This window comes from Pinus tabuliformis, chromosome 6, assembly GCF_031772625.1.
Source record: "Pinus tabuliformis cultivar Carrire ecotype Pingquan chromosome 6, CPIR1, whole genome shotgun sequence".
NCBI lineage: Eukaryota > Viridiplantae > Streptophyta > Pinopsida > Pinales > Pinaceae > Pinus > Pinus tabuliformis.
In genome coordinates, this window is record NC_142292.1 from 1,219,373,025 (window position 1) to 1,219,445,113 (window position 72,089).

General features: G+C 41.1%; 1 protein-coding gene and 1 pseudogene across 1 annotated transcript; one reads left to right on the top strand and one right to left on the bottom strand.

Annotated features, from left to right (window-relative positions):
- Positions 1–27,157: 27,157 nt before the first annotated feature.
- Positions 27,158–30,985, bottom strand: LOC149263085 (ferritin-3, chloroplastic-like). The gene is made up of 9 exons (XM_089425741.1): positions 30,760–30,985; positions 29,671–30,033; positions 28,419–28,502; positions 28,251–28,311; positions 28,051–28,141; positions 27,881–27,942; positions 27,698–27,763; positions 27,546–27,609; positions 27,158–27,378 (listed from the first exon to the last, which is right to left on the bottom strand). The coding sequence occupies exons 2-9, from the start codon at positions 30,012–30,014 to the stop codon at positions 27,305–27,307; spliced, it is 846 nt and encodes a 281-aa protein (XP_089281867.1). The 5' UTR covers positions 30,015–30,033; positions 30,760–30,985; the 3' UTR covers positions 27,158–27,304.
- Positions 30,986–40,346: 9,361 nt separating this feature from the next.
- On the top strand, positions 40,347–41,723 carry LOC149263086 (uncharacterized; annotated as a pseudogene).
- Positions 41,724–72,089: the final 30,366 nt, after the last annotated feature.

The following is a 72,089-nucleotide window of genomic DNA, read 5'->3' on the forward strand; positions in this document are numbered from 1 at the left end:
CAAGTAGCAGGAGGCAAAGGCAGATATTTTTGCATAGTTTTACAGAGCAAGGTTGGATCGGGATGTGGGGAGCTGCTGGTCAGAATTGCACATTTCTGAGAGACAGTGTCGGGAAGTCAATTCTGCATAGTTTCCAGGATGAGTGTAGAGCGGGGCATCAGAGAGGTTCCCAGTCAAAACTGCGCAATTTTTAGAGGGAGAGCAGAGCAAACGAGCAGGGGGCCTACCAGTCAAATCTATTCAATTCTCAAGAACAGTGTAGTGACATGAAGTAGAGGCCTGACTCACAAGCTCTGTTCAGTTTCTGCAGACAGTGCAGGGTGGATAGTTGGGCAACTTCTGCACATTTTTTTGGAGAATTGCAGCCTCAGTGACAGTACAGTTCAGGTTTTTTGGAAGACCAAAGGGAGGTTTGATGAGTGATGTTGTGGGAAGCACGGAGTAGATTAGACTTGGGGACAGCTTCTGCGTAGTTCTGGGAGACAGACGGCTGGCTCACTTCCAGGATTGCGCAATGCAGGCTACCACGTAGGATAGCCTCAAGCTCTGCACAGTTCTGGGCAGCAGAGCAGGGTCACTAAGATCCGGGTCCTGTTGAAGGAGGGTTATTTGGTAGAAAATTTTTTAGGAAAAATGACTAAACATGAAAGAAAGTGAACTTGTGCATACATAATATTTTGATCGCACACTTAGAATGACTCAATGACAAGACACCTCAAACCAACAAGACAAGCATGCGTTCAGTGAGACTGCCTCAAAGGCTAAGAACAACAAGTGCGACACTTGAGATAGATCTTCAAACCACTGTGACGACACTTGCACGACAATGTTTACAACTTTGTGTGTGAGTATGACCGATTTTCACAGGGCCAAAATAGTTCATACACACAAAGACAAACCTTCAAAATTACCAGAACAAACTCGCAAGCATGACATAGCAATCAACATGCCAAAAGACGATCGATGGTCAATCAAGAAAAAGGGTCTAAAGACTCGATAAGAGCTCATGGGATGAGCCCGAGTGTTTTCAACCATCAAGGGGAAAAACCAAGTAAGGCTCTGAAATTTGGATGCAGGCCAAAATTTTTGAGGGTGTTGCAGCTGCTACAACACTTGGCGACACACTGGTTGAATACCAGCTTCTCTGTTTCGATCCATCTTTAGCACAGGGCCTTGGACTTTCAGGGAGTATTGATTCATTATGAAAGTTACTTTGGCTCCCCCACTTACCCCGTGGACAGACATGGTTCACCTTGTACCAACTCAGTCAAACACAGCAAAATTTTCAACTAGATCACAATGTTTCAAAATCAGGAAGGGTAGTTTGGTTCGCGAGCTTAAGATTTTCAGAGGATAAGTTTTCATCTCTAGTGTTGTTTCGCTGCCAGCAAGCCTGGAGAGTACCCCGGTGGAGTCACGCAGGAACACAAGAATTGCTCCACTACCAGTGAGCCTATTCAGTACCTTGGTTGAGTTGTCTACTTTACCTCTCTACGTAGGAAGCCTTTCTATTATTTTGTCTTTCTATTTTTTTTTAAAAAGGATTGTGCATAGGCACTTATTTATTTTGGGTAGAAGAGGGATCCCGACTTATTGAGAGCAAAACAGGTTTTTTCTTCAGAGAAGCATGTAAGACCTTTGATTTAGGTTTTCTCTTTTAGATTTTCCCCTCCTTTGTTTCGACTAGTTGGATAAGCTTGAACTCACAGAGCAGAAGACTAAGTATAGGCATGGGGTTTCCCAGTTTGGACACAGGTTCATGGTTTGACCAGAGCTTCCCTTACATATGAATTGTATTTTCCTTCCAGGCTTCATCGACCAAAAGTTACAACCAAACATAGAGAACACAGACACAGCACTGGCCAAGTGTTCCAGTGTCACAAGATTGTTTAACTTGAGCCACATACTTATTTAAAAGCCAAAACACAGTATAGGACAATATTGATGACAAGACATAAAAGAAATGCAAAGAAAGACAAAGCAAAAACAATTGAGTAAGGCAGCAGAATAACAATAAGCATGATATGTACATAGGGCGGGGCACGGCCCCAGATCATTGAAACTAACATTTTAGATCTTGGCCATTAATAAGAAGGCTGACAATCTTCCCGTCAAGTGATTGTAAGCAATATGTGTGTTGGCCAAGTTTTTTGTGAACCGTACGGACCAATCCACAGGAACTGGAACTTCGTGTTTTTTCCTTTGTCTTCGTGGGGTTTATCCCATTTCAATACTAAGTCACCCATGACGAAGCTGGTGTTCCCTGCAAAATTTCGATCGAAACATCTCTTGATATGGTTTTGGTGGAGTGAAAATTTGTCTTTTGCTTTCATCCATTCTTCTTGTAACTTGTGTAATGTTTCCATCCTACGTTGAACCAATAGACACGACTTGCCTCGAGATTATTGGGATAACTGAAGAGAAGGGAAGTATATATTTGGCAAAAGGATGGCTTCTTTTCTGTATACAAGGAAGTATGGAGATGTGTTCAGAGAGGGCTTGGGTGTAACTTGGTCAACCCAAAGTGCACTCACCAGAGCAAAATGTCAATTTCACTGCTCAAAGTAAATGGTATTTTTTATGATGTGAATGAGATTCTTGTTTGTGTATTCGGCAAGACCATTTCCCTGTAGGTTGTAGTTAGCTAAATGTTTAAGAACAATACCATATTGAAATGCAAAATCATAGAGTTTCAACGAAGAGAATGATCCAGGTGGATATTGGTGGCCATTAATATCCACCTGGATCAGAGAAGTAAGTTTCATTGTCTAAAACAAGTGATACATGAACGTCAAACCTCGAAATGATGTTATGTTGAAGGAAGCTGATGATTTCCTGGTCATTCACTTGTTTAAGTATAATTTCTTCTGCCCACCGCGCGAAGTAATTGTAGCAATCCGGATGTAGCGGTGTTGCTTTGATGAATGTGGGAGGATTTCCCCAATGATGTCTAAGCCCCACTGTTGGAATGGTTCATCCATTGCAACAAGCTGATGCGGGACTGCTGACCTTCGAGTTATGTCGGCGCATCACTGACAGACCGAGCACTTGCGGGCATAAGTGTGTGCATCTTTAAACAATGTGGGCCAGTAGAAACCAACTCTCATGATTTTATGCGCAATTTTGTTACCCACAATGTGATCTCCGGTTGGTCCGTAATGCAAATCGTGTAACACTCTCTCTGAATCTTATGCCTCCAAGCACCTGAGAAAAATTTCATTGTTGTGCTTTTTGTAAAGCACCTCATGCACCAAATGGTAAGGTAGGGCTTTAAGTTGAAGTTCCCTCTTCTTTCGCATGGAAAAGTGAGAGGGTATGGTGCCGTGCTCAAGGTACTGGTGCACTTCTTCATACCAAGGGTTTTCGTGCAAAGTGGGTGGCGATCGCTCTACATTATACATATCAATTTCTTGCTCCCATCTGGCAAACTCTTCTTCTTCCTCTTGCGCATGTACCACTTCTACTGCAAGCCTGCAGAGACCATGACCCTTGACAATGTGAACTGGTTTGATATCAAGATCATACTCTTATAGTCTTGTCATCCAGTTTTGCACATCTTTCACCCAACTCTTGTTGAACAAACTGTTGGGTGTGGCACAAAGACTATGCAATGATGTTTTAGCAGGTAGGGTATAAAATGTTTCACCACCTTGTATAAAGCATATGCATGTTTATCCGCGGCATGATAGTTGATCTCGAGTCCCTGCATGCTCACGCTCATGAAGGATATGGGACGTTCGTTGTTCAGCTCATCCTTCTATGTGAGCAATGCAATGAGTGAATTTTCAGAAGCAAAAGTATAAAGCAAGAAATCTTTGCCGAAGTCTGGGCTGTACAATGCAAGTGTTTTTGCTATTGCCTACTTGATACGGGGAAACGTGCCATTTTCCTTATTCCCCCAATTGTATACTACGTCCTTCTTGATCATTTCCTAGATAGGTTTAACAATCTGCGCATAATCTAAGATGAACTTCCGGAGGAAGTTGATCTTCCCCAAGAAGGACTGCGTAGTCTTCTTGTTGAATGGGTGAGGAATTTGTGTGATAGTTCGAACTAAGTTCGGATCAACCTTGATCCCACTCATGGTGATGATATGCCCAAGGAGGTTCCCCTCAGACTGCAAATATGCTCTTCTTGGGATTCAAGGATATCTCGTACTTTCGACATTGTTCAAAGATCTTCTTAACATGACATAGGTGGTCTAACCATTTTCTGGAAAATATTGTCACATCATCAAGGTAAACCACCATGCTCTGTCCGATAAGCCCATAGAAGTCGACGCCCATAGTGTTTTGAAAATTTGCGCCTATGTTTACCAGCGCAAATGGCATTCTTCGATCAGCGAACGTACCCCACTTGGTACGGAATGCAATTTTAATTCTGTCAAGTTCTTTGACCAGAACCTGGTTATATCCAGAAAAACTGTCAAGGAAAGAAAACATTTATGCTCCAGATATTATCTGCAAGATGTGCTCCATCGACGACACAGGGTAGTTGTCTTTGTCCGAGGTCCGATTGATATTTCGGAAATCTAGGCACAAGCAGATTTCCCTGGACCCCTTCCTTACAGGAACTAAGTTTGAAACCCAAGTAGAATGACGAACCTTGTAAATGATCTGAGCATCCAACAACTTAGTAAATTCTTTATGTATGAGGGGTCCAAGTAACGGATAGACCATTCTAAGCTTCTACTGAAATGGCTTGACCCCTTCTTTAATCAGAATGATGTGTTGGATTATTTGATTGTCATATGTTTTCAAGTTGTCGTATGTCCATGCGAATACATCACGGTACTGTCTGAACAGGCGGACAAAGGCTTACTTCTCTTCTGGTGTACAAAACGTATGGAGATTCACGAACTTCGAATCTTTATATGTTCCCAAGTTAATTTGTTCGTGAATCATTGTGGAACTGTGGGTTTTGGTTTCCCTGGGCCCTTTGAAGCAATTCTACAAGTCATATAGCTTCTCGAGTGAAACCACACCCTTGGGGATGAGGCTGCCTTTGTTTTCATTAGTTGTGTCTTGCAGAAACTGCTTGTGCACGTCTTCATCTATCGTTGTGTCCTTGAAGATGTAGGCATTGGCCATGAAATGCAGTATCTATCATACCAAAATCTTTGAGTCACCTACAATTTGAGCGTAGCAACTTTTAGGCTGAAGTCTTTCTGTAAACCCAAAACTAGTGCTTCATATTCGATAGTATTGTTCATGCACTCAAACTCTAAGCAGCTTGAGACTAAGAGTTTTCTTTACCTTGGGTTGATCAAAACACACCCGGCTCTAGAGCCATCTTGTGTTTTGGGTCCATCAAAATACAAGGTCCACAAGTCATATGTACAAGGACCGTTTGTCGCGCTAGCACTGCTAACACTATTGCTACTATTGTTACAATGTATTTTACAAGTTTCATTTCCACCAGTTGGGCAAGGAAGGAGACCCAACTGTGTATCTGGTGGGGTGGGGCTCAGCTTTTCAGGATAACACCCCAATTGTGTTTCCAGAAAGCAATTGTCGAATAGATGTTTTGTGAAATCCAACGGTTCATTCTAACCATTCAAGGGAGTAACATTGTGTTTCGTGTATCTCTCTGATAACACCCAAATCTGGTTGTTTCTACCCTGGTACAAAAGCCATAAGTGTGACCAGTCTGTAGCAAAATATCCTTGCAACTCACTGGACCAATGTTTGCTGAGTAATAAGACATATGCTTCCAAGATGTCCACGATCACAATGTTAATGCACTAGTGAACTCGTTCGTCAGACAATAACCGAATGATCACATCTCGGAGTTCACCAATGGTTGGCACACATGTTCGGTCAAGTTGGATGATCTGTGCAATTGTAATTCTCCATTGCACATTGATCTATTTAGCAATGGAGAGTGGCATGGAATTCACTGATGTGCCAGAGTCAACCAAACAATGGTGGACATTGAAGTTGAATATTTCAAATGATAACAAAAATGGTGGGCAGAGAAAGTTCACTTCTTCCATGCAAAGTGCGTTGAGTATAGATGTGAGTGATCTGAGAGACTTGCTTGGTCCCTTGTTGAAAGAGGCAACATTATCTGTGGAGGTTTTCCACAGTGAGCGCAAAAGAATGTCTCACTGACCCGTGAGTTTGGTAAACTCGTACAAATAAATGTTTGCACGGGTCTTCTTCATATCTTCAACAATATTGTAATCCAAAGCGGGAAGACTCACCGAGTTTTCTGGGGGAAGACTTGTGTTTGTACTGTCCGGTGGAGTGTTTTGGAGTTTGCTGCTCATGGACATATCTTTCATTGTAGTTGTCTTCCCATAATTTCTTTGTGTTTTCTGTGTTGAGGATGTCGATGGATCAACTGTTCTGAGAAGTTGTTTAAATTTTTCTTTCGGTATCTCAATCACAGCAGGAGCCCCTTGACTTCTCAAGTTGTATTGATTGTTCTGCTTTGGGGGCTCCTTCTCGGTGGTTGTTTTCTTCTGGGTGGCATTAACACATTGGTACATGTTAACCACGTGCCCAGAACTTGGAGCTTCATCAGATGCAGCATCCTCTTCATCATCTTCATCTTTCAGCTAAACCTGCTCACTGGCTTTAAAATGATCATTCATCCTTGAAGCCATAGTGCCCATAATTCGGTTCTAGTCTGGACAGGACTTCTTTGAATGTCGTTTTTCATGGATCACGCAGAAGTTATCCTTCACAAACTGGTCTACTTGAAACACAACATTGGAGCTCTGCCCAGATTTAGCCGGGGGACCACTACTATTACTTAATGCCACATTCTTCCTCCACACAAAACTGGGAGGTCTACTGCTCATTGTTGTCTCGGTTGTCCATTGCTTGATTTCTACTACTTTGGTTGTCAAGGACTTGAGGAGACGAGTAAAGGTCTCAATTTCAATTTTTCCTTTTCCTTTACTTTACTCACAGCAGTCTAAGACCTCATGCCCATGTCTTTGGAATCCTTAGTTGGTTCATCATCTACAATGACTCCAATCTCACACTGATATTTCTCCACATCAATTTCTTCTTGGCAATTTTTTGAAAGCGTTGGTTTCGCAGCTCGCCTAATAAACTATGCAACGTTGGTCGGCAGTGCGGGCATGTAGTAGTCTGTTGTGATGGAGTCATGAGGTTTAGTGTCTGCAGTGAACTTGTTCAGGATACGGTTAAACCTTTGGTTAAAATATTTCACTTTTTCTTTCTACTCCATCTTGATACTACCCAACTCTTTTAACAACATGGCAGGGGTTTTGTCCTCAGCAAACTTCTCTAGGAAAATTCTCTTGAACATCCCCTAGTTCTGAATGGAGTTGATAGGAAGGCTATGGTACCATACAGTTGCTCTGCCATCTAAGGTACATGGAAATAGTCTACATGCAACATTGTCATAACGTACCTCAAATGTCTGCAAATGTAGGTAGAACATGTCTAGATGGTCTTCTGCCTTCACTACTCTATCAGGGCCATACTTCGTTAAAAACTTCTCTGTGTATCTTGGCATCCTGTGAAAGACACCTTGGAGTGCCAATGGGCCCTGTGTCATCCATTCCATATTTTGATCAGCGATATTTTCCTCTTCTTCATACTCCTCTTCTTCTGAATAAGATGGTTCAACCACAGAATTTGTTGGTTTGTCTCCGCCTTCGCCTCCTCCATTGTCTTCCCCTCCGCTGCCTCCACCAGAATCTGAGCCCAAAAGTACAACGTCAACTTCTTCTTCTAGGAAAACAAGGAGTTCCTCTTCATTCTCAACAACCTATTCCAGCTCTTCAAGAGTGGCGAGGATTGCTTCTTCAACAGACGAGACTACCACTCCTACGGGTGTAATCTTTTGCTTCCTCTGCGAAGAGGAAAGATTGTGTACTCCTGGAATCAGTCCAACAGCTTTGGAAAACTGACGAGTGATGGGATGGACAACGCGAAGGTGGTGATATGAAATTTCTTGTTCAGTCTAGGAGGTGAGGAGTAACCAAATTTAGAGTTGCGCATGGTAGAGAGGGAGTTCGTGTTACTGCCTCAACCAAATGCTGGATACGTGGGGTTGAGAGGAAATTCAGCCATAAACTACTTCAAAACCTCCTTCTAGCACTAGAAATGTTGATGGTGCTGGACCCGCCAACATTCAGGGGATCTCCTTGATACGAAATCCCAACTAGACCTCACATCGTTTGGTTTAGGAGTCCCATCTAGTACGATGTTCTCACTGCCATTATCTTAGAGATTTGTCTTAGCTCTTGTTGTTCAGCACATGAGAGTGTTAAGCTTGTAACTTCAAGAAAGCGAGGTGAGTATGCATAGTGAGTCTATAATGTAACTTTGTGTCTAGGTTCTCTTATTGTCAGAGGGGAAAGTGAAGTAAGCCTCTTGATGAGAGGGAATAGTCCCAACCCAAGAAGAAACACACACAGACAACAACAAGAGCTTGTCCAGCATCCAACGGAATAGTCAACAACGGATGCGGCAGTCATGAAAACCAAAGTTCAAGGGAAAACATGTACATTGTCCAGTAGAGTAGTCCACATGCGGGCGACGGTCGTTAAAACCAAGAAAATACAAAAATGATATGTCTAATGTCCGGTGGAGTAGTCCACACGAATGGGAAAGAAATGATAAACAATACAACATATTTTCAACAATGTAAGTACTAAAATAACCGAAGTAGTTCAACTATCTTAGTACAAGTTAAACAAACATGCATTACAAACGTTTAAAAAATAGTCTTACAAAAAAATACAAAACATGCGTGAAAATGTGTTGGCGTGTTGGCCTGAAACAAGCTTCTGAATTACAAAAAAAAAATGTTCTAAGACACATTTGTACACCATACATCACTAACTCTAGTAGTGGGGCATTGGATCCACTCCTTGTTACACAGTAATTTGTCACTGCCTTCATCCCAGTCTTCCTATTATGTCATGAGTCCGAAATCATTCATGCTCATGCTCTCTGATGTTGCCAAATGATCCACTTTACCAAAGTTTCTGCTTCATCGCGTCTGTTGTCCAAATAAACGCGCTGATGAGCGCTCTAAAACAGACCATATGCGCTGCCATCGCGGAAGTACAAGTGATTCCTGCGATAGTCGAATTTCATGTGCCAGCGCAACTGTTGCTTTTATTTTCCCACGATGACATGACCCTCTCCGTTATGCAGTGGCGATGTCAGCGCGTCATAACAGTTATGTACCCGCGATGATCCAGTTTGGGCGAGTTTGTTCTAACAGTCGGCCTTCTAGATAACTCCAGACCTGGTTGTTGGCCTTGTTTATGTCACCCTCCCTTCTCTGGCATGGTTGTTCCGTCATTTGTGCTACCTTCCTTGGAGATAAGCTCATCTTCCCACCATTTATGGAGACTCCTTCTCCTATTTAAGCTTTCACCATTGCTATGAGCTGCTAGTTTGGAATTCTTAGTCTTTGGAGTGTTGCTGATAGTATTGTGAGCTTGATAGGTAGCTGGTGTGACAAGTGTGGGATTGTTTGAGAGCTTGAGGAAGGTTGTGAAGTGCTTTTGATCTTGTGTGAAACTTGTGAGTGAGAGAGACTTGTATTGGGAGATCCATCTTCAAGGGTGAATGCTTGAGGAACATGTTGGCTGGACCCTCCTGAGAAGGCTTGTGACGTCAAGACCTGGGTTGTAAGCTTACTCTATTTTATATTTAATACAATTAATGATGTTTTCCTATGTCTCGTATGCAATGTACTAGATAGCTCATGATTTCTTGACTTTATGGGTAAATGGTTCTTTTTTGTATCCGGTTATGTGCTTTGTTGTATTTCCTTGCTTTGTTTCAAGTTGATTACTCACTAGGAGAAGGAAGCGGAAGCTGGAGCAGCGCAATGGAACTTCATCGACCACCGGTTAAGGTAGGCCTCTAACTTGAACTATTTAAGGAGAATTTTTGTTTGTTTGTCCTTGTTTGTGACTAGACCCACTCTAGGGCTAGAGGGGTTGCCTCTGTTCGCAGAGGGAACACTTTCCTACTTCACAAATTGGCGACTCCTCTGGGGAGCTGGCCTTTGTCCTTTTCTTGTTCATTCTTGCCTTGAGTTTTTGTTTCAGTCTCTTTTCAAAAATTTTGGGATTAGTTGTCTGTGTCTGGGTTTCCTGGCTTGGTCTAGGAGATCCTTTATTTGTTTAAAGATTGACTGTTTTGGTTTGGTAGTTTTTGGCTCGACTGTGGCTGTTTTTGAACATCATCACGCTTTTTAATTTAACAGTCGCGCTGTCATCGCGCAACCCTTTTTGTAATTTACTGTTGATCGCGTTATTACACCTAACAGTGGCGACGGTTCTGTAAATCAGACCATCGCGGAAAAGGCGTGTACTTCCGTGCTGACATCGCATTGTTGCTGAGTGTCGTTCTTTATCAGTGCTTTGTTGTTGTGTATTACCCGCGCTGATTGCTATAGAATTGAATTTCTTCAATTCTGCCTCCTGAATCTGTCAGTCTTGCTAACCCCTGCTGTTCTCACTTGGTTGATGACTTGTTTTTCACTGTCTAGAGGTTGAAGCACTCTCTTGTGAGTTTTGTTGAGTGAATCTTGCCTTTTTGCTTTGTGACCTAGTTTTATTGTTCCAAGTTTGTTGGATCAGCTTTGCTTGGTTGCTTGTTTGCAAAGATTCGTTTGTTGCTTACTGTTGGTTTGATTGAGCCTTCCCCTTTGCTTACTTTTGGTTGATTATCTAGTGATCGTTGTTGAACCAATCTTGGCATTTTTTCGATTTCTCTTCACTACCCGGACATAGATTACAATTGTTTGGGGTCAACCGGTTTTCCACATTTGTTTGTTGCTTACTGGTTTCTTTAGATTAAAGGCATCGAAATCAAAAATTGCATCTCATTTAGCATGCGAAAGTGAAAGGAAATTTGCATTTCAAGTTGCATATTGAAAAGTGAATGTTTAGATATCTCATTAGTAGTATCCATGCATTTTAGGAATTGATGTCTGCTTGCATTGAGTCACTGTGTGTTGCCTTGGTTTTCTTGGTTTGGGAATGATCTCTCTACCCTCCCGTAGGTAGGTGTTCATCGAAGAAAAAGGATACTTCATTCATTTTAGCTGCATCCTAAGCTTTGAAATATACATACGGTAAGGCCTGAAAACTGAAACATAATCCAAGATCAACGTTAAAATGAACTGAATAAATCTAACAACGCATTGGAACATAACGCACACATTTAGAGGTCTAGGCTAGAGACGTGCTCCGACGTCGTTAAACCTAGTCACTTTTGTTTCACTCAAGGTTGGGTGATTCCTCCTTCCGTGACTCAATAGTGGTCTAGTACGGATTTGAGCTCCCACGTACCGTCGAGTATATGGGGAGACCCCACTAGGTTATCATCCTTTATCCATAGGAAGCCGTGTCTGCCGCCTTACAAGCCGTAACGCACCGAACACAGCATTCGGGAATATTGACTGCTGTACGGAAAGTCATTGGTTTTCATATGACTGCCAAGGTGTATATGCAGTTTTACGGATTTGTTTGGTAAACCTTTTTGCCTATTTCCCCAGAGTAGTCACTTTCGTTCCTTTTCGGACTCCCTAAAATAAAAGGTCCATCTGAGCACTGGTCACTTCAGGCTCATTAAATATTCGAAGACGACTAGAGTCATCTTTTGTCCTTTTCTCGACTCTTTAAAAATGAAAATGTCAAGTTTTGTTCCCATGTCTTAAAACTTATTCGGCCACGATTCACATTCACCCGGTTAGATCTTGTTTGCATTAGCTTGAGTAGGGTTCTTTCTCATTCTCGATGGCAACATTCCCCGAGTCTACTGGCCAAGGTTTTCCCTCCGATGGAAACCCTAGTCCCTTTCCTCCTCTTGGAAATGTCGGTGCTCCGTATATGGCAACTTTGTCTTTCCCTGGGTTAACCATCAGTTTGGTCGTATGGTTGTTTTCAACCTCGGTGGTCCCGAGTGTTATGACTCCTGTTCGACCGTCTCCTCCGCTCGAACAACATCATGTTGATTCCAAGGTGGACCTCTCCCCTTCTTCGCCTGTTTCTACGTCCTCATCTTCTACTTCGCCTGGTGAAAGTCTGGATTCAAGTAACCAGGTGGCTAAGAAGAAGAAGAAGAAGACGAAGAAGAAGAAGTCTCGTAAGCGAGAGGCTAAAAGTGCAGCTACTGCCCCAAGTACAGCTCCGATTGGAACTGCTTCTGCTCCTCCGCGGAAGGTTAAGTTTCCTTGTAAATTGTGCAAGGGAGACCATCTTCTTCATGATTGTCCTGGCATTCCTAGGGTCTTAGAAGTATGGTCTCATGATCCGACTTTCCCTTCATCGTCCTCTGAAGCTCATGGCAATGCTACCCTATCAACTGACAGCATTCAGAAGAAATGGAAGATTCGAATCCCCTGTAGACTATGTGAAGGCAATCATCCCCTTCACCTTTGTCTGCTCATGGATAAAGCTTCCGATGTTTTGGAAAGTCTTACAGCTTCCTCACCCCAACTTCCCGTTGGTTATCAGAGTCTCTCTTCATATCGCCTCCCTGTCGACAAAGAGATTGACTTAGATTCTTCTCTTGTACGGACTCCTCTTCCCGAACCTGGCAGTGCTAACACTAGTCCAGACCAATCGTTGGTCGGTGAGAGTATCAACTTGGGTTCTCCACCGTTGATCACTCTGTTTCGGAAAAGCATCATGCTCATGTCCTTCTCATCTCATCAGATCCTCCAGAGTCCGAAAACGACTCTCCTGTCTTAGCTGATCCAGAGATTCCTTCTTCGGTTCCTGTAGAGCATGGGGGTAATCATACGATTCCCCCACCAAGTAGTTTGGTCGTCATCTTCGACTGGGGTCAATTGTCTATTTTCTGCCTCCCCGCCTATGTGCCTTTCGAGATCACGATACACGCCTACAATAAAGCAGTACCTGGCACTGTTCTGGATGAGGGTGCATCGGTCAGTCTTATGCCGTCCACTACTTGGCAAGCTTTGGGTTCCCCACAGCTTGTGCCGGTCACGCAGAATCTGTTGGCCTTCGACGGAGGAGCCTGTCAATCTGTAGGAGTCCTCCCCAAGCTTCCTGTTACTTTGGGGGGCAAAACCGTCTATATCAACGTCATGGTTGTCTAAGGTGCGAATTTCAGTTTTCTCCTTGGAGATGACTATATTTATGCCATGGGAGCCCTCGTTTCTTCCCTTTTCCGTGTAGTCTGCTTTCCACACGCTGCAAAAATCATGACCATCGATCAGTTATCATTCTGTGGTCCCCCGGTGCCTCCTGCGCAGCTCGCATCCCCTCATGGTTTTTCTCCACCGGTTGTATCTGCCCCACCGCAGGTCAACTACGTGGCTACTTAACCTGTGCCTATATCCAGTGATGGTGTCGTTGTGCATGATGTCCTGGGGGCATTGGGCCCTGACTTCCAAGATGTTGTCCTTCCACCGGGAGTGGCACTCTTGGAAGCAACGACTTCCTGTTCATTATGATGAAGTTCGTTCGGAGCATAGTTCGCTTTCCTATGTCAAGCTCCTTAAAAAATGAAACTAGGTCTGGTTGGAGCATTGTTCCTTTCCTATGTCAAGTTCCTTAAAAAATGAAACTGGGTCCGGTTGGAGCATAGTTCCTTTCCTGTGTCAAGCTCCTTAACAAATGAAACTAGGTGTCACGAGGATAGTTCTTTTAAGTGTGTCAACCTCGTTAAAATAATGATACATGAGCTCGTTCAATTCGAGTGCAATCAATATTGTCAACCTTCACTCCATTTTCAGTGAACTGAAGCTTGGGGGGCATGTACCTCGAATTGAGACATCATGCTGGGGGGCATGCCTGTTTCCCTTGTTTTCAAGCATAGTTTGCATGTGTGTGCTTTTAAGCTTGCATAAAAATAAAATCCATTTCCAAGCATAGTTTGCATATATGTTGTCATGTGTGCTTTTAAGCTTGCGTAAAAATAAAATATGTGATTAAATACATTTCACATTTGGTCGTTTGCTATGCAACTGATACATTAGATTACATTTGTGTTAGACATTTGCATGTCATATAAAAAACATCATCACATGTAAAAGATCCATCCAACCATAAGGAATATATATATATATATATATATATATCGTGTGGCGCACCGAGGCGCTCAAAAATAAGTGTACATGTATAAATAGAGTCTGTGTTCTCTGTACATTTGAGACACATGTCTATCAAAAAATCACCAGCAGAAAATAAAAACCTAGGTGTCTACTGCGGCGGGTTGTGCTCCCTATAGTGCACAGCCGCTCGTGCCACCCGCCTCAACAGGCGGTGCATCCTGGGTTCCATTCCTACTGTGTGGATCTGGGACGTTTTGGGAACCTCCTCGATCCCCATGTAATCCGGAATCCCTGCTAGCAGGCCCTCAAGGTTCTGGATCACTGTCTCCATCGTGTCATCTTCCGGAGGAGTCAGAGCTAGAGCTCCAACGCCCTGCGCGTCCCTCTGTGCCTCTGGAGCCAGTCCAAGGGGTCTCACTGGTCCTACATCTGCATACCATAGCGTTCGTCATTAGGACATGTACATGAAAAAATCAAAAACATCATAAAAATCAAAAATAAAAAAATGTGATCAAGTGTCTTACCACCGTTATCCCACTGCTCTCCAGCAGGCAGCTGCATGTCAGGATCTCAACGGAAATCCATGCCGGCATACGGCCAATCCTCCATGAAGATCATTTGTCCCTCCAGCCACTATCGGAAAAATGTCCCCCACGCCACTAGTCGTCCGCCACCTCCTCGTGGCATGACGTGAGCCCATCGCGTGGCCCTCGTCTCGCGTGGCCTGGGGGCATCCAAAGCCATGTCTTTCAACTGCAGTGCCGGCACCCGCTCCAGCATGAGCGGGACTAAAATCGATCCATAACCAAACTGTTTCGTCTCTCCTCGACGAAAGTTGGTCAGTTGCCTCTTCATGCTTGTCGTCACGGCCTCTGCCCAGTCAAACATTGTGAGATTTAGACATTTGAGGACCAGTGGAAGATGGGTTTTCGAAGCCTCATGTTGGGCTTGGGAGCCTGCTGCCCATGTCACCATGAAAATCATAGCACAAAGGATTATGTCCTCCACCGTTGGGATTGCCACATTTCCACTCCTTGACTTGCATGCCTGTGGGCACACTTAAGCCATCAGCATATCTAAGGTATCACCCCCGGGTCGCTGCCCCTCCAGAATGGGCGTCTCACCTCGACGAGACAGCCCGGTCAAAAAATATGTCTGTAGAATCGAACTCGATATCCCGGCCTCGGATGACAAATTTCTCATCTGTGGGATTCTAGGCCCTGATCAGTAGCTCCAACAGGTCAGGTTGTGCCCGTAAGTGTGGAGTTAGAAAAAATTTGAGTAATCTGCATCCCCGCAATGCGTTTCGACACCCCGCATCGGAAAAAGCCTCTATATCATTGTTGTCATGCACGCGTTCTTGCCAGACGAACGCCATTATAACCTGCATGACGAAAAATTCCATTAGCGCCTTATTTGCAAAGTTTTAAACGTGGATTTTATTAAAAAATTGTCGTGCGGCATCATCGCCTCTGTTTCTAAAACAGACGCGATGATAATGGGCGCCTGTGTTATTTTTCCCGGGTCATCGCGGAAGTACATCACTTTTCCGCGATGATCCGGGCCTGGTCTGTGTAAATTTTTATCGGTCATCGCGGACCCGATAGCGAAACCCGCGATGACCGAGAGCGGAATGTGAATTAAAAATCCGCCCAAATGCACACATCCCACCGTCAAATGCAGCTAAAAAGACATTAAATCAGAGTGCAGGGCAATGTGTGTCTACCTGGAACTGGTTTCGGGACGAATGATGCACGTACGGGGCCGAATTTCGTTCGCCAACCTCAATGCTCCAAGTTGCTCCACAATCACTGAATGGTAACAATGGTAAAAAATTATGGTTTAACCTCCCTATTTATGGTAATTTTGTGAAATTAAATATTACATTTCATAAATGTTGGTTTTTCTCATAGTTTTTGCTATATGCATGGTCAAAATATGGTTTTTAACTATGTCCTTATGCACATTGTTCATATTATCTTGAACGGGTTTACGTGTGCAGTGTTCTTTGTGCAGGATCTCAGATGATGGAATTACGACAGTTTTATATGCACTTGGTTCCGAAAAGTCGTCTTTAAGCTCTTTTCCGACTTGAAACATGAAAAGGTGACCGAGTTTCCCTCTTGACTCGTTAAAAGAAACGAGAGGTGGTCGTCTTTAAGCTCTTTTTTCAACCGTTTAAACATAAAAATATCGTCGGGTTTTGTCGTTTCAGACTCGTTATTGGTTACGAAACGACGTGTTTCTGACCGCTTTTTTACTTTTTCGGGTCGAAATTACTACTTACAAAAAGTACTCCTCGATCATAATGGTCGGGCGGTTCTTTGAGTATTGTTTTATACTTTTTCGGGCTCGAGAGACACAACTCTACGAAAAAGGACCCCCCCTGGAGTTTTCTTTTCCTTGTCGTTTTCAAACTCTCTAAACATGAAAAAGACTCTGAGTTTCACCTATGTCAGACACGTTAAACCCTGACAACATTAGACTCGTCACCATGACAAGACTCGAGCTTCTCCTTCCTAGGGCTCGTTAAACTATTACTAGGTTGGATTCAGCAGCAGGTTTATCATTGATTGTCTATGGCAGTTAGTCACTCTTGAACATCGACACTTTTGTTTTTTGTCGAGTTGGGACATCCATACATCATCATTTGGCCTTCCGCCTAGCCTTATTTCATGCGATTCACGCTGTCTCCTTCGTGCCTCTGATCCATCGGTGCCTGAACGCTGCCACACCCCCTTCCGGAGTCGTGTCGCCGATATGTTTAAGAGTATAATCCTTCTGCAGTTTACACCCTCGCCTTCTCCTCTAGTACTCTGCTCCGCCATCTACCACTTGTTCTTTATCTCGTGTCGTTGATGGGGGAAACATTATGGCCCCCCTGCGACGGATCGTCTCCTGTCGACATCAACTCATTATCCAGGAGATTGCCCTAGAGATCCTTTTTGGTACCTTAGAGCTTGCATGCCTCAATGGCAAGTTCTTGCACCTGATGGTCGACTTTCATCATTGGTCGTCGATTGGGTGATTCCACGAGTGTTCGACTTCAGCGCCTTTTTCACACTTTGTGGATTGTGCTAGACAGTGCCTTGAGAGCCATCGGCATTATTGGTGGTCTCTCGCGCTTGTTAACGGTTTTCATCATTGACCGTTAATCAAGCGATATTCTATCATACTCGACCTCATCACCTCTATTCGCATGTTAGGATTTGTACTATGATCGAATAGGTTCAAGACCCCGAACTCTACGTACACATGTTCAGGCTGCGTGGATTGGTTTTATACTTACATGACTCATTGATGGATGGCTGCGCCCATACCTGAGTCTTCATGGATGTCTGCGACCATACCTTTATTATCATCATGGTCTCATTAGCTGAGTGGCTGCGTCCATACCACAACCTATTTCGTATGTCTTTTGGATCGCTGCACCCATGCCTAGACTACATGTAATTCATTATCAAAATATCAGTTGTACTTGCGTGCAGGTTCTTCCAGATGGTGTTCCAGTTCAGTCAGTTTCGTAAAGCATTTCACCCCTCCCACTCTCTCGGGCTTCATACTTTAGGGGGCATCTGTTACACAATAATTTGTCACTGCCTTCATCCCAGTCTTCCTACTGTGTCATGAGTCCGAAACCATTCATGCTCATGCTCTCTGATGTTGCCAAATGACCCACTTTGCCAAATTTTATGCTTCATCGCGTCTGTTGTCCAAATAAACGTGCTGATGAGTGCTCTAAAACAAACGATATGCGCTGCCATCGCGGAAGTACACGTGATTCCCACGATGGTTGAATTTCATGTGCAAGCGCAACTGTTGCTTTTATTTTCCCACGATGACATGACCCTCTCTGTTATGCAGTGACTATGTCAGCGCATCATAACAGTTATGTACCCGCGATAATCCAGTTTGGGTGAGTTTGTTCTAATAGTCGACCTTCCAGATAACTCTAGACCTGGTTGTTGGCCTTGTTTATGTCGCCCTCCCTTCTCTGGCATGGCTATTCAGTAATTTGTGCTACCTTCCTTGGAGATAAGCTCATATTCCCACCATTTATGAAGACTCCTTCTCCTATTTAAACTTTCACCATTGTTATGAGCTGCTAATTTGGAATTCTTAGTCTTTGGAGTGTTGCTGATAGTATTGTGAGCTTGATAGGTAGCTGGTGTGACAAGTGTGGGATTGTTTGAGAGCTTGAGGAAAGTTGTGAAGTGATTTTGATCTTGTGTGAAACTTGTGAGTGAGAGAGACTTGTATTGGGAGATCCATCTTCAAGGGTGAATGCTTGAGGAACACGCTGGCTGGACCCTCCTAAGAAGGCTTGTGACGTCAAGACCTGGGTTGTAAGCTTACTCTATTTTATATTTAATACAATCAATGATATTTTCCTATGTCTCGTATGCAATGTACTAGATAGCTCATGATTTCTTGACTTTATGGGTAAATGGTTCTTTGTTGTATCTGGTTATGTGCTTTGTTGTATTCCCTTGCTTTGTTTCAGGTTGATTACTCACTAGGGGAAGGAAGCGAAAGCTGCAGCAGCGCAACAGAACTTCATCGACCACCGATTGAGGTAGGCCTCTAACTTGAACTATTTAAGGAGAATTATTGTTGGTTTTTCATTGTTTGTGACTAGACCCACTCTAGGGTTAGAGGGGTTACCTCTGTGCGCAGAGGGAACACTTCCCTGCTTCACACTCATCGCTCCTCAAAAAATAGACTACAGACCCTCGAGGCTATGTGGGAGGAAGCAAGGTGAAAAATCCTTTGCTCATACAATGAGGGGGTATATGTAGCCAAGGGGGATAACTGACCCTTGTGACTCTTCGACTTCCCTCATCACTATTTGACTTCCGATGACTTTTTAACTAATGTGACTCTTCAACTTCATATGTGCGTCTCTTGGAATTTCATAGTACATTACATTTTATTACAAGTATGGCCCATAGTAGTGATGTGGTCTAAACAACTCATGACACAACTTGACATGACATTGTTGACATATACTGGTTGACCGTGGTGTCTGTATCGAATTGTTACGCCGCTGAGTGATGGGTGTGCTCTCGATGTAACATGTCTTCACCTCTACATGGCAAAGTCCGCGGGGTCTTCGATGATCTTGGTCCTTGCTTGATGGTGCATGTGTATGTGTCCCTTTCGCTCGTTGTTTGATGTGCTTCATACGTTTGTTCAATTGCAAACAAGTCTTCTAGCATGCGCTCCTTCTTCATTCCATTCGTGATCGCACCATGTTTCATCAATGTCTCTGTTCTTGCAATCACTCATGACAAAACAACATCAAATCCAAAAATTTCCTAATCTAACATGATACATTGTTTTCCATTTCGGTCCAGGTGACCGAGAGAGGGACAAGACACTAAAGCTATGCAGAGAACAACACAAGCCAAGATACAAGGCTCTGAAGCACTGTTGGGAAAAACTACACAGATGTCACTGGGGGAAGATTTGCGCAATCTGGGACAATAGTGACATCTACGAGGTAGAACCAAGTTGGGAGGTAGAATTGCACAGTTTCCGAGAGGAAGACAAGGTAGGGTGTTGGGGAACCACTGGGAAATTCTACGTATTTTTCAATATAATGAGTGGGTAAGTCATTTGGAGGTCCAGCGAGGAATCTACACAACTTCTCTGGGGAAGACAGAGCGAGCAAGAGGGGGCACTAGTAGATATTTTTGCACAGTTTTCTAAAGCAGGGTTGGATCGAGCTACGGGGAGTTGTTGGTCAGAATTGCGCATTTCTAAGAGACAATGTCGGGCAGTCAGTGTTGTGCAATGTCCAAGATGAGTGTAGAGCAGGGCAATATAGAGGTTGTCAGTCAAAACTGTGAAATTTTCGGAGGGAGAGCAAAGCAAGCAAGGGGCCTTCTAGTCAAATCTGTATAATTCTCAAAAACAGTGCAGTGACAGGAAGTATAGGCCTCACTCACAAGCTCTACGCAGTGTCTGCAGACAGTACAAGGAAAGCAGTTGAGCAACTTCTACGCAGCTTTTGGGAGCAGTGCAGCCCCGGGGGACAATATAGTTCATGGTTTTTTGAAGACCAGAGGGAAGTTTAATGAGTGATGTTGCGGGAAGCACAGAGTAGATCAGACTTAGGGACAACTTTTGCGCAGTTCTAGGAGATAGTCGACTAGCTCACTTCCAGGATTGCGTAGTGCAGGCTACCCCAGACGACAGCGTCAAGCTCTGCGCAGTTCTGAGCAGCAGAGTAAGGTCACTGAAATCAGGATCTGGTTGAAAGAGGGTTGTCTGGTCAACAGATTTTCAAGAAAAATGAATAAGTGTGAAAGCAAGTGAACTTGTGCATACATGACATTGTGATCACACACTTAGCATGACTCGATGACAAGACACCTCAAACCAGCAAGACAAGCATGTGTTCAGTGAGACTACTTCAAAGGCTTAAAGAGACAAGTGTGACACTTGAGATGGATCTTCGAATGGTCGTGACAACACTTGCACAACAATGTTTCCAACTTTTTGTGTGAGTACGACCAATGTTCACAGGGCGAAAACAACTCATACACACAAAGAAAAACCTTCAAAATTGCCAAAACAAACTCGCAAGCATGACATAGCAATCAACATGTCAAAAGGCGATCGACGGTCAATCAGGGAAAAATGGTGTAAAGACTCTACAATAGCTCATGGGATGAGCCCGAGTGTTTGCAACCATCAAGAGGAAAAACTTAAGAAGGCTCTGAGGTGTAAAGACTCTACAATAGCTCATGGGATGAGCCCGAGTGTTTGCAACCATCAAGAGGAAAAACTTAAGAAGGCTCTGAAATTTGGATGCTGGCCAAAATTTTGGAAGGTGTTGTAGCTGCTACAACAGATTCATTATGGTAAATATATCATTTCCTAATCTTAGTGTTATAATTATTATAACCAATTTCCTAATATTAAAATGTTATAATTATTATATAGTTAATGTGTAATTATTTAAATGGAAATTTTAAAAGAAACATTGCAAGTTGATGTATCTATGTCACCAAATATCTTTAGCAATTGCATATAAGCCTCAATCACAAATGAAGTTACCCAAATGATTATATGTTTTAATTTCATATATATATATATATATATATCATGCGGAAGCTTTTCAAATTTATTTTTAAAGGAAATAGGTCTTTAAAAGTTCCACATGCAACACAATATTGCCATGGTGAATTTTTATTAGCTCCACTACTACTTTCTTTCATTATTGCTACCTCAAAGTTCTTTGAAGCTAGAAAATGTGTCCTTTCAAATATCAAGTTATGTGGCTTGCTCCATGTCTTAGTGTAAATTGAGTAACATGGTTCAATACAACTATCTTCAACTCCAAAAAAGTAGTGTAGGTGATTGGATATTATTTATCTTACCGAGGAACCTAAGGCATCTCTCCATGACCAACAATGAGTGGGGGCACATGTCATATAAATTAGAATAGACATGGCTCAAGTAGGTGAAACCCTGTGCTCAAATAAAACCCACCCAATCTCACACTAAACTCAATATGTCAAATAATCTATATCCTATGGTCACGGAAGCAATTCCAGGGAAACCATGGGGAAAATTTTGTATGAAACACCCACCCAAAAATATCCATTGCTAGCATGATGTGTAGAAATCACTAGATTTGTTGCTTTCCATTAAATAAATGCTTGCACACCAACATCCAAAGATAGATAGAAAAGAGTGTAGATACAATGTTTTTATCCAAAAAAAAATCATTATTTTAGTTCCATACCTTATGTTAAATTTAATATCAAATTATCTGAGTTATATGTTTTTATCCAATCAAATATCATCAATTTAACTCCATATATTTAATATCAAATTATATGTTAGTTGTAGAAAACATCCTATCTCATTAATTGCAATGATAACAACCATGTTATATTTCATACACTCAAGGAAAATAATGGAGATGTGCAAAAATATGTCAACCTATCAATGACCCTGGTAGAGAACTGAACCACATAGAAGGGGAAAATGTCAAATGTCAAACATGGCAAAGGGCTTGGAAAGATTGTCTTCATCAAGATCCTTAACATTGATTTATTAACCCCTTTTTTTTAATGATTTTGAAAGCAAGAGACCTGCTCCAGTGAGCAGGCTGCCCTTTACATAACATGGTTTAGTTTGATCTCAAGGTTCGATGAATAGATAACTAATTTGATGTTCCAATAAAGTATAATTTAAATATTTAAAGTTATTTGATATTACAATAACGTGTAATTATGTTTTTTTATTTAGAATTTGTTTAAAAATGAATGAAACTGTAAAATTTAAAGTTTTGTTTTTTACAGTTTTGGTTTTTTGTGCGGAGAGGTACGTAGCCAATTTAGTGTAGTAAAAATGTTGTAGTTTAAATATTTAAAATCAATTAAATCAAAATATAAATATAAATATATATATATATAGTATTGAGAATTTATAATAGAGATTTATGATATTTATGTGGAATATGGTTTATTTAAAAGGGAAAAATTAAACCAGTTTATATTTAATTAACTTTAATTTAGATTTACCAAATATTTTTAGAGATCTAATTTTTTTGACATGCAATACTAACCATTTGGATCTAATTTTTTGACATGCAATACCAAGCATCTTTAGAGACCTAATTTTTTAAAAGAAATTTGATAAACCTCTTTTAGAGTGAAAGACCTCTTATAGAGTGAAAAGAAATTTGATAAACCTTTTTTAAAGTGAAAAGAAATTTGATCTCTCAACATTTGATAGATCCAACGTTAATGTGGATCTAGTTAATATAAATCTAAACAAGTCCTAAATAATCAATTTCAAATAAAATTACAAATTTAAATTATTTTATCTAAATTTTATTTAAAAATAAATAAAATTGTAAAATTTTATTTTTTTCTAAATATATTTTCACATAAATTTTATTTAAAATTAAAAAAATTACAAATTTAAATTAAAATTGTACAATTCAAATTAGATTTGAACAATTCAAATCTATAAAAAAAAATATTTCTAACATACCAAACATTCAAAAATATATATTAAATAAAAAAGATAAAAAATAAAAATATCTAAAGTCTATTAAAAAAATGTGATCTTGAGTAATTACTAAGAGAGCTGATGAGTGTGAAGATTTCATGGTACAACCCATGTGAAAACCAAACATTGATTCAGGTACAAGACATTTGAAAACCTAACATAATTATGGAATACCATACCCATTATTAACCCCTTTTTTAATGTTTTTGAACGCAGTAGACCTCTACATGACATGGTTATAATAGTTTAGGTTGGATGAATAGATAACTAATTTGATATTTCAATAAAGTATAATTTAGACATTGATCTAAAGGTTGGATGAATATATAACTAATTTTATATTCTAATAAAGTTAATTTAGTGTTTTTTTAAGAAATTAATAAAATTGTAAAATTTAAAATTTTGGTTTGTTCTGTCCAGAGGTATTCGTCAATTTACTGTATTTGTTAAATTAGATTTGTAAGGTTTGTTGTGTTCAGAGTTATTCTTCAATTTAGTGTATTTGCTAATTTAGAGTTGTAAAAACGTTGAAATGTTAATATACAAATATTTTAAATTAATTAAAATAAAATAAAAATAAAAATTATTTATTTTTTTGAGAACTTATGTTTTAGATTTGTGTAAGGTATTCATGTAGAATATAATTTTTTTAAAAGAAAAAATTAAAGTAATTTATATTTATCTTTAACTCCAATCTAAATATACCAAATATTTTTAGAGATTTAATTTTTTTTGACATGTAAACTTCTTTTTTGGCATGCAGTATCAAGTGTTTTTGGAGATTTAAAACCTACTTTAGAATGAAAAAAGATTTGATCCCTCTCAACACTTGATAAATCTAATGTTAAGGTGGATCTAAACATATCTTAAATGATCGATTTGAAGTGAAATTGCAAATTTAAATTATTTTATCTAATATTAATTAAAAATGAATGAAATTGTAAAATTTTTCTTTTTTCTTTTCTAAATAAATTTTCCCATAAATCTTATTTAAAAATTGGTGAAATAACAAATTGGAGTTACATTTTTTATAATTCAAATGTGTAAAAAAAAACATTTTACATGCAAACCTAATTTTTGGTACCAAACTCCTTAGGGATCTTTTTTTTTTAAAATGCAAACATCTTTTAAGAGTGAAACATCTTTTAAGAGAGAAATGAGATTTGATCTGTGTGATGTCCCTTGTGAACTTGAATATTTTTTTTATTGCAAGTAAAACAAACTAGAACTGATTTAAGTTTATGTAATTAGAAATTCTGTTTTAATTGATTAAAAAAAATTTAGTGCTGGAAATATGGTAACGAAAAAAACTGTCATAAATTTCATGTAAGATATATGTCACAAGGGTGATGAAAATTAGTTCTGGATAAACAGTTAGGTTGGACAGTAACCAACCCTAACTACCCCTTATGAAAAATCCATCCCTCAAATATCAAGAGGATGGGAGCCAGGGGCATTTGTGATCAAAAGAAAGAAATAAGAAAGGGGAATTATGTGCTATAGAGGAAGCAGTGAGGATGGGAGCCAGGGGCATTTGTGATCAAAAGAAAGAAAATGTGCTATAGAGGAAGCAGTGGATAAGTCTGGTTAGGACCAGATATTTGTCGGTGTTCAAGACTGAGTTTTTCTTGAATAACTTACCTAGGTTCTGGTTGCTCAAGGTTGAAGAAGCTGGAACGCAAATCTAAAGGTTGGGAGGATAATCGAGTTAAAAAGTTATAAGCAATTCAACAAGCCAGACAAGATATCTATCGCTGTTCAACACTGAGTTTTTTTTTGAATAACTTACCTAGGTTCGGGTAGCTCAAGGAAGCTTGAAGACGCTAGAGCGCAAATCTCAAAGTTGGAGAATAATAGAGTTAAAAAGTTATAAGCTATTCAACAAGCCAGATAAATTTACATCTAGAATATTTCGCTTAATTATTATCAATAATATTTGATAATAACATTAGAATCAGAATGTTAAATTTCAAATATAGTCACATATATGAATAGAAATTAAAGATGTTGTTATCACTGTGCATGAATGCACTAAAAACCTTCAATTCCAAAGGTTTGCAATACAAGTTAGAATTCGAAAAAACCTTAGAGACAACATTGTATTCCTTATCTAGAAGAATTCTCAGATAGCAACATAAATAATAATGGCGTGATACAGGGAGGAAAGGAAAACTTTGACAGAGAATTTAAGTACAAGTTCAAGTAGTGATTAAATCTTTAACTTAAAGGAACAACAATAAATAGAATAGCGCCTACTTTTCTTTAATACCAGAGAACCTTTCACAATATTAAGACCAATGCGTAACCCTACCCTAATAAAGTCGAATCCCCAAATCTAGGTACTAATAAAATGAACTCGAATCTAGTGCTTCAGTAGGGCACTATGCAAACAATAGGAAATTGTGAGTAATATAGCCACAAGGGTTGCCATTAACTACGAGGGAAAGCTAAAAACATGAAAATCTTTAGCAAAACGAAATAGCCTGTGAGATCGAATACATCAATTTCAGAATGTGAAGAAACGGAGTAATATAATCTCAAAGCACGAAAAAATACTAACGACAAATAAATGAATGACTCTGCGAAACTTGCATAAACAGTGACTCTGCGAAACTTGCATAAACAGTAACAAAGTCATTCTTTTCAATACTGATGACAAATAACTCTGCAAAACTTGCATAAACAGTAACAAAGTCATTGATAAATAGTGATCAGTTACTTAAAGCACTCTTTGACATGAAGTCCTCAATTCAATTTTTTTTTTATCAGATGGAAGGGATATATTAGACATGATAAAAATATAACCCCATCAAACTTACAAAACATATATATATTAAAAATTAAAAATATCTAAATTTTATTTAAATATTGCGATTTAAATAATTAAAATATATATATAAATTCTTATGTTCGTTAAATTTAAACCCAAGAAATTCATATATTTACAACAATTTTATCTCTAAAAAGAAATCATTATGAATTTGAACATAAATTCAGATATTAAAAATAATTTACTTGGAAATCGGTCGACTCTGTTAAATTTAAACCAAAAAAATTCATATATTTATAACAATTTCATCTCTAAAAAGAAATCAATATCAGTTTGAACATATCAACTTTATCTTGAAAATAATCTTCTTAGAAATCGCTCGACTCTTAAATTAAAATGTCCCACCAATTTTCCAGACTGAAAGCTATTCACTTTCAATAATATATTTAAAAACAAATTTTCCAGAATTAAATCCATTTACACTTTCAACAATATATTTATAAACAAAATTTATGATGAAAGAAATAGACTAATCCACATGAAGATGCTCCCAATTCCCAACGCATCCAACTAACATGATATCCCAAGAATAACGATTTTGAAATAGATGATGACCCTGATACACATCATTTAGAAGCATTCTAATCTTATTGTACTTAGATTTATGTTTTCAATTATAGGAGTTTGAAGGTGCTGGAACCGTCGAATGACATTAAGCAATTGCATCCAACAAACCAAGCCAAACACCATTGAAACTGAAACGGATGCAAACTCCCAAAAACTACTTGCAGCCAGTTGCTTACACTAAGAAATGACATAGAACAATCGTATCTAACAAACCAACCCACACACGTTGAACGTTGAAATTGAGACGGGCAAACTCGCTGAAACTGCTGACAGCCAAGTCAGCACGCACCTTCAAATGGGTGCAACTTCTAGATTACCAGCCTCATATTATGTATAAGAAGCAGAACACACCAACATCAATCATAACACAGAATCTTAGGGCTTCTTAATAATATAGATCAGAAACAAAGCCCAACATCAATCATATCAGCCAAATTCTTTGTGTATTGAAAAACCCAAATGGATGCAACTATATCTATCCCCAAGCAGTCCAGCGAGGGCTAATTGAGAAACAGTTTGATGATGTGTCCATTGGCATTGCGACAGAAATATAAATCATAACATTGAAATTCATATTAAGATAGATATATACATATATCTATATATATTGCGATCATGTACTACCTAAAATTTATCTCAAAAGACTCGATGTTATTCCAGTTATCAAGATAGGGTTGCATTGCGACAGAAATATAAATCATAACATTGAAATTCATATTAAGATAGATATATACATATATCTATATATATTGCGATCATGTACTACCTAAAATTTATCTCAAAAGACTCGATGTTATTCCAGTTTTCAAGATAGGGTTCAAAATCTAATTCTCAGTCAGGTCAAACAGCAGCAAGAGCTCCTGCGTCAGCAACATTATCTCCGTTGAGGAGCATCTGATCAAAATGCCATACAGCTGCCAAAACAGAAAGGACAGAATCAAATCAATTACAAGTCCAGCTTTTAGTAATGAGCCATGATCAAATCACTAATCCTGCATATAATTTCTTTACTTTCATTGTCAATATGAAAAAAAAATATCTCTCCTCAAATATTATCAAAATTAACCTATCATCATCATACCGTGGCCTTTCCCAATCCTTCTCAACTGAGACACATACTCTGATACTTTCTTGATAGCTTCAACCTGCAAAATTGCAGAGGAAAACATAACATTAGATCATTGTTTATACTTCTCTCCTACTTGTAAAGGGAGGAATTGCAGAGCATGTGACCTGCTCGGTGAGAAAATTGCCCTCGATGAAATCCGTCATCTGACCATCGTTAGCCTCTTGGGCTACCTGCTCCCATCAAATCCATGACCTCTCAAAATTATTTCTTAACGCAACATAATTTCAAATATTTAAAAGTAACATGATATATCGAATCAACCGATAAAGAATTCAGTCGATACTTACAGCATGCAAGTTCAAAAGCTTTTGGTTTGTCAGTTTCTCCAAAGACAAGGTCAGCTCCATGGCTATAACCAGTATATTGAGAACCGACCCAAAAAAACGTCAGGCTACATTCTACCAAAAAATGATATGACACGTGCACGAAAGTATACAAATCCGTGGATTGGACTCACCATAAAGGGCATCACCCTTCTCAGCGTTGTCAAACTCCATGACAGCAGGCAATAAAATGGACTGTAGTTTAACTTTCCCACCTCTGATGTTCTGCTCAAAGAAAGGACCAATAAAGGGTAGAGTTTAAAATAACAGTTATAACCAGCGTGACTAAGGCTTGAAACAACAGACTGAATTAAAACTCTCAAGTCTCAGGAACCTGATATTTCATGAGCTTTTCTGCATGACCCCGCTCTTCGTCACTGGCATCCTTAAAGTACCTGTCAGATCGGAGAAAATATATTACTTATTTCTCCTACATAGATATATAATAAGCATACATATACACATACACACCAATATATGAAGAAAACCTCGGGGTACTCACTTAGCAAAGCCTGGCAGACCCACGTTGTCCCTATCAAAGTATGCAAAGAGAGCATGATAGACATATGAAACGTTGTACTCCACGCTGCCAAAAACAAGTTTGACATGACTTCAGAGCATGCAGCAGTTAATGCCTCCATAAAGAACCAACAAGAGCACGATTTACATAAATTCCATGCTGATATAATGGAAATTTAATGCATCCCTGGTACTGAGAGTGATGTTTCCGGGATGAAGAGCAGGCCATGTGTAGATCTTGAGTTCAGCTTTAAACCACAAAAAATTCACAGACGAAATCACTAAACAGATCTAACTAGTTGTCATAGTGGAGCCCAGATTATAATCCTGTTGGGTGTAGAACTCTGAACAAGCAAGATGCATTAATGTTTCCAACACAGTCCAACGATGGATTTCAACTTTGATTCACCAGCAGAAAGAAGATAAGCATACCACAGAGGACACAACAGAAGTTCAGACATACAAACTGTGGTGCAGGAAGTTTATTTTCCCTTCATCAACAGAGGAAAGCATATCACACAGGAACTTAACAGATGCCAAATTAATCTAAGAGTAATTTACACATCAAATAATCTAAGACTAATATTTAAAAATAAAAAAAAAAAAAAAATCCTTTTTTTTAATACAAGGATATGTTAAAAACAAATTGAAGAATATTTTAGTATATTTAGTACATACATTAAAAATACATAGATCCTATATATCTTTTATAAGAAGAGAGAGTAATAGATCTAGATGAGAATAAAAATAAAAACCACATGCTTTTGCTATACATATAAATGTAAACAACGCTTGCTTTTCCTTCTAATTTTGGAAGGCAAGAGCCATGTATATATAAAGGCCAATGCATGAACTTGAGATTCCTCTCAATAAACAAAGTTAAACATACAAAATAGACAGGCAATTTTGAGAAAACTTTCCAAGAGCCATGTATACAATGCATGAACTTGAGATTCCTCTCAATAAACAAAGAAGTTAGACATACAAAATAGACGGGCAATTTTGAGAAAACAAAATTACACACGAAACATTATAGAAAAGACCCACATCGATTTCCCTCTATCAAAAAAACAACTCAACACAAATGAAACAGGGCAGAGAAAAGCTTATCCTTACACCTGTTCTACCATCAAACAAAGAAATTGATCCAAGTCAATCCATGTCCTCCAAAACAAATTTATGTAAATTTATCTAAAAAGATAGAACTTCAGGACTATGATTGTCTCATTACATACTTGATTTGTTCATTCAATGCGCCTTCACAACCATCTGAGAACTTCTGTCTGGCCAAAGACTGAGAGAATGATTGAGAAACTTGCACAAGCTCAGTCTGGACTTCAGCAAAAGGCTCAAATACAACTCCAGTCAGAGCACTTGTCGTCCTCCCTTCACCGCCTACAGCTCGAATGGTATGAACAGAATGCTTGGCCCCACTCTTAGACTTCATATAGGTTGCAGTCAGACCGACGCCGCATTTGTCTGCTGAAATACCTTTCTTGAAACAGCTGTGTTGCTGTTGCTTCCATGGAGAAGAGACATCAGTAGCAGGAGAAACAACGGCAGGAGCTCTGAGAAGCATGGTTGCAGATTGAATCAATCTGCAAATACATACAATATGCAGCACTTAAATACCCTCCATTGAATTTCAGATAAAAATCTCCATTACATATCTAACCCAAAATCAAACTCATAAAGCTGAATTCCATTACTGCAAACTAGTTATTAAAAAGTCATTCAAAACGCCATCCAATTGAAACTCCACATGCATATCGATAGAATCTCAAAATAAGCACCATTAAACTCAACTTATTCACTGTAAAAGTACAAAACAAATGAAGTCAATCCATCAATCAATACCCATCACAGTAACTCAAAAAAATAATCAACTAGGCCAGGTCTGATCATGGACACTAAAATGCAAGCAAGAATCCAAAAAAAAACACACCCGCCATATATACCAATATCAGATTGGCACAGAACAGAGGCCATCACAGAAAATAAAGCTCCCAAGAGCCCCCTGAATTCTTTATGAAAACCACTGGAAATACCCCCAACAGATCCATGATCCCTTAACAAAAAATATAAAACACCGCGACAGCATTCCTAATCATGAACTCAATCTAAAATACACACCCAAGACAGTATAGAGATATATAGCAATACCACATCCAGGAAGAAAAATTCTCAGATACTCCTAACACTCTTAGACAAAACCCTACATCCATGTAACCTTTTCCATACAATTCCTACTTCAAAAAACACACATCAAGCTCTCAAAACAAAACTTCAAAATCTGCTTCTACCTCCATTGCAGAAATACTCACCGATTGAAACCCGAATCCGCCCAATCACAGGAATGCCCAAAAACACTTTAATCCTTGGGGCACTTTCAGAAGGGGCGGGCACTAACCAAATTGTGAGAAACACGCGTAAACAACTGATGCAAATATGAGAATGCAGCATGTAAAATTGAAGTTGCTTCCGCCTGCTATATAGTGGCCGCCTCTTGTTCCCCTGTGTACCAGTGGCATCAACTATTCCGGAATTAGGGTTGGAATCATTCTACTTGGGGAAAAATATTCTGGTGGAAAGAGCCGTGGGCGACCATCCCTTACACCACAGAGCGGCAAGTGGACGGTTCAGATTGATCAGCATGTGGAGAAGCGTGGCAGACGCGTGCTATGCGGATTCTCCGTAGATATTATTTCGGTGGCCTTTCTTTTTTATTTTATTTTATTTGGTGGTATTTTGCTAGCGTTTTGGAAATGACTAGCTGTGCTTTGTCTGTTCTGTCAGCTGACAGGAAAGGAAAACGAAAGGACTCAATCTCCTCGGCTTTTTCAGGGTGTCATTAAACATGTACTCATCAAGATGTTTGGATTTTTCTGATTATTAGTCCATGTTATATATTGGTTATATTTTTTAAGTTAGTCAAATCCGAATCAAAATCATGAATATCGATCAGAGTAATTTTAAAAAGTACAATAGTTAAATAATCTATGAAATTTTAATTATTTTATTAATTTTTAAAGTAGTTAAGACAGTTTTGAATTAATAGTGGATGGATTTATTAATGGTGGTAGTTTATAAACTCATGGTATTGGGTTGAAGTACTCTAATATAAATCTAAAAAGTAGAATAGTTAATCATTTCATATAGATTTACTTTGTGTAAAATAATGACAAGAGTACACCATTGTAAGAAGTCTCAAGTTGTCCTTCTTGCTCTAGCTTAGCCATGTTTGGCCACTTTGACTAAGTTAATAGTATCTATCAAGTTAATCTCTGATCTTTATTGTTACCCTTGCTTGGTCGGTTTGGCCAAGTTAATAGATATCTATTGGGTTAATCTCTAGTGGCCATTTATGTGCATGCTTTTTGATGTGTATTTCTCTCTTGGCTTTGACATATAGTACAAGAGATGTTTATTGTTACCCTAGCTGGGTCGGTTTGGCCAAGTTAATAGATATCTATTGGTTTAATTTCTAGTGTCCATTTATGTGCATGCTTCTTGATGTGTTTTTTTCTCTCTTGGCTTTAACATATAGTAGAAGAGACTAGTAGACTTGGATTGTATGACTTGAGTGTTTCGTAATGATGGATTGATATGCAATTAAAAGGATTTAAGAAAAAATGGTGTTACATGCCTACAACTTACGAGTTGAAAAAGATAATGCTCATTTGTAAGACAAAATACATTTTATATTTGCATAGAAAATCTATTATAAATCACCATGAGCTTTAATGAAGTGTTGTAATGTCCTTTCCTATTTAATTAATTTACCTTAAGTTTATTTCCACAATTTTGGCATTTTTGGTGACCATAGGAGCCACAAATTTTTTGAGAAAGACTTAGGAAAAAGGGGAGGCCGAAATGTTTTTGCTAGTGGAGCGTGAGGGCCACACACACGGGTAAAATGCACTTGCCAGGAGGCAATTCAAATTTTCCAAAGAAGGGGGTCAAAAAGTTTGTTGGAGGGGCCCACATGGGTAAAGGAAACTCACAAATTATAAATAGAAGAAGCTCAGGCACTTTTGGGGTCTTTCGCTAATCAAACTTTCTATTGTTGCTTGAGCTGCCTAGCCGGATCGCACTATTGTTCAACACCGAGTTTTCCAAGCGGAGAGCTCACCCTTCTTTCGGTGGACTACGAGTGCCAACGTAGGGAGGTCAGACTCTACCAAGTTGGAGGAGAGCTTTGAGGAATTCAGACTTATACACACAGTCACTCACTCAGTCATTGCATATTCCAGGAGGATGCAGGAGGGGATCACACTTGGCTCATTTCAGCTGTCTTTCAGGTAGTGTTTGTCAGGAGGAATTTGGCATAGGAGCTTCAAGGGAAGATCAATCTAATTGATGAGGTTTGGGGCAGGAGGTTGTTGATTGAAGGCAGTATGAAATTGTGCATCCCAGGGCCTATGCAATAGCCATTTTCTGGGCACATGTGGGAGTTTGAGGGTGTAGGTTTTAACTTCATACAGAAATTACCTGCATACGAATTCTGAAAACAAAAAATAAACAATGGCGAGAGCATAAAACATAAAACAAATATACACAGAGATTTTCCACTGGATCCCAAAACCGGACTACCAGATTAATTTTTCATTATATTCATTTCAATGTTACAATACATATATATACATGTTGAAGCATCCATAAACCCCAATATATTAAGCCTGGATTAGAACATAATCATAGTTCCCTTGATCAAATATACAAAATACCATGGACAGAAAACCATCATGCCCAAGACCATGTGCGAAATCCATACACAAAACCATAGGTAGGTCCGCCCACCTACTACCTAAATAGGGTCCAAAAAAAAATTTCTTGGGGCGTTGCCCCAAACCCCGTGCAGGGCTACCACCCCCCCAAGTGTGGGGTAGTCATGGAAAGAATATAACACACACCCAATAGAGGGGAGTGTTTTGGAGATGGGTTTTTCCAAGAGAACTTTGAGGTAGTGAGACTCAACATTTTGGGAGTGATTGGAGGGAATTTTCAGGGAGTTTGCAGACAGGTCGAATTTCCCCGCTGTTGGAGGAGTATGTGGTAATTAGGGCCGAATTTCGAGGGTTAGAACCAGACCAAAGCCCTTATGGGTTTTGGTTGGTTATTTGAGAGGACCTTGGGACTAATTTTACAGAATTTTCTAAGCACTGTAGGTTGGGTTTCCAACAACATATAGTATAGTTTTCTAGGGAAATGCAAGACATCATTGGAGCAACTCTTTCTCTCACTTAGGCTTTCTATTTTATCACCTGGGTCTTGTCAAGCTTGCCATTGAGGCAAGCCTAGGTGCACTACTTCCACACCATTGTACTCTTGCTCCAATTATTCAATAAAATGGCTCAGTTGGTTGACATTTCTGGAGTTCTTATGGGTATTCACTAAATTTTCTGAAGTTTTGTGTTGCATGTACTGTTTTGCTTTACATATCATTGTTTTTCTTAATTGTGACCATTACAATGGTATCATAGCTCTGATCTAGGCTTGGTTGTGGGGGAAATTTCGTACGAACAAGGAGGATAGGAACAACGTTACTTACCGAAGGCAGAGGTACCGAAGCAGGGAGAGGGAGTTGGAGATTACACCTGATATTGAGGCATGTGGGAAGGCAGTAGTAGTAGCAAATATGGGGGAGTCGAAGCATAAGGAGGAAGCAATATTTGATAGCCTCTTAAAGGGCCTAAATGATTTAGCCAAGGGACAGAAGGAGATGTTGGAGGAGATCAAGCAGTAGAATAGGGACAAGAGCATCCACCATGAGTTCCTATTTGGAGAGACTTCAGGGGCCTCACAATAGTACGACCACCCATCACCAACCACTCACCCACCAGCTTTCAGTGGACCAACCAGGACTACACTACCTACTTTTCTACCATCAGCACATAGTGAGAAAGGTGGGTCGGATGACTAGATTCCCATGGGAGATCATTTCATGGAGTGGAAATCCATGGGGGAAGATTTCAAGGCATCCTTGTCCTTCATAGATTATTTCCAGCTCAAACAGAATAAGAAGGGTAGGTACAGTGCGGGACCGAGCACATAGAGTTCAGAGTTGCAACATACTATTAGGAGAATGTATTTCCCCATGTATGATGGATCTACTAAGTTCACATCTCAAGCTTGGGTGGAGAACTTGGATTCCTATTTCCAACTTAATCAAATGACGGAGGTGGAAGCCATCAAAATAGCTACCTTGCACTTGGAGGGGGAGGCACACAATTGGTGATTTCATGACTTGTCCACATTAGGGCATGCCAGCATGACCTCCTATGAGGACTTCACACAAAGAGTGGTGGACCGTTTTAATAGGAGTGACTCAAAGGCTCACTTTAGGGAGTTGACCCAGCTTAGGAAAACTAGCCACCTAGAGCATTACGTATCGAAGTTTTTGAGGGTCTTAGTGATGGTGCCAAATTTTTATGATGCCAGGAGGGTGTACACATTTAGAAAGGGGTTGCTTGAGCCATTGTGTGCACTAGTGAAGTCTCGCAGACCCACTACTTTGTAGGAGGTTGTGACTTGTGCCAGGAATTTGCAGGGGGATATCCCTAAGACTAGAGCACCCATTCCATCACGGGCTCCCTACCCACAGAAGGGGAATGAAACCAGGCCCCCACCATAGCGAGCATCCCAAGGGCAAGGGAATTTAAAGGAGTAGACCATGAGAGACCTCTGGAGAAGGAAACTAAACTTTACTTGCTGGGATTCATGGGCACTAGGCCACCGGTGCACAACGGGCAAGGCCCACTACATCAAGTTCTTCTCGGATTGCAATCAGGAGGATGATGTGGAGTTGGATATTGGTGGGGGAGACAGCAAGGTTCAAGCAGAGAGGGGACCATTACCACCTGGGGGAGCACCCTTCACACCATCTGGGGGAGTCCTCGCTTCTTTGTATGAAATTCCTAATTTTTTGACCTTGAGGATCCGAGGCACGGTGTTGGGATAGCGTGTCTTAGTCTTGGTAGACAATGGGGCCACCCACAATTTCATTGATGCCCAGATGGTTCAAAGGCGGGGTATCACTACAGAGGAGTTCGACGGGTTCTCAATTCTGGTGCCAAGGGACAGGACTATGCAATTTACCCGATATGTCCCCACTTTGACGACAAGGAAAATTTTAGGGGCTAATATTCACAAGTGGGCTAATTTTCCATGTTTTTCCAAAAAAACGATTCGTTAATTTCCATTTTTTCTAAAAATGTTTGTTACACAGTATTTTGTCACACCTCCTGCACCTCCCTGTGACATACCCCAAAGTGCCTCAAACATGACCATTATACAGTTTACTCATCCAAGTATACAACTCAGATCCCTCCTAAGACTTTGATTAGAAAATGCCTTGAGTTTTCCCTGAAGAAATAGCTCTTACAACCCTAAAATGAGGATCATCGCTCTTTTGAGGCTTAAAACATCGATGGTCACCTATTGCACTGTACTTGACCAGTGATGGCATTTCTTTGTTCCCTTGCATAGCCGCAATGATCCCAAAAATGTAATTTTCCCAAAGAATATGAGAAGCTTCGTGATCTAGAAGCTTCCAGAGTAGTGAGCTGAAGTTTGTTTCACATAGATGAGGTTGAATTCTCCCAACTTGGCCTCTTTTTCTTATCCCTATGAGCTACCTCCTTGAGATGAGGGCCTAATCCTATCTTTGGAGAAGTTCTAACTCCCTCTCCCAGCCTATAAATTCATCCTCTCCCATTCCCAAATGGTTGGTCTATGTCTATTTACACCCTTATGCTAACCTTGTGCCTAGAGGCTATTCATTAGACTTGGAGAAGGAGTGCTTGGAGAGTTCTTGGCTTGGACTTGGATTACCACTCAAGGAGAGCCTTTCAACATCAAGGCTTTGGTTGTAAGCTTTCCTTTATTTCTTAATAATATACAACTGCTGGTTCATCTTCACAAAATATATATGTTAATGTATTATTTAGCTTGACATTCCTTGATCAGTTAAGTAGGTTGTTATTGGATTTTCTATTGGTTTTGGCATGCTTTCTTGTCTCTTGATCACTTGTGCAGGTACATAAACACTGAGAGAAGTAGGAAAGTGTCTGTAACACAAGCGGTTCGAGGCCCTCAACAATTGAAATCGGAGTAGCATCAGAACAAGGTAGGCCATCTCTTTCGTTCTTCTTTTCAATTATAACCTAGGAAGATGTCTAGTTGATTATCACTTCAATTGCTAGACCCACTCCTTGGGCTAGAGGGATTGTCTTTGTCCAGAGAGAGGATTAACCTTGTCAACAAAATGGAGACTCTGCTGGGGAGCCTATCATCCTTTCCTTCCATTTCTTCACCTTGTCTTTTAACGAGTTTGATCAACCATTCATTATTAAATTTCATTGCTTGTCTGTAGTCAGTCTCACTTTATGGTAGATGCTTGAAGGTTGTTGATTTAAGTTGTTCTTGAATATTTTGTGGTTTTTCTTTGTTTTTCTCACCCATCATGTTTTTAGCCCTAACACTTGTGATGATATCGCGGGTTGTTGATTACAGTAGCGATGATCGTTGCTTTTCTCTTAACAAGTGCGATTATTGTAGAAGTTAAAGAAATTAAGGGTTTGTCTTCTTGTTTTCAATTCTTTTTGCCTTCTCCCAGTGATTTACCAGTGTGATCTTAGTTGAATCTTTTATTGTTTGATTGCAATCGCCTTTTAACTTGGTTTAAGTGTGTTTGAAGTTTGATTAGCCTTTTAGGGTTTCTAGGTCTTCTAGGTCAACCTTCATCCACTTGTTGGTCTTCTCATCAGAGATCGATTACCTGCGTTAAAGAGTCTTTTGTATGTTTGGACATCCTTGCAGATCACTTTTGGTTCTTGTGTCTTAAGTTGGTTTCATTAGTGTCAGATTGAGTAGATACTGTGAAAGTCGCTTGATTTCCATTTGACAAACAATAGATTACAAATTGATTGTCTCATTTGAATCGAAAGGAAGTGTTTTCTTTGAGTTTTGTGTTTTGAAAAGTGAAAGTGAAAGTGTTTATCTTTTCGTAGTTTTCAAAGCATTTTTCGTTGCATTCAAATCATCAATGTGAAAGATATTTTCATGTTTGTCAGCTTGCTTTCATTCTCTTTTACTTTTGCACTAGATTACATTGATTGCATTTAAGTGAAAAGAAAAAATCATCATTATATCTTAAGGTAGTTTTGCTTTAAGGTTTGTTTTGGAATTGCATTTGCTTATGATATGAAAGATTAGATTTCATGTTTTGCATTTAGCATTTGAAGATTGTCATGGATGCACTTTTGCATTGGTTTGATGCATGATTTGAGTGATCTTCTTCCCTACATAGATAGATTTCATTGAATTGAATAATTTCATTTCATCGTCTAGTTGCATTTTAGGGACATGTAACATTGTTAAGGCCTCAAAATCAAAACATAATACCAAGATAAACTTTAAAATCTATCAATTAATCTAAATATCATTTGAAACATTAACTTTCATACTTAGTGGTCTAGGCTAGAGATGTGTTCTGGCGTCTATAAAACTTAGCAGTTGTCGTTTGCTTCAGCATTAGACAATGCTAGCATGGACTTGTGCTCCCCGTACCATCGCGTATATAAAGGGAGACCCTCATAGGTTGCAAAACTTTATCCATAGGAAGTCGAGTCTTTTGCCCTGTAAATGTGATACACTGAACACAACATTCGGGGAGATTACATGCACATACGTCAAGTCCTTGGTAGATTTATTTGTTGAGGTGTATATTACAGTTCACTGTTACTTGGTACTCCTTTTACCTAGATTCATCTAAGTAGTAATTTCGATCTTTTCTGACTCTTTAAATTTGAAAAGATCATCAAGCAACTTGTCATTTCAAGCTCGCTAAACCATCGAAAGATACTAGAGTCACTTTTTCATCCTTTTCTCGACTCTTAAAAGATGAAAAGGCAAAGTTTTTGTTTCTAAAATAACTTCATGCGATAAACATGTCGAACCCAAGCAATTGCTTCTTGGACCAATATTGAGTAATTCCTTGTTAATTTCAAGATTGTTAAAAAGCCCTCAACGAATCTCCTTTCCTTTTTTTTCTTTTTAGAGGAAGTTATCATGGTTGAACCATTGAGTTCATCTCATAGTTCCCCTTCATTGTTTGATACTGAAGGGTCCTTCCAAGGAGTTCATCTGGAGCTTCCTCAGTCACTTGAAGATCAGGCTTTTGAACTTGGGATTATTCCAAGTATCCAACCTATGTCTTCTCGTCCACCTCCATCAGATTCCTTGTCACCTCAAGAATCTGATCCTGATACCCATGATAATCCTATTCCTACCCCTGAGATTCTGCAGACTCCTGAGAATCCGCAGAGGCTTTTTATCTATTCACTGAATCCGTTATTCAATTCTGTTGTGATATCTCCTCAGCATCCTTACAATCCTTACAATCGGCCTGGTATTTGTTGGCTTAGTGGGTCCCGACCCAAGTTCAGAGTTAAGTTTTCCAAACAAATTCATACACTACTGGCCCTTTCGACATCAACACGCGGAGCGCGGACTGAAGTCTCACCCGAAGTAGTATGGAGGGATGCTGGAACCAAGTTTCCACACCTAGAGATGAGAGTGATGTCATTTTTTGCCCTAAATATTCCTTCATGTAGATAGTTAAGCCTCTAATTCTTATCAATATAACTTCCTTTAACCAACCTCTAGACCTTCACAAAGGTCTACAACTGTCTTTCACGGACCCTAAACAGGTGAATCAACCACATACGTGCCTCTGCAATTACCCTTAGTTTTGTATTTACCGAGATTGGCTTAAGTGTTTGATAACATTAACATGCAACCAGATATTCCTTGCGTAAACAATTATTATCACTTGAGTTCATATGACAATGTAAATCATGTAAAATCGTGCATCAATACAATATTAATTCATAACCCCGTCATTCATCATAACATGATAGCGAATTCATTCATAACAAAAATAAATAAACAAAACACAGGAATTGCTGGAATAATCTCTTTATTAGTGCTTTTGTTCTTCTTACAGACTCAAGACTTCCCTACGCACTTAGCTACAAGGGTCCGCGCACTCAGCTGCAGACTCTGTTAGTTCCAGTCTTCGCAGCCTGTCACCAGTAATCAAAATGGGCTTTTACTATGTCTGGATTTCAGAGATGTTTTTCACATGAGAGTCAGTGAAAACATTTCATAAGTGTGTTTATTAGAAGTGGCTCACATGAAAATTTTAGCTAATGTCAGCTAATTTTCCATGATTTTTCCATAAAAAAGATTCGCCAATTTCCAATTTTGTAAAAGACGATTCGCCCAAATTTTAGAATATAAAATTATTTTACCTTAAAAATCGCCAACATTATATAGAGTGAATAATTTTACAAATATATCAATAAACATTTATAATTTTCATATTATAGTGAGATTCGCCAATGTTTTAAACTTCAAGAAAATTTTCCATCCTTAAAAGCTCGGAAAGAGCTTTCCAATGGTATATCACATTCCCGAAACCGACTTCTGGATAAGAAGATATGACCGAATGAATGATTGATTCAAAGATCTCCCAGTGCAGCAATTCATGTATTTAATGATCCTGAGGAAAAGGAGATGTAGTTCTTGGTAATTGAGAACCCGCTTCTAATTCGTGGCATAGAGCACTGTACATTGCTAACAGTGATGTTATTTTAAATGACAAAGATCTTTAGTTTGCTAAGGTGGTTATACCATCAATGGCTATGCAGACGTATCATCAAGCTCTACATAGTCTGTTGAAGTGTCCATCAAATGGTTCACTTGTTCTTGATCATGTTATAGCACTAGCTATCCATGTGCAGTAGGATTTCAAGAGACTGTTGGGGCCATCAAACCATAGAAGCACAAACCCTCCACTTACTCTAGTTCCTGGGAAGTGGGTTTGCAAGAAAAATAGAACTAAAGGATGCTAGAAACTGTGAAAAAATTAATGCATGGAGAAATTCACATGAGAAAGACAGATACTGTTGATTTGACTCTCACTGAATTTTCACTGAAGATCCCTCATTGCACTTGCTATCCAGTTTGGTGTTAACAAAGTTCACATTCAATAACTTATCCAGCAATATCTTAGATTGCAGAGTGACGATCATGCTCAACAGTCTGACTTATATATAGGAAGGGTGTGTGTCAGCTTTATATAGGATAGAGAAAAATTTGCGACATGCTCTAAAGCCATTATATATAACATTGTTTGAGCGATTGAATGCACATCCTGGTGGCTTGAAGTTCTTGGTTGATGTCCGAGTAGATGTTAATGGAGCTATTGGAGAGGAAAACATTCCATTGTTGAGATCCTTTGATTCAGATTTAAAGGAAAAGCTAGCAACAAGGTTGAGTCCAGTTGTCATCGAACTCCATCGCATTAACTGGGATGATCCTGCATCTTTACTGGAGAAGATTGTGGCATATGAAGTTGTACTTGCTATTAGAAACCTCCATGATTTGAAATGGAGATTGGGAGTAGGCTATTGCTGCTTTGGGTATCTGCATCCTGCTATACCAGCATGGTCTAGCTGGAATCAATATTGGAAATTTTTTAATCAAATGTGTCATTGAGCTAGTTCGACAAGAGATGCCACATGTTAAAATGTTTACCAAAATTAGCCCCATCCCTGGGTTCATGCAGTGACTCTTATCGAAACTAGCATCTCAATCAAAGCTTGCTCAATCTTCTTCCAAAAGTGGTACAGATTATGAGGAAGCTTTGGCTTCTGCACTTAGAGAGAATTTACTTCTCCCAGAAGAGGAGAAGGCAATTATTGAAGCAACTATGGAAACGGATAAGAGTATTGGTCCCATGGAATTATTATTGAAGCTACTAAGCTCAGCCAAACATGACTGGACCAAATCTAAGACACTGTCAGAAATGGTGCAACCTATTCTAATGCAATTATGTGCAAGTTGTTTGTGGCCATAAACTGAGTGATTTATTCCATAAGATAAAGAGTGGTATAAATTAAAGAGCCTTACGCCCCCTCTTTATCCAAGCAAGGGAACCAAGCATCTTTGATTGAAAAAATGTGATATTTACTGAAAGAAAAGAAATGAGGCAAAGGCTCTTGATCCTGTCACAAAATTTCATGTGCAGAATGGAGCAACTGTAGAGCGGTTGAATTGGATGGCCGATTTTTCATAAAAAGGTCTTTGTCAAAGTGCAGGCATCATGGTGAACTACCTATATAGGTTGGAAGAGATAGAAGAAAATGCTCAAAAATATTTCAACACCAGGTATATAAAAACTTCTTCTTACATGGAATATTATTTAGAATCCCAGCCATGAAAATTGTAATTATACTACATGAAACTATACTTTCCTTATCTGAAATTTGGGTCAACAAAGCGATGATCCCAATGGCAAGTCAGGAAACAAATGACAGGGATTCCTTCCTTATTTTAGTCAATGTTTCCAATCAAATATTGAAAATGGATATCACAAGACAATTTATCATTTTCAGTTAGCTTCTGGACATAAAACATTAAAGATGATCATCCTTAGTTTAAATAGGTTCAAACAATTCTGTTTGGTTCTTATCAGTTCAAACTGTGTGCCATGAGTAGTGTGACTGGCAAAATGAAGGAGCAACGTCTTCTCTTGGGGAGGGGAGTAGGAATGCAAAAAGGAAGCAAGGTGAAAGAGCAATACAAAGAAATAGTGGATCAGTGAAGATAAGCCCCTAAGTCAAGTCTCGAAAATTACAATTTTTGTTTAAGAATTTGAGAGCCCAAAGGCCAAGCTCAGCTCCAAATTCCATGCGCCCTGCAGCCACAACACACAAGTCAAACATCAAGCCAAGCCAATCCAAGGAGGTGTATAATGTGCACAATGCGTCAAATATGTTGTGAGTGGTAAGTATTATAAATAAATACATTTTCTTTTGCTTCTTGCATGTGGGATAGATCCAATTCAGAAAAGTGCGGTCATTTATATACGTTGTGCCCTTGGACTCGTTGAAAAACACGACGGTGATCGGCATGAATTGAGCGCATACTTGCTGGAGAATTTTAGTGGCAAAAAATCGTTTGCAGTAGTGACCACGAAAGGCAATAATATCAGAGCCCATGTGGGCATCTCCCCAAGGGAATTTTTTGTTTTTGTATGATCATCTGATACATAGAGGCTAGGGGCGCTGTGCGTAGCCCTTTGGCGTTGTGTGTAGGGCCATCCTCAAGTTTACATAAATGAAGGACAACCAGCATTGGGAGGCATTGACTGGTGATGAGAAGCACTTCATCACTCACGTCCTTGCATTCTTTGCTGCCTCTGATGGGATTGTTCTTGAAAACCTGGCTGGGCATTTCATGAAAGAAGTTCAAGTTCCAAAGGCTCATGCATTTTATGGGTTCCAGATTGCCATTAAAAATATTCACTGAGAGATGTACAGTTTACTGTTGGAAACATATTTCAAAGATCCTAAGGAAAAGAATCACCTATTCAATGCAATTGAGACAGTTCCTTGTCTGAAAAAAAAAGCAGATTGGGCTCTCAACTGGATAGAGAGTGCTAAAAGTTTTGCAGAAAGGATTATCACATTTTCTTGTGTTCAGGGCCCTTTATGGTTGGAGTTTTTGCGCCATTGGTCTTTGTGGGAAGTTACTTTGGCTACAAGAAATCTGCAATTGAGGATCCAGTGAAGACCAATAAAATCCCCAGGCAAATTCCAGTGCAAGCTTGAGATTTTAGGCAGTGAAAAGGAGATCCCGTGGGTAAATAAAGAACATCTGGCAGTAATTTGAAAGGCAAAAACAAGGAGACAGAGTTTAACATTGAGTCAGTCAAAAGTTGGCCCATTTTTGTCATGAACCTGTAGGTGAAAAGGGGAAGTTCATTGTTCCTAGGAAGCAGTGACTATACTTTCAAGTAGCAGTGCAAGACCCGCTTCCTAATTTTTGAAGTAACAGTGTAAAACCTTAGCAACAGACACTTAAGTTTTTGCAAAATTTTCTCAAGATAAATATCACTCTATCATGTATAACTATGGTATGCTGCATGTGATTTGTGGAAAGCCAAATGTAGCAGCTAAATGCTTTCAAAAAAGCTTACAACCTTTACTACATGAAACCTCTTATATGGATCCGTCTAACAGAGTGTTGTATTTCGGCTCATGAAAAGGGACTCGAAACACCACAATTAGATGTGGATTTTTGTTGGTATTTGCATCTGTTGGAGCTGGTCTCGGGCAATGCTTATGTGCCCATCATCTGAACAATAGCTTGGTTGTGCAGCTTGGAATATTAATGATTTTGCCTCAGTTGTGAAGCACTTGTGATTAATTTTGTTGCTGCAATTTCATCAGGAGATGTTCCTTTGACTGTTGTTCAGCGTATTTGGGTCAACCTTATCATGGACACTCTTGGAGCTCTTATGTTGGCAACTGAAACCCCAACTGATCACCTCATGATCCGGCCTCCAGTACGGCGCAAGGAACCCCTCATCACAAACATTATGTGGAGGAAAATCTTATAATTGTGGGAATGTTTGTAGATGTTCCTTTCGTATCTTGTGCATAGATTTTAGGCAATAAAAAGGAGATCTCGTGGGAAAATAAAGAACATCTAGGGATCATTGAGTTTTTGAAGGAGATGTGGTAGTATTGAGCAGATGGAAGAATTTCTTAACCATAAAATCAACAGTTGTTTCAACATCCAAGATTTCCAGCTGTTACACAGTAATTTGTCACCATTGGTCACCGTCCCTGTTAACCCTGTTTCCGTACGTTGGAGGACGCATTCCGGGACCTGTGAGCAGTGACATAACCTAAAAACACTTGCATTATGTTCCCCTGAGTATGTACTTCATGTTCCCTGAAGACACCTTTTGCAAAATATCCCTGAAAAGTGCCCTTTTCCCATTAGCGCGGGTCCACAATGTCTTACCCGCGCCAATCACTGAGATCCTCAAAAGAGGGTGCGACCATTGGCGCTCTGTCTTAGAACAACACCCGTGCCAACCATGTTTGGTAATGATTTTTGACAAACGCGCGCCCAGATGTTTTTTCCCTTCAGATCACGAAGTCTTTTGAGGATAAAGTTTATCTGATAGAGGTCGAGAGTCATCATCTATCCTTGACATCTATCCACAGCGGCTTTTCGGAGATAATGCCAATCCACAATGGGTGTCCTGATGCATTGTATCTTCCTCCCTTCTCCATCTATAAAAGTCTGTCCTCATGCATTAGACAAGCGAGTTTTTGAGTAATGCTAGTTGTGATTATGCTTGTCTTGAGTGATAGTAAGAGTCTTGAAGCATAGGGAGGTTATGCTGCCGGAAGTCTAAGAGAGAGAAGGTCTATTGCAAGATATACATAGCTGCTCGCCCAGCCAGAGGAGAGGTTCAACGTCAGAACCTTGGTTGTATCTTTCTCTGTTGATTATTCATTAATAAACGACTACTGTTATGGTTCCAATCTCATTGTTCATCATGATAATGTTTGGTTTATTTCCTTTATGACTGAAATATAGTTGTATTTTAGTGGATTTTATGCTTGTATTCGCTTTGTTCTTTGCATGTGCAGGTATCCATACGCGGGGATCGCAAGGATTGTGACCTGCCGGAGCAAGGGAACGGGAGTATCAACTCTTCTTCGACATTAGCGTTGGACTCCAGGTTGGTTCTCGTAATCCACTTTCAGTATGCAACTAGGAACTTGCATAGTAGCGTGATTTGATTGTTGCTAGACCCATTTTGGGCTAGTGGGATCACCTCTATCCGCAGAGGGGATTTACCTCTCCAACACCAGCGATGACACCTTCAACAATTCGAGTGCCAGCAAACCAATTCTTCTATTTTAGTGTGATTTAATTTAATTCTTAAATTGTAATTTATTTTATTTGACCGCATAAACAAATGTGGTTGTTTTTATTTATTTATTTTGATTCTTATGTTTAGGAAATCACAATTAATATGTAATAGGGTATATATAGGATGATTTTTGAAAATGTAAGGGTTCGATTTTGCAGTAGAGTGAGGCTGCTTTGGATTGTGTAAAGATTTTTCTGAATATTATTTTTAATGGAGTAGTTTCTGCCATTTATATTTGGGATCCATCACAGTGTTTAATGTCCAACATGTGTTCCTTGTAAGATCACTTACATACTCTTTTTTTTTTTTTTTCTGCTAATTCTTGTTAAAACATTATCTAAGGGAAGTATTAGGAATCCATCCACGCACGATGCTCCTTTCACAATGATTTTGTTAGTAAATTTAGTGGTTATCTTTGCAGAATCCATCCTCTGTTAGATGCTCTGTTGAGTAACATTGTGTTTCTCTTTCTTCTAAAGCTGCCACTGGAGATTCATCCCCTGATTGATGCCTGCAGGGCAGCGAGCTTTCTCCTCTTTTCTTCTCTCATTTACATTTTTTATCTCACTGAGCATTGTGCTTACTTTGCCCCAAGTTTGCCGGCAGAGGCCAAGCCTCAACTCCATAGCCCAATGGTCCTTTATCTTGTTGTTTCGACCCAAAAACTTTTAATCAAATCCCTGTACTTCATAGCTAGCCTAAGATTCACTTATTGCAACCACATTTTGTTTGCAAAGAGAGAGACCTCTATGGTCTGGCAAGGCTAGATGCCAGATCGAAAGCTTGGTCTGTGGTTACCTCAAGATTTCCTTTTCTCAGCCTTGAGGTACAATCCTGAGTGTTAACAGACTCTACTCTAGGCCTCTACGCATACAGTTGCAGAGCCTCTCTTCTACACTAAGACTTCTTCACTCTTACTCTTAATGACCCATTACCTCTTCATTCGTTATCTTCTTTTTTCTTAGACTCTCCTTTTTATACAATTCCATGGGTCCGAAGACCATGGGTAGGTCTATACAAGCCGACATAACTTACATAACAGAAGTGTAAAACAATTTATGAAAATTTACCATCTACGGGCTCTATGACCACATTTTGTAGAGACTTTACACTTTTTACAGTAAAACTTGGGCTTTTGCCCCAAAATTGACCCTAGCGGACCCTATCCCAACAGACCCCCAACAAAAATATTGTGACTCACCCCCAAGTCACCATGTTGGCTCGGAGATCTTACTGCCGAGACCTCCCAGCTCTACTTGTGCCACTTCTACCTGAATCATGCTCTACGTGGCTTCCTATTTGATATGCTCCACCAGCTGCTCTGTTGCTAGTCCTGCACGGTCTTCCTTTATCTTGAGTTGTGTCCTCTATAGGCTCCCCAACTTCTCCTCAATGGTGGCTGAGATAACACAGGCCTTGTCCAGCCAAGGCCCTAATCTTGCCTTGAGGACCACCTCTTTCCTTTTTGTTGCCTCCACTTGTTCGAGCAACTTCTTTGCCTCATGCAGCTTAGCCAATCACTGTGATATAGTAATGGTGTGTGCCATTACTCTTGCTTCATCATACTGCTACTGTAATTCACGAGCTTTTGTGTTCAACCTCTGCAGGTTAGGATCTTCCTGGAGCACCGTGACTACCTCCATGGATTGCTCAAAGAGTGCGGTGCAATCCGCCACCGTGGCATCTATTATTGTGACTCCATCCTTTACATTTGCCTCATGTTGTTCTTTGACCTCTGGTGGAGTTGAAGGTTGTTACTTCAACGCAAGATCTGTTATCTTCAAGTTCAGTTCAAACTGAACCTTGGCCACTTCTATTTTTGCTTCGCGCACACCTGCAGCCAACTTTCTGATCTTGGCGTCCACCACCGCTTCCTCCAAGATAGGTAGTTCAGGGACTGTCTTGCATGCCCCGGCCACCACAGATGCATTCTGCGCCTGGACTTTCTTCCATTCCAACAACGTTGTTGTCTTCTCAACGAACATATGTTTGTTGTTAATGTTATAGTTGCTGATCATGCTTAGCGCGTGCTACTCTCGGGCCTTAAGCTCTGTAATCACACCTGCTTGCAATGTGTGAAGGAAATCACTGGGGAGCGCGACCAAGTTGAGGCCCACATTCTTCAAAGTGCTGACAATTTCCTTGTCAGCGGTTGCCTCTGTGTTCAAATCTCCATCAGGCAGCGCGACTGCCTGGAGATCCATTGTCCGAACCAACTCTCCTTCTTGAGTGGTCCTTGGTGCCAAACTGGTGGATGTCGCACTGCTCTGTCCTGTACTTGCCTAAAGTCTAGTTTTTTGGATCTATAGCTCACGTAGACCCAATTGAATGGTGACCAATGCTTGCTTTTGTTGCTACTTAAACTGTTGCAACAATTCTGCTGTTGTATCCTGTAGCTTATCAATATCGTCCAAGTCACCCTCTGTCAAGGTAATTGGATCTAGTGACAACTTGGAGGCATTTTTCTTCTTATGCAGTCCTTCCTTCTCCTGCTCCCTATACCACTTCACCCAGAAGGGAGTACTTTCCTGCTGATCTTCGCCACCCTAACCTGATTGCTCTTCTTCCTCCGTTTGGGGTGAAGGATATTTCTGGCTTCTATCAGAGCCACACTTTTCTTACTCTGCCTATTCTTTTTCACTGCTCTCCGCTTTTGTTCAGGCCTTTTCCTCAGTCTCCTTGTTGTGAGCGGGATCCCCCAAGGGTAGTTTTGGGGCTAAAAGCCCATGTTAAGTCAATTTTTGTAATATAATTGTAAATACTCCGCATTTTTTTGTTGTGGAGTGCGAAGGTGTTATTTGTCAAAAAGGGTAGTCCTCCCTTAGTTTTGTAAAGTAAAGTTGGCTGTAAGAGACCTACTCATGGTCCACGGACCATGGGATTGTATAAAAAGAGCTAAGCTCTAAGTGTTTTAGGCATCAATCAATCGATCAATAAAATTGCCACATCATGTAATAGAGTGATAGCTTTGAAGAAGAAGTCTAAGTTGTGGGTCGTAGTGTAGATAGCGGCTCTGTAGCTGAGTGCGCAGAAGCCTAGGGTAGAAGTTCGCAGCCGAGTGTGCGGACCCCTGCAGCTGTGTGCGCAGGGTGAACAAAGTCTGTAAACACTTGGAAGATATTAATAAAAGGAGTTATTCTGTAATTTATGTGTCTTTGTTTTTCTAATGTGCTCAGATGTCTTATGTATGAATTTCTCTTATTATTCTTATAAGATGCGCGAATGAATGCAATTACATTTAATAAATGAATGCAATTACGAATATCTGATTACGCAGTGTTAACTTTAAGTATTCGACGAGATAAGCAAATCACTTAGGATAATTGGGGAATCTGCAAGGCCCGCTGCTAAAGCAGCATGAAAGTACCTGAGCCATAGGTTAGGACTGCACAAAGGTCGATCATATACTTTCACGAAGGTATTGAGGACCCCAATAGAAGGTTTGTCTTACAAGCCCTAGAGTGAAGGCAGGGATAGAAGAAATCAAATGACATCACAACCATCTCAGGGTGCGGAAACATGGTTCCATCATCCCGCCATACTGCTTCGGGTGAGACTTCGGTCCACGCACCGCGGGCTGATGCCGAAAGGGACAGTAGTGTAGGGATTTATTTGGCTAATTAATGCTGAACCTGGGTTAGTCCCCCTCAAGCCAACAAATGGTTCTGTTTCTCGACCAGAATCTACATAAGAGATGTTTGATGTCGTATCACTGGAATCCAACTAAGAAGGAGATTGGAGACTGGTTGGATAAAAAGATCCACAAACTCGCGGCACAAGAGAACAAAAACCGCCACTGACAAAGGAACAGTGGTTGGACAGATACCTGTATATAGAGATCCACGAGATATTTTTCCACTCCTTCCCTATTGATCTATACGAGTGGATTGTGAAGCTAGCAGATAGCCAAGGAAGGTGGAAACTTGACGGTCCTATTGTGTGGACCCCGGAGCTAGTGCGAAGGTTGGAAGCATCGGAGGATGAGGTCGCTTGTGCTGTCAATTATTGGCTCAATTGTGTCATAGGAGGATTTGTGAATAAATTCGCAGTTGACACCTGAGTCAGTTACAACGAGGCGGAGCGGTGCTTTTTCAAAGGACCGCGAGGTAAGTACATAAAATCTTTGAATACCTGGATTAAAATGCTATTGTTCAAAAAACGGGTTATGCAACTACCTTGATGTTCGAGACTACGTGAAGCGGAAAAAGTTATAGGACCGAAGGAAAAAAGGGTCTGGAGTATAGTCCCTTGATTTCACCTCCACGAGGTGATGAAGAAGGGATAGCGAAGGTTTCTCCACGAAGTGCTATTCAATTAATAAGACAAGGATTCCCATGAATACCACCTCCACCCACACCACCTCTGAAGTATGGCAAATACAGTGAAGTTGCCTTTGTTCAAAGGCTTGGGAAATGAGGACCCGGACCAATTCTGGTTCATTGTGAGGGTTGTATGGGAAGCTCAAGGTGTTATAGATGATTGTATAAAGAAGGTGACACTGGTTAGTGCTCTGCAAGTTCACACACTAACCTGGTATATTAAGTACTCTAACGATAACCCGAATGCTGGAGTAGCAGACATCCATACAACATTGAATAGGGAATTTAGTAGGCCAAAATATGAGGCACAGTTGACTGTGGGATTCAAATAGATCGCGATGCAACCAGGCGAGATGCCTTGGGAACTAGATTAGAGGCTAAAATGTACAATCCACGAAGCCAACATGAATTTGATAGATGGAAAACATCGCGAGTGTGTTGTCACAGCAGAAGATAACAACTTAGGTAGAGGCCTTGGAGATTTCCATGAGACTACATGAAACTCCGATGCAAGATCCTAATCTAGGAGTTCAACAGATCCATGCACAGTTGAAGAATCTATGCCTTCAGATGCAAATTCTAAAGCAGGACAGGACAATTCGACCGGAGGTATGGTGCTTGAAATGCAAGAGTCAGGGTCATGGCAAAGACCATTGTATGATATTTGCAAACTATATTGTAGGAGGAGGACCGATGCCTTTAAGGCCATAAGCTCAAGTAGGACCTAGCGCGGGGCTTGAATTATGGTGCGTTGTCTGTCAGGTAACTAGAAAACATGCCACGGATAACTGTCACTTGCTACAGAAGTTTGTACAAATGCCGCAACAGCTGTTCTGCAACTTTTGTAGGTCGGTAGGGCATGATGAGCGTACTTGCAGGAGATATGAACTGATGATGGATAGAACTCCCACCTATAGGGTTTAGGCCGAAACGCGACCCCTTGACCAGAGTGTAGGAGTGGCGCGGAAAGGATTTCAGGGGCGCGGAAGAGGACGAGGCAGAGGAGGACCTGGTAGAGGTCGAGGACAGTTGATTTACTACAATTGCAGATGACTAGGATACTATGCTTGCAATTGCACTAATCCGACGCGTTTTTTGTGCAAGTATTGCACACTATTTGATCATGAAACGGAAGACTATCCTACGCTGATAGCTAGGATATGTAACAAAGGGGCGCTACCACCTTCGTCGACTCAGAACCTGCAGATGATGAGGTCTGAGCTGTGTGAGAAGATCCAAATGTAATAGTGCTCATAAGTGGAATCATGACAGGAGATGACAAGGGGAAATAGCCAGAAGACAATACATGGGTTCGCAAAGCCCCAACAAAGGAGGCTGAATTCGATTTGGAGTGCACACGTGAAACCTTCATGGAAGCTAAGAAGAGCTTCGCTAAGGCCTCCACCTCAGGAAGCAAGGATAAGCTTGAGCAGGAGATGGATCCCTCTGTGCTCACAACTTTCCTGAAAACTTGTATGAAGTTACTGTGCGATAGTAAGGTTGTGAAAGGGTTACAAGAACTCATCAATAGATGCACTGTAATCGTGCCAGGTGAGCCACCCATAGTATGAAAGATTGGCAAGCATAAAACAAGGACAGGACGGGAGATGAGACTGGTCGCATAGATAGGAGAGTATGAAATGGATCAGGTCATTTTGGACTTGGGGTCAGATGCGAATGTCTTACCAAAGCAGACTTGGGAGCGAAAGGGGAGACCTGCGTTGCAATGATCTCTGATTCAGCGAAGGATGGAAAATCAACAAAAGATCATCCCCATGGGGCAGTTGCATGGGGTGACTGTGGATACTGAGGGAGCGAGCATGCTAGCTGATTTTGAAGCAATAGAGATAGTGGATGACATCAATCCCTATCCTGCGCTCCTGGGAATTGACTATGCTGCTGATATGAATGAGGTAATCAATCTGAAGAAGCGAAAAATGATCTTTAAGAAGAAATCGTTGTGCCTAATAGTACCCCTCAATCCTCTTGAAGGATCGTGCTATAATGAACCTGTCCACGATTATGAGAGTGATGACGACATGGACTGTATTTATAAGATAACAACGCGAGACAAAGATTGGGTGAATCCCACCGCGGATGGACAAATTACATGGGATCGTGAGAGTTCCTACACTTCAAACTCCGACGAAGAAATAGAACGTTGGCAAAATTGGGTACATGAACTAACTACGTTGAATTGCAACATGATGACCCGGTCGCTGCGCTGTGTGTCATCGGAGGTAAGAAATATTTCTACTTATGATAGTCTGAATGAGGTAGATATCTTTTGGGATGCATTTGAAAGGGAGGTACCAAAAAAATAGCGCTTCGAGGCCTTGGACTAGGCACTGCGCGCTACGCCCACAAGATGGTGGGGTACGCATAAGGGAAGCTTTGATGATTGGCGCAAATGTAGGAGGATGATGAGAACACAATTTAGGAAGCCTAAAATGTGACTCATAGACAAGTGTGATGGGCAGATGATCCGCACGCACATCTGGCCAAATGGACACAGGTTGGTGGAGAAGGATTGGACCATCCTATCGCGTTCACAAGCTGCAGATTATCCAAAGCATAGAAGAACTATTCCACCACTGAGCGAGGGGCTACCTATGGTGTATGTGCTCCAGAAGTATAGGCACTACTTGCTGGGAGGCCAATTTAAGATGTATATATATCACTCCGTGCTGAAGTACCTGGTCAATAAGCCTGTGTTGGGGGGGGGAGAATCTGCAAATGGATCTTATTGTTCTAGGAGTAGGATTTTGAAGTTGTTGTGAAGCTTGGATGATTGAACGCAAGACCAGACCATCTATCAAGCATTGAAATAGGGGAGGAACCTACTAACTTGGAAGAAGGATTGCCTAACGCATAGCTATTTGTAGTGCGTGTTGCGGATGATCATTTTGAGGATATAATACACTTCCTAATAACAGTAACCGCACTGAAGGGATACAATCTCCAACAAAAGAAGGAATTACTGGTGCATGTGACTAATTTCTTTATCATTGATGGGCATCTATACAAGATGGGGACTGATGAGATATTGTGACGGTATGTACCTAAGTTCGAACGAAGCAACATCTCGTGGATGCTCATGGGGGCGCCGCAGGAGGACATTATGTAGGGAGAGAAACCACGCAGAATATTCTACATGCCAGGTTGTGGTGGCTAACCCTTCAATAGGATTCAAAATCATATTGAAAGGTGTGTGATGTATGTTAAAGAACAGGCAGGCCATCGTGGAGGGATGAAATGCTCTTGAATCCACAAATGACATTGCAACCCTTCGAGAAGTGGGTGATAGATTTTGTAGGACCCATTCAGCCACAAGGGAAGACAGGAGAAAGGTACATTATCACTATGACAGATTATTTGACTCGTTGGGCAGAAGCGCAGCCGGTGAAGGATTGCACAAGCTCAACTACTGCGAAGTTCCTATTTGAGCATGCTCTGACACGATTTGGATGTCCGAATAACTTGATGAGAAATCGTGGTATGCACTTCTTGAATGAGACGATCAATGCACTAACGGAGGAATTTCAAGTATATCACCAGAAGAGCACACCTTATCACCCACAGGCTAACGGGATAGTGGAGGCGTTCAACAAAGTGCTCGAAAACGCGCTGACCAATGTTTGTAATGCTCAGCGAAGTGATTGGGACCTACGCATACCTATAGTACTGTGGGCTTATCGAACAACATGCAAGAAGTTGACTGGAAAAACCCCTTTTAGGCTTGTCTATGGTGTGGAAGCGATAATACCTATGGAATACATCATGCCTAGTCTGCGCATAACAGCGCTCACAGGTATGATGGATCGCAGAGCCCTGGAGGAGAGGCTCACACAACTGGATGAACTCGAAGAAGAAAGATTTTTGGCTGGATTTCACTAGCAGGTCCAAAAGCAACGCGAAAAGGCATGGCATGATCGACACATCAAGCTGTGCACATTTAAGGTAAATGACCTGGTTTTGTTATATGATAGTAAGTTTGATAAATTTCCAGGGAAATTCAGGATGCACTGGTTAGGGCCTTATGTTATTAAGGAGATTACCGATGGAGGAGCAGTATAGCTGGTCAAATTAAATGGAGAACCCTTCCCAGGAAAGGTGAATGGCAGTTGCTTGAAGCCATACACCGGCGGTTTGGCCATGTGACTAAATGAAAGTAGCACAGTCTTAGTGCTCCAGGTATCTAAAAGGAGGCACGGGACTATAAACTACACTACCCGAGTTGGGGAGCTGCGTGATTGGAAGATGGTGCGAAGCAAGGATGTGTCACTAGGTCCACGGCAGCGCGGAGGTAGCTATGCTACCCAGGGAGAAATCGCGCAAGTCAGCCGAAAAGTGACTGTTAAAGTCACTGTTCATGAAAAGATGGCAGAAATGAGGCCAAATGGAGTGGATGGACGACATTTAAGATTAAATTTATGGCTTAGATCCTTGAAAACCTGCCGCCAATCCGGTAAGGCTATAAACCTAGAAGCAGAGGAGGAGGATATCGAAGACATCCTCGTGGACAATGAGGATGTGGGAGTGGAAATAGAGGAGGTTGAAGTCCAGGGTGTGGACCCTATTACATGGTTTCCAGAGTATGTCCCTCTACACAAGCATAAGTCCAAGGTCCCAAAGGACATTGATGAAAGTAAGACTCCCCTGCAAACCCCTCTACTGCCGGATGAAATCGCTTTTGACGGTTTGCGTTTGGCATGCGTGTCGATATTAAAGCTCAAAGATTGGGACTTGGCGGACCACAAGAAGTTCCCACACATGGCGACTGAACAGCTAGTGCGCCACATCATAGACATGAAGATGGGGATGAATGCATTGGAGCCGCGGAAGTGACTCAGAGGAGTAGAGAAGGCAGGATTACTCAACCTGCTATAGGTGTCGTACTGTAACCGAACCCCTGTGACAGTGTTGGCCATCAAGAAGCTACTGTGTTTGGTGCATGATGGGTGTCTGTGGCTGGAGGAGCCGATACCCATCACTGATATGTTGATTCATAGAATAACGTGCCTACCTTATACATGCGAAAATCCAGTTATGATCTTTAGCGGCAAGGGTGGCGAGCAGGTGCTCGCAAAATCAATGAAAGAGAAGTTCAAACTGGTGAAGAAGCCACGCGGGTACGTTATCTCCAGCATCTACCACCCCGCTGTGAAGGTGGAAACATAGATCCTTGCAGGGAAGGTGATGCGGAAGTGTCACACTGATGAGGTGCTGACGCCTATCGCCACACTTGCACAACAGTGCGCGGAAGGAGTTCAGTTTAATTGGGCGGACTACCTTCACGGAGAGGTCCTGGTGAACTCCCGCGAAGCGCAAGAGCAAAGCTAGACCTTCCACTACACGTGAGTCTTGCTATCGATCGTGCTGGTAGTGTGGGAGCTACCAGAGGAGAGCCAATTCCCTCAGTCGCGCCAGACCTTCCTGAAGCAGCGAAGTACGCTTTGCTGTGGGCGACCAATGACGCGGAGCGAGTTCGAGATAGCAAGATATTCTGGATCTTGATGGAAATGAATATCAGGATGGCTAATAATCGCAAGCCGCGATTTTCACCCACAATATACGCTAACCTGCAGAGCTATGCTGAGTTTAAAGCTGATTTCCATCGGATATCAATTAGGGTGTGGAAGGACCCTCCGCAGAGGTGGTACGATTTGCCATACCTAGCCACAGATGATTCCATCGATGTGGTGCTTGATAAATGGTCGATGAAGTGGCGCACTACCATGGACTTGGCGCTGGGTGGAAGAAAGTCCACTGCACAGAAGAAGAAGGAAGAGGCCAAGCTGAAGATGATGCAACTGGTCGAAAAGAGGAAAAAAGAGGCTGCTAAGAAGGCCCAGGCAGAACAGGCAGGAAAGAAGGTAGGAAAACAGACAGGTGGTGCCGAGCGGGGCTCTGACAAAGGCACGCGATCACCTTCACCTGTGATCGAAGAGGAGGACACCGAGCAAGATGGCACAGATCCTCAGGAGATGTCTGCCTGCATTAATCACCTGAGAGAGCTGGAGAAGGGAGGGTCCAAAAAGAAATCCAAGGAAACCAAGACCTTGCTGGACCCTATCACATTGACGGAGGGCGACTTATATGACATTGGTGACATAGTTAGAGATGTCACCACGGAGGCCGTACAACAATTTGGAAAGCAGTAGCACATCATCCTAGGGGCCATCTAGATTGGGTTGCAAGAGTTGCAGACCCATGCGTTGCAAACTGGTACGCTGTCCACTAGCTTGGCTATCAGCACATCAGAGGTTGCCGATATGCTGTGAACAAAGGCTTCCAGTGTGATAGTGCTGCCAGATGGAGCACTGACCACGAAAAATGAGGCTGATAGGCCCACTGTCAGCGCCTTGAAGGGAGTTTGAATGAACCTGGCAGTGCTTTAGCGTGAAGCACTCCACCTCTTGCAGGATGGAGTAATTGCAGAGCTAAGGGCCCGTGAGCACTGCGCCCTCTAGGTGATCAGTGAACAAAAGATAAACAATGAGAAGATGGCCCTACAGAGGAATGTTTCCATCGCCACTGAGGCCGAGGCGAATATCCAGAGCAAGAAGATCATATAGGTCGTGGAGGAGGCATGCAGAATGGTCCCAGAGTTGGCCATTTTGGAGGAGGAGCCAGTCAAGGTCCACATCCGCAAATTGGCCACAAGGGTGTGCAACACTCGAACAGAGATTGCGCGGGTTTAGTTGGAGTTGAACCTACATATTACAGAGCTCCAGTTGAGGGCCCAGCCTTCAACATCGCCAAAGGTAAAGGAACAGTGGGCAACCACTGTTACAGAAGCAGTCACAGCGATGGAGAGTGCAGTAGCAGACTGCACACAATTATTTGAACAATCATTTGAGGTCTTGACAAGCTTGTAGGAGGACCCAAACATCCAGAGGCTAGAGACAGAAGTGTGTGAACTCCAACAATGCTATGACGAAGTTAAGGGCACGATGCGAACCGTCGCACTGACACAACAATTAGCTAAGCTGCAGGAAACCAAGCAATTGAAGGAATAGGTGGATGCAACACTGCACAAGGAAGCAGTGCTGAAGGTGCGATTAAAGCCCTAGCTGGAGGAAGCTTACATAGTCACAGGAAACATTAAAGGCAAGCTTGTGACTCTGCAAGCGATGCAACAATAGCTTCAGGCTGACAGTGGAGGGGAAGTAATCGAGAAAATAGTTGAAGGTGCGAAGCAGGTAGCAGCTCAGCGCACGACCAAAGTTGCGGTCATCAGGGTCGAGCAGGACGGGCTTCTCGCAAGATCTCCGCGCCTACGAAGTGACTCGTGGGTGAGTCACGATGTTAGTATTGGGGGCTTGTTGGGAGTGGGATCCCCCAAGGGAATTTTTAGGGCCAAAATCCCATGTTATGTCAATTTTTGTAATATAATTGTAAAGACTCCACATTTTGTGGTCACGGAGTGTGATGGTGTTATGTGTCAAAAAGGGTAATCTTCCCTTAGTTTTGTAAATTAAATTCGGCTGTAAGAGACCTACCCATGGTCCACGGACCATGGGATTGTATAAAAAGAGCTAAGCTCTAAGTGGTTTAGGCATCAATCAATTGATCAATAGAATGGTAGATCATGTAATAGAGTGATAGCTCTAAAGAAGAAGTCTAAGTCGTGGGTCATAGTGTAGATAGAGGCTCTGCAGCTAAGTGCGCAGAGACCTAGGGTAGAATTATGCAGCTGAGTGTGCGGACCCATGCAGCTGTGTGTGCAGGGTGAACAGAATCTGTAAAAACTTGGAAGATATTAATGAAAGGAGTTATTCTGCAATTTATGTGACTTTGTTCTGTTAATGTTCTTGGATGTATTATGTATGAATTTCCCTTATTATGCTTATAAGATGGGCGAATGAATGCAATTACATTGAATAATTAAACACAATTACGAATATTTTCTTACGCGGTGTTAACTTTAAGTATTCGATGAGATAAGCAAATCACTTAGGATAATTGGGGAATCTATAAGGCCCGCTACCAAAGAAGCGCGAAAGTAACTGAGCCACAGGTTAAGTTTGTGCAAAGGTCGATCATATACTTTCGCGAAGGTATTGAGGACCATAATAAAGGGTTTGTTTTGCAAGCCCTAGAGTGAAGCCACCTGCGCGAAGGCAGGGATAGAAGAAATCAAACGACATCACAACCATCTCAGGGTGCGGAAACTTGGTTCCAACATCCCCCCATACTGCTTCGAGTGAGACTTTGGTTGGCGCTCCGTTGGTTGATGCCAAAAGGTCCAGTAGTGAAGGGATTTGTTTGGCTAGTTAACGCTGAACCTGGGTCAGTCCTCCTCAATCCAACACTCCTTCTTCCTCTTCTCAGCCAATTGTTGAACCTTCAGTCTGGCTGCTTCCTTTTTCTACTTCTCCGCGAACTTGCTAGTCTTGGAGGCCTCATCGGATGGAACATGCCATTTTGCTGGCCAATGCCTGATGACTTCTGCAATCGCTTCATCTATGGCCAGGTAGGGTAAGTCAAACCATTTCTGGCTGGAGTCCTTGTGCGCTCGAATGTAAATATGATGGAAGTCCACTTTGAACTCTGTGTACCTCGGCAACTGCTTGAACACGGTTGGTGACAACTGTGGCTTTCGGTTGATCACTGCGCGGATGCTTGCCTCCATTAGTACCCAAAATATTTTTCTTTCTCAAACCCATGCAACGCCCTTTGTGGCCCATAGAGAAGCAAACTTGGCTGCTTCTGGTAAATCTATCTCGACTGGAGGAAACTAGTTGTCCTCCGGCAACTCCCACGTGACCAGCATAATCGAGAGTAATAGCCATGAATAATGAAAGGTCTTACTTTGGTCCTGTGCCTCTCTGCAGTTTGCGAGGAACTCGTTGCACAGGTAGCGCGCCCAGTTAAACTGTACACCCTCCATGCATTGAGATGCCAAAGAGACCATTGGTGTTGACACCTCGTCTGCACGACACTTTCTCATCACTTTACCAACCAAAATTTGAGTAGCCACCTTCACCGCAGGGTCAGTAATGTTGGTAATGGAATAACAGCACGACTTTTTGACAAGCTTAAACTTGTCCTTCATCTTCTCAACGAGGTCACGCTCCCTTGTCTTTCTGCCAAACGCCTAGCCAAATGCAGTCCCGAATGAGGCAATAATGTGATCCGATAGATCAACATATCGGTTATTGGTATCGACTCACTCAACCACATGCACCCATCATGCACTAGGCACAACAACTGCTTAATGGAAGTCAAATTAATCGGAGCGCGGTGGTAGTGAGGCACCCATGACAGGTTTAATAGCCCCGGCTTGTTAACTCCGCGAATCTACTCCATCGGCTCCAGCGTGGTGACACTAGACTCCTTGTAGAAAACGATCCTCACGAAGGTGTTTGTCGCCAAGTGGGGAAACCTCTCGAGCTCCTTTAAATCCAAATCTTCCAGCTTTAGATGTGGGATCTGCGTCAAGCGCAGACCTTCAAAGGGTAGGTTTTTCGGTAACAGAGGTGTGTTAAGGAGGAACTGTCCTCATTTGGGTCCTTCGGTACTTTTACTTTGCCCTTGTGCGGAGGGATATGCTCTGGCAGCTTGGAAATAGGGTATACCCCCTCAATATCTATGTCTTTCGCACCTTCCTCTGCTTTTAGGTCTAACACCTTCCCCTTCTCCTTTGCACTCAGAATTTATTTTCGCTCCATCTGGGTAGCTACATGTTTCCTTGGTAACTTGTGCACCAACATCGACTTCTTTTGCTTATCGTTCTTCAACCTCGGTGTCGTAGGCACTATTGCTGGAACCTCCATACTCACAACCTTAGGGGCAAATCCCTTAGAGGAAACAGTCTCTCCAATGCTTACAATTTCTGAGGGACCTTGTCATAACATGATGTCTCGAATGAGCTTTCTGTCTAACTCGGAATACTGACCGAACACGGGGCTTGTGAGAAAATCCTCAAAGAACTCATGGTTCATGCGCAATAGATAGTACAACTCAGAAATTCTCAAGATGCAAAGTGTGTCTCGCTGAACGGCCACCTGTAATTTATAGGTGAATTCAAATTCAAATTCGACCATTCCCTCCAAAATCCATCCATAAATGCAAGATTGACAGTAGATTTCCAAATATTTCACACTTGATTTCAGCCTTAAATGCCTTAATTGTTGGTCACCCGCTCCTTTTAATAGTCTTCTGGCAGTCAAATCATGAACAGAGACGGTAATAGTCACTTTCTCGCTGCATTGTACAACCTCCACCCCTATAGCGTAGCTCCCTTCATGCTTCTCTTGGTACTGTGACACCTTCCTGTTTCGCGCAGACCCATCATCGTGCAGCTCTACAATTCGGGTAGTGTAGTTTATAGCACCGCACCTCCTTGCAGCTGCCTGAAGCACTAAGACTGTGCTACCATCATGTAGTCATCGGGCCAGATCCTTGGTTTATGACTTCAATCGGCTTCCATTTATCTTTCTGGGAAATGGATCTCCATTCAATTTCACAAGCTGAACTGCTCCACCATCAGTAATCTCCTTGATCACATATCGCCCCAGCCAATGCATATTAAATTTTCTTGGAAATTTATCAAACTTGTTGTCATATAGTAAAATTAAATCATTTACCTTCAAGGTGCGTAATTTGATGTGCCGATCGTGCCATGCCTTTTTGCGTTTCTTCTGCACCTAATGATGGAATCCAACCAAAAATCTGTCTTCCTCAGGCTTTGCCAGTTGCGCGAGCCTCTCTTCCAAGGCTTCACAGTCCGCCATCCTTGTGAATGATACTATGCATAGACTGGGCAAATATACTCCATAGGCATCATAGCCTCTATGCCATAGACCAACCTAAACGATGTCTGGCCCGTAAGCTTCTTACAAGTAGTTCTATAGGCCCATAACACGGTGGGTATGCGCACGTCCCAATCATTCCTCTGCACATTTCAAATATTTGTCAGCACATTCTCTGATATATTATTAAATGCTTCAACCATCCCATTGGCTTGAGGATGATATGGTGTACTCTTCTGATGATAAACTTGAAACTCCTCTGTCAGCGCATTGATCGTTTCATTAAGGAAGTGCATACCGCGACTGCTCATTAAAATCTTCAGGCAACCAAACCTAGTCAACACATATTCAAACAAAAATTTCATTGTTGTTGCCCCTGTACAGTCCTTCAAGGGATGCGCCTCCGCCCATCTGGTCAAATACTCAGTCGCAGTGATGATGTACGTGCACCTGTCTTCTCTCCTAGAGGCTGAATTGGTCCTACAAAATCAATTGCCCATTTCTCGAATGGCTACAATGATACCTGTGAATTCAAAGGCATCTCATCCCTCCGCAATGGTCTGCCAGATCTATGACATGCATCGCACACCCTACAATATGCTTTGGAATCATTATGCAACGTTGGCCACCACAACCCAACGCGCAAAATATTCTGCAATGTTGCTTTTCTTGCATAATGGCCTCCTACATCTCCTCCATGAGCTTCAAATAGGATACTGCTTTGTTCAAAATCAAGCACATAGCATCAAAATATCTCGTCCAATCCCATCTTATACAAGTGATCTACAATAATATAAAAATATGCCGCGCGCACCACCAATTCCTTCTTCTATTGACTAGTGTATCCTTTTGGAGTTGTTCCTGTAGTCAGGAAGTGGATAATGTCTGCAAAATGATTGTCTTCCACGCACACCGCAAATAGATGTGTGTCAGGCAGCCCCTCCTCGAAATTGGTAGGCTCCTCTCCCGTTTCAATGTGTAACAGATGATCGGGCCCTACATTTAATCGCCCTAGCTTCACAATGACTTTGAAATCATACTCTTGAAACAACAACAACCATCTGCATATTTTCCCCCTCAACACAAGCTTGTTGACTAGGTACTTTAATGTAGAATGGTTTGTATACATCTTAAAGTGTCAGCCTAGCAAGTAATGCCTGAACTTTTGGAGCGCGTACACCATTGCCAACCCTTCGCACTCAGTCATTGAATAGTTCTTTTCAGCCTTAGATAACTTCATGCTCACAAACGCTATTGGGTGATCCAATTCTCCTTCACCGACATGTGTCAGCACTGCCCCCAACGTAATGCATGACGCATCCACATGAAGATGAAATTCCTTCTTCCAATCTGGGAAGACTAGGAGTGGCACGGTGACCATTTTCTCTTTCAAGACATCCAGACTCCACTGAAATACCTCATTCCAATAGAATGTAGTGTCCTTCTTCAATAGCTTTTCCATCAATGTGGTAATCTGTGCATAAATCTTGATGAACTTTCGATAGTATCCAGTATGACCCAGTGTTGCACACAGCTATTTAACACTCCTTGGCGCCTCCAACTTGATTATGACCGTGATCTCAGCAGGGTCCACAATTAAGCCTTGTCTACACATTACATGACCCAGCAAGATTTCAAAAGGAAAGCAAAATAAACACTTCTTCAAGTTTAGAGCGATCTGATACCTCCGGCACGTATCCAACATCAAGCACAAACTAGCTACATGGCACTTTACCAATCCAAACACCATCCAATCAACAAAATATCCTCCAAAAACTTGTGAATGAACTCTTTGAACGCCATAATGATTACGCGCAAGAATATTGCCAACGCATTCTTAATTCCAAAAGGCATCATCGTATACTGAAATCATCCCCACTCAGTCGCGAAGGTAGTCTTACTCCTATCTTTAGGTGCGATCTTTATTTGATGGTATCCATAGAACCCATCAGTGAATGAATAGGCCACCTCCCCGCCAACATTATCCAACACTTTCATCTGTGAACAGAGTTGGGAAAGGATCATGGACACAAGCATCGTTTAGCTTCCTGAGATCTACGAAAATCCTTATCTCATCCTTCTGCTTCTTTTCCTGAACTACTATGGGACTTACCCAACCAGACTCCTCCACTGGTTCAATAATGCTCGTGGCCAACATCTTGTCCAACTCCAAGTGGACCTTTTCCTTGTACTTAGGATTAAGGCGATATGGCCTCTTCTTAACAGGCTTCGCGTCTAGTTTCAACATTATTTTCATCACTCCTAAATCGCATATTATCCCCTTCAAGTCTGAAAACTTTGTAGGGAAAAAATCCTAATATTCGCGGAGCAACTTAGCGACCTTATCAATCATAGCATCATCCCAGTAGTCCGCTATCTTCGCAAACTTCGGCTCCGCCTCCATTCCAATGTTCACATGTCTAGTTTTCAGCGGTGTGGTGATATCCAGATTCCCTATCTGCGGTCCCTCAACTTTGTGGTGACCTTCCACCTCTAGGATATTATTGTTCCTTAGATCCTCCTCTTCTTCCTCAGTAGTCACATTGTAGCACTCCAGCGCAAGGTGCAACTAGGTGGTCCAATCTGGTTGAATAAAATTCAAAGGATTTGCGGTATCTGAAGATCGTTGCCTTAACCTCCTACAACGCTTCATCGATGCACTCGAATACATCCTCAAATTTGAATGTCATCACGAATCCCTGTCTCAAAATGTCCCACTCATTAGTTCCGTGGCGGAGCTCAATTTCTAAGTACCAATTCATTGGTATTACATCTAGAGTGTGATAGAACAAATGCACCCACTCCAGTTGCAGCACTACTCCATAAGCATCAATCCATTTTTCTAAGTGATCGCGTGGATCACTCCTCCCATCATATTTCTCTGTCAATGCACTTTTGGGTGACCAAACCGCACCCTCATCATTCTTCTATATTCGTGCCATCCATCAAAATCATCTTTATGCGTACCCCACCATCTTGCGGGCATAGTGTGTAGTGCCAAATCCAATGTTTGGAAGCGATGCTTCTGAGGCACTTCCCTTTCAAATTCATCCAAAAATTTATCTACATCATTTAGACCATCATAATAAGGCAAACTCCTTACCTCTGATGATACACAGCACAACAATTTAGTCATCATGTTACAACGCAACGTAGATACTTCATGCAACCTATTCTGCTAGTGTTCCAACTCTTCATCCGAATCCGATGTGCAGGAACTTTCGTGGTCCCATGTAATGCGTCCATCTGCTGTCAGATTCACCCAATCTTGGTCTCGCACTGTTATTTTGTAAATCTGGTCCAAATCATCGTGACTTTCATAATCACGGATTGATTCAGTATAGCGCAGTCCTTCTGTAGGGTCCAAAGGTACTACTACGTGGAGCGATTTCCTCTCAAATGACATTGTCCGCTTCTTCAAATTGATCACCCCATTCATGTCAATAGCCCAGTCGATCCCAAGGAGCGCGGGGTAGGGATTGTTGTCATCGACAATCTCTATCACTTCGAAATCAGCCAACGCACTCACGCCTTCAATATCTATTGTCACTCCCTACAATATTCCCATAGGGATATATTTTGTTGATTCACCATTCTCAATTGAATTGGAGACCACTGCAGCACAGGTCTCCCCATTCTCTCCCATGTTTATTTAGGCAAAACATTCGCATCTGACCCAAGATCCAAAATAACTTGGTCCATTTCATATTCGCCTATTTGCGCAGTGAGCCTCATCTCATGCTTTCTTCTTGCCTTATGCTTACCAATTTTCCTGATCACGCACGGTCCCTCAAGAGAATTTTCTTTACCGGCACACTTATTTATCAACTCATGTAATCCCTACATGGCCTTGCTATCAAGAAGCAACTTCATACATGTCTCCAATAATGTGGTAAGCATGGAGGGGTCCATTTCTTCAGATAACTTATCCTAGCTTCCTGAGGTAGAGGCCTCAAAGTAGCTTTTCTTCGCTTCCATAAAAGTTTATTTCACGTGCTCCAAATCAAATCCAGCCTCCCTTTTTGGAGCTTTGCAGACCCATCCATTTTATTCAGTTTGCTTTCCCTTATCTTTGCCAATAGTCATTCCACTTCGCAACACAATATTCACATTAGGATCCTCTTCGCGGGGTTCAGCCCTCATCATCTATAGGTTTTGGGTAGGCTGCTGAGGTTGCGTTCCCTTTTCCCGCATCTTGGATATTAATACAGGACAATTTTCCATCGCGTGGTCAAACTGAGTACAATATCGGCACGACAGGCACGTTAGGTTCATACACTCCTATGTGTAGTGTCATGGCCCTCCACAATTGTAGCAAATAACTTGGCCCCGACCTCTCACAGGTCCTCCTTCGCCTCGGCCTCATCCACGCCCCTGATATCCTGCTCACGCTCCTCCAACACCTTGATCTAGAGGTAGATCTTTTGTTTGCATCTAATACGATGGCATTCTCTCCATCATTAACTCATAGCTACGACAATTGTGCTCATCGTGACCCACTGATTTACAGAAGTTGCAGAAGAGTTGTTGCGGTGTCTGTACAAATTTCTGCAGCAAGTGACAATTGTCTGTCACATGTTTTCTAGCTACCTAACAATTAGTGCACCACAGCACAGCCCTAATAGTTGGCCCAACTTGATCTTCCAGCCTTAGAGGCATCGACCCTCCTCCTGCAACATAATTCGTGAAGATAGTGCAATGGTCTTTATCATGCCCCTAACTCTTAAATTTCAAACACCAAACTTCTTCGCACACCTCTGGCTGAGCCGCTCTATCCTTCTTCAAACATTGGAATTCTAGGCAAAGATTCTGCAACTCTGCTTGAATCTGCTGAATTCCCAAAGCAACATCTTGAATCAATGTCTCATGTAGTCTCATCGCAACATCCAAGGCGTCCACCTGGGTCCCAATATTTTGTTGTGATAAAGCAACCATTAAATGAGGCAAGAGCAAAGCCACAAACCATTCGCGGTGCTGCCCATCCGTAAGATTCATGTTAGCTTCGTGGATCTTTCATTTTAAGCTCCGATCCAGCTCCCAGGGTGTCTCTTCCGACTTCAACACGATTTCCATGAATCCAACGATTGATTGCGCTTCAGACTTGGGGCTTGTTATTGTTCTGTGATTTTGAAGATTGGCGAGACAAAAGTCACAAAAGATACATCAAACCACTTATGAGTGCAGGACCTAGCCTTCCTAGACTCAGAGAGGGCTCTCTCTTTGAGATTTAGCTTTAACTTTGTTTCTAGTGCTGGAATATTTTAGGCTAGATATTAAGAATAAAGATATTGTTTGTTTGTTCATTTAGTTGGAGAAAGATCATTTTTAAACATTTTCCATTGGGCAATGGAGTCATAGGCCGGGTGGTAACATCAATTTTACAGAGCACTTACATGGCAATCTAACTATCCTCACTAGATATTTTAAAGTAGAATGATAAATGGAATGACAGATAATGATATCAGTTAGGGTTACAAAGAATTTAAGTATTTTGTAATCGTACTTTAGAAGAAAACACAGAGATTGTAAATACAGATAGTAGTAAGGTGCTCCAACAACATATCTTAAACTATAATTTATGTTTTACAATTAGAAGTGAAAACAGAAATACATTAAACAAAGAGAGAAAAACATCACCAGGTCAAAACAGATCAAGTATCCTGTAAACTATCCTTTTATTGATGCTCCAGCTCGAAATTACAATGCTCCAAATAGAAAAATAGTTCAAATTACTAGGATCCAACCCCTAATACTCCCAATGCATCGAGTATTTAAACAAAACTACAACGATTTGCCTTGTACACTTGGCAATATATTATTTATTACAATGAAGGAAAAATTGACTAATGTAGCTAAAGAGTAGCCACGCTGAGATGACTAGGATAGGTGTCCTTCCTTTTCTGGAATGTTGTTGCCTGAAGTGTCAGTTAGACTGGAGTGGTTTTGTTGACATGGATGGTGTTGACTCAAACCTGTATGACTACTCTAGTCATCCTTGTCTCGTTCTTCCTGGTAGTCACATAAGTCACTCCACACTTCCCCTTCGGGGATCTTAATTTTGATTAACCTTAGGTACATCTCATCGGCATCAGTGTATTTGGCAAATGATGGCTTGACCAAAAATACATGCTTCAGCTCATGTTGAATATAAATCTGATTGTTGATTGCTTCTAGTAAAGCTTTTCCTGTTATGCTGCCTTTGGTGTTTGACAGATTTGCGGCATTTGTGGCTATGCCTTGAAGCTTCTAGACATAATCCCCTCTGTCTGTGAGTTTGTCATTTATAACAAATAGAGAGGGAAGACCCTTTTGGTGCAGAGGTTGCATTCTGTTAAAAAACTTGTTTACTGTCAACTCTAAAACTTGGCACTTTTCCTTCAGCTGCACATTTAAACTCTTCTTTGTCAGCACCTTCTTGACTTGTAGTATGGTCTCTGTCCTGTCTGCCACTCCCAAGTCTTCCAACTCATATTTGTTTCTTGCATTCAGGAACTTGATAATTCTGTTTGTTGTCTCTGGCATATCTCCCAACTCTGTGTTGGTGGTTGAAATGGCTTCTTTGGCTTTTTCTAGCAACTCTTTCTGCTCAAAAATAATTTGGATGTTAGGCCAAATTTCATTCATCCGATCTATGATATTGTGCCAAATGATTTCCTTAACCCTCCCTAGAGTATTCCCCATGGAGGACTCCTTTTTTTTAATTTTGAAGATTCTCAATCAATGCCTTTTCTCTCTGCATCTCTACCAAGTGGTTATCTTCAGCCCTTTTAATATGATCTTGTAGCACACTAACTTGAGATTCTGGCCTTTTAATTTCTTCATTTTGCAGATTCATTCCCTGCATAGATCTTGCCAATTGTTCTGTACTGCTTCCTACTCCTGGTTTTACCTGCTAGAGTAGTTATGGGGAGGGTCGTTATAGGAAGGGTCTCCATTGGGATGATAGTCATATGCGCTGCTTTTTCTTTTTCCTGCACCATCTTTTCCATCTCTGTCCCCATCTGTTTGATTTGGATGGACTGCTCTACTATAAGTTTCATCATGTCAACTTTTATGCTCTCCGTTTCCTCTATTTCCTTGGTCAGTGGGTCATGTGTAGCATGAAACTTGAGCTGCTTCTTCAGAGCTACGATGTCTAGCTCTTTCTTCTTTATCACTTCTTCAGCTGCCTTTGTATCTAAGGGGTCATACAAAATTTTTATTATTAATTCTTACAAAGACTTAATCTTGGTGTCCTTCGATAATGATGAAATTTTCTCCATCTTCAACTGAGATTGAGCATTTGAAAGGGCTACCTGCATTTTGAACAAATTCATGGAAGTGTTGGTCAAAGTAGATGAAATCATTTCACCTGTTTGCTTGTGCATCTCTAGCTGATCAATTGGATGCACATTTTTGACATCAAACTCAAATGAAGTCTGCTTGTAGTCTACTAGAGTTTTAGGCTCTGATGTTTATGCCTCCAAAAATGGCATATGCATCTCACGCTTCTCTGAGTCAAAGGCAGAGAGAATTATGCCTTGTGCAGTTGCACTTTGCTTCCAAAACTGAGCATAAGTGCTCTTCTTGAGCATTTCATTCCTAATTTTGATTTCCCTGAAGGTATCAAATACAATTTATTCTTTCTCTTTAGTCACCTTTGTAGATGAGGACACTTGAAGAGTTTTCTGTCTTTCTGAAGTTGGAGTAGAAGGAAATGATTGTCCTCCAGCTGGTGAAGAATCTGGAATATCAATTATTTTGATCACTATCTATGGTGGTGATCCTTTATCTATATCCATGTGTTGTTTTCTGGCTTTCTTTCTGTACTTCAATCTGAACTCTTTTATGGAAATATTAGTTCCTGGTGACTGCTCTTCTCTGGATCTCTTCCCTGTTATTCCTTTCTCTAGCTCTTTTCCCTTTTCAGACCTTTCTTCAGTAGTTTTTTTCCCCCTGTGGCCTTGGGGTTTGTTCACTGGATGAGGAGATTACCTGCTCCTCAACCTCCTGTAATGTATCTGGAATCCACTCTATTTGATTCATGTATTTTTCTATTTCAGGTCTTTGAGTGTGGATGTAGCCCATGGATTTATTTTTCACCCTCTTCTTAGAAATAATATCCCAAGGGTCATAAGACCAAGTGAAGCTATGGATGAAATTCATCTCTCTTAGTCTTCTATATGCCTCCTCTCCTGCAGCTTTGCTATTGCAAATGAAGGGACCACTTTGAGACTTGATCCTGAATTGGGATTTCTTCTTGTCTGCTACAAATGCATCTCATCTGCACTGATCATCTGTCTAATATACTCTAATGCAAAGATCCTCATTGGGAAGAACTTTGGCAGCTTGTAGGGGGCCAATTCACAACCATACACTCTTATTTCAGTGTAGTTTTGGTACAAGTACCAATCACCAATTCTGGCTTGATCAAACAGCTGTATAATTCTTTTTGTGTCTTCACTTATCCTTGGTTCTGTAGTTCCACTAAGGAGGCTCATTTCTGGGTGTACAAACATTTCCAAAAATGTCTTGTATCTGAATTCCTTTTGATCTTTCATAACCAAGGTTGTCCAAAATATCACTGATTGAGGGTTCTGTAGTTCCACTGAGGAGGTTCATTGCTGGGTGTACAAACATTTCCACAAATGTCTTGTAACTGAAATCCTTTTGATCTTTCATAACCGAGGTTGTCCAAAATATCACTGATTGAGGCTCACCCTCATCATTTCATTTTTCTCAATGAAACCTGAAACCTGTCTGCCTGAAAATACACAAACATGTAAACCAAAACTAAGGAATAATGAAAAACTTCTTCTGTGAAAAAGTTGACAAGCTGTTAATGAATTACATCTTCTAGAAACTGGCTGAAGTTGAAAATGATTGAGGGCTTGGATTCAGTGAAGACGATAGATAAGAAAGCTATAACAGCTTCATCAAGCCATTGATCAGAATAATATCCAAGTAGGTAGGAAAGAACTGAGGCAATATGTCTGGTTCTGTCAGGGAAAACAGAGGAGGAATAAGGAGGGTTTTTGTGTGGCAGAGGTATGTTGTTGGCCATGAAAAGCTCTAATGTTTTAGCTCTTTTGGAGAAATCAAATTTTTATACATTTCAATCAAAACTTCATGTGAAAAAGGAACAACTCCTTCAATAACTGGGCCCTGCATCATCTGCATGATTGATTGAGCATCATTTGTGAATAAAATATGTCCTGTTGGGGCCATCACTGCCCTTTGTTGTGGGTTGTAACAAGAATGGCACTTCCTCATCAGTTCTGGACAACTCTATGTTTTAGGGAAGATATAGAAAGGTAGGTTGGTGTCCCATAGGCCTATGTCATCCATTTCCTCCATGAATTTGTCCTCCCACCAGTAATATACATTAAACAAATCAAATTCTGAGAGGGTTTCATGGATCTTGAAATCCTTATCAGTCAATGGTAAATGATCTAAATCCAGTGGTGGGTGGACCATTGGGTTGAAGATTTCTGGTTCTTTATGCTTAGGTGCCATTGTTGTTTACTCTGTAACAGAAAAGGATGAAAGAAGCGAGATTTTTAGTGAGGGAGAAAGAAAGGGATCTGAACAGAAATGGGATTCAAGAATAGGAATTGATGATCACTGCTTAAAAATTAGTAATCCTAGTTTGTGTTTCTATTCTCTTGCTCTGCTTTGCGTTCTCTGCAATAGATGAATGGAGTGGGAGGAAGTGCCTGCAAGTGAACAATAACATTTAAAGTTTGAACTCGCCGTGACTTTGGTGGTTTTATGATTTGAAATCAGCCCGCTGTATTGGCTTAATTTGGCGCGGGTCCATTGGCTAACGACCTGGCCTCATTTATGGCTCAACGGAAGGAATGGGGATGATTGGATGAATGATACGGGTTGGCGCAGTGAGGTGGCGAGTGTTCAATGGTCGCTTGGGTGAGTGGTTTGGACAATACCAGATACAACTTTTCGGGGGGCTTGCAAAGCGGTAGGTGGTATGAGGGGGGTACGAACTCACAAGAGCACGACATGTAGGGGAGCAGAAACTGCTGACTTCAGACCCCCACGGGATTAACTTTCAGATGGTGAGGGGGGGCCAAAAAATGATGTGGGCCATTCGATCGGGCAGAGTGAGCGGAGATGAGGGGAAATATGGTGGGTTGGTTAACAATGACATGACAGGTGAGTGTGTGGTGGGGTCGGGTTATGAATGGGGGTGGACTATAGGAATATGAAAAGGAAAATAAATAAGGTTTAAAGGGGGGGATAATTATTAATGTGTCATAAGCCCCTTTTCCTTACAAATCTTGCTATCTGACCTTAGAAAGATCGAATTTTCTTTGAACCTTAGGAAATGTCTTCCAATTTTTAAGAAGGTCCTTTGATACCCCTTCTTTATTCTCTGATTCTACCTACCCTTATTCTCTATCCTAGCATTTTTTGTTCTTTCATTGTTTTTTTTTCTTTTTCATCTCTTTTCTTTTAAGATCTAACCTACTCTATCACTTATTTCTCCTCTTTGGTCCAGATTAAACAGTTGGATGAAATTCCATTTCTACCTATCTACTGATTTCCAAGATTTAACTGTTTGGAAACTCTTTATTTTCTAACCTATCAACATAAATTTAAATTTTTTCAATCATGCTTAAACTGTATGACTTGAACAATCTTTGGGGCTTTCTTTTTCTTCTTCTTTTTCTTATTTAATTAATTTTTTTTAATTAATTTTTTATTTTATATACCCTCTTTTCATTTCTTTTTCCTCTTTTTTTATCATATTATTATCCTTATCGCGTGAACTAAGGTTGTCGTTAGATGAGTTAGCGAGGTTAGCCCTAAGACAGATATCCAAAACTTCCCAGCCTTCACCCCCGATCAAGCTCTTGATCAACCAGTAATGATTGGAGAGAAGAGCATCAGGTTATACTCCTTACTGACCGTGGGTGCCATAGGGACCCATCAAAATAGGACGGTTGAAAACAACGTTATTGTATTTTGCAGCTTGGCTGAAGAATATACAGGCCAAGATTGGTAGTTTGACTCTTTGGGATCTTGTGCTGAAGTCTTTTCTTCACGTTTTTTAGCAGCCAAGTTCCTTGCCCTCGAAAGAAATCGATTGAAAATTAAAATCTATGGATAATTTGAAACCTGCAAATTGTGAAATGCTTAATCACCTTGAGATCCTATAAATTATAGGACCCTAACAAGGCCTACTGAATTCCTTATTCAACGTAGTCTGAACGTCTCCCAACGCAGCTGTCGGGTTATTGGTGCAGTACTTAATGTACCACGTTAGCGCATGATCCTGTAAAGTAGTAACCAATGTTGCTTTCTTCATATGATCATCTGTAATATTCTGGGTTGTCCACACGACCTTCGCAATGAACCAAAACTGGTCCGGGTCCTCATTTCCCAAGCCCTTGAAAATGGGAAACTTCACTACATTCGCCATATTGAACGGTGGCAGAGGTGGTGGTGGTGTGGGTGAAGGTGTATGCTGTGGAGGTGAAGATGGAGGTGGTGTGGGCGGATGGGGTATTTGCGGGAACCCTTGCCTTATTAACAAGACATCGCTCTACAGTGAATCGTGTGCTGCTCCTTTGTCGTCACTCGGAGGAGGTTCAATCGGCGGGCTATATTCAGGGCCTGTTCTCCCTCTATCCCTAAATAACTTTCCACTTCGCATAGCTCCAAACATCAAGGTAATTGCATAACCCGCTTTTCACACAAGAGCATTTTAATCCAAGTATTCAAAGATCTCAAATACTTACCTCGCGGTCCCTTGAAGAAGCGTCGCT

Coding starts and splice junctions, on each gene's coding strand:
- LOC149263085 (XM_089425741.1), bottom strand. CDS start 30,014: ATGCTTCTCAGAGCTCCTGCCGTTGTTTCTCCTGCTACTGATGTCTCT. Junction 27,943..28,050: donor GAAGGGTGATGCCCTTTATG/GTGAGTCCAATC, acceptor TACTGGTTATAG/CCATGGAGCTGACCTTGTCT. Junction 27,379..27,545: donor AAGGATTGGGAAAGGCCACG/GTATGATGATGA, acceptor CTGTTTTGGCAG/CTGTATGGCATTTTGATCAG.